The sequence below is a fragment of the Aegilops tauschii genome, chromosome 6 (genome assembly GCF_002575655.3).
Source record: "Aegilops tauschii subsp. strangulata cultivar AL8/78 chromosome 6, Aet v6.0, whole genome shotgun sequence".
Classification (NCBI taxonomy): Eukaryota; Viridiplantae; Streptophyta; class Magnoliopsida; order Poales; family Poaceae; genus Aegilops; species Aegilops tauschii.
The window spans coordinates 226,607,499-226,679,587 of NC_053040.3; the positions used below are offsets into that span (position 1 = coordinate 226,607,499).

The 72,089-nt window shown below is 46.2% G+C and overlaps 1 protein-coding gene across 1 annotated transcript; it reads right to left on the reverse strand.

Annotated features, from left to right (window-relative positions):
- Window positions 1–20,780: 20,780 nt before the first annotated feature.
- On the reverse strand, window positions 20,781–31,171 carry LOC109744785 (probable protein phosphatase 2C 14). The gene is made up of 5 exons (XM_020303929.4): window positions 30,536–31,171; window positions 23,045–23,422; window positions 22,808–22,925; window positions 21,665–21,888; window positions 20,781–21,562 (listed from the first exon to the last, which is right to left on the reverse strand). The coding sequence occupies exons 1-5, from the start codon at window positions 30,968–30,970 to the stop codon at window positions 21,161–21,163; spliced, it is 1,557 nt and encodes a 518-aa protein (XP_020159518.1). The 5' UTR covers window positions 30,971–31,171; the 3' UTR covers window positions 20,781–21,160.
- Window positions 31,172–72,089: the final 40,918 nt, after the last annotated feature.

Sequence of the window (72,089 nt, forward strand, 5' to 3'; positions counted from 1 at the left end):
AAGCATGATGAATATATGGACGATGACAGTGGATAATAATTGTCTTACATATTTAGGAACATAATTAAAAAAGCCGCATGCGGCAACGCCCAAAATACACAAGGGCAAAAGAAGAAGGAAGACAACGATATGGCTCGCTGATCTCTACTATCTTGATGCGTTGCTGCAGGCCATGTGAACTAGTCTCCGCGGCGAGCGGCGATGAGCTCTTTCTTGTCCTCAAGATGTTGCTTGAGAGCATCCATAGATTCCTCCACCAGCCTTCTACGCTCGATGCGCAGCATGGCATTCTCGTCCATAAGTTTCTCGGCGATGACGCCGGTCCTCTTCAACAAGGCAGTGGTCTCCTCCTGCTGCTCCGCACTTCCGACGATCTTCGCCCTCAGCAGGTCGCGCTCGGCCCGGAGCTTCGCATTACTCTCATTTAGTTACCGGATGATGCCGGTAGCCTGTTCAAAAGAGGCTTTCATGTCATCCTACAACCTCGCCCAGCCAGAGATCTGATCCATCTGGCCATGGACGATCGCATGCATGCGCCTGTAAGAGTCCTCACCTGCCCGCGAGACATTTTCCCAGGCTGCCGCAGCACGGGAGGACATCTTTGCTGCATTCGCGGCGCAGCGGGACATCTCTTCTGCTTCCGCGGCGCGGCCGGACCAGTCTGCCGCATCGACGGCACGGCGGGACCTGCGTGCTGCTTTGGCGGCTCGGCGGGACCTCTGTGCTGCTACGGCCGCGCGGCGGGACATGTCGGCTGCGTTTGCGGCGAGGCGGAACTCCCGTGCTTCCGCCTCCATGCTCGCATCTCCCTGGTGGCAATCTCTCGATCCAGAACTCACGCTGGCCATGGCAGACGCAAAGGGAACGATGATGAATGACTTGTTTGTTTTTGTCGATGAGGAGTTGGGGAGGAATGTGCAGTCATCTAGGAGTAGTAGTATTTATAACCGAGTAGTAATACGCTCCTAAGTGGGAAACCGTTTAGGTTTTGATCGGTGTGAACAGGTTTGTAATTTGTAATGTGACGGGACGCATGCTCCGCGTACGTGTCGTTTGCACCATAGGGTGCACCGCAATAGGCAATGTCAGCACACGTCTTGTTCCAACAACCGTGTGCGCTCGTTATTACCATCACGCACACTTCTTTTAATTAGAATGTGTGTGCCCATCTAGCGCACACACGTTGATCTATCTAACTGTTTCAGTTTGTTGTGGCTAATCGCAAACAGTTCATCCGTGTGAAGTGTATGCCATCAATCGTAGACACTTTGATCTAGCTGACCCGTTTCTGTTTTGTCGCCTAATCGCAAATAGTTAATCCTTCTGAAGTGTATGCCCTCAATCGCACACACCTTTATCTAGCTGCCCATTTCTATTGTTCCTCCTTATCACAAACAGTTCATCCGAGTGAACCGTATGCTGTATATCGCACACGCCTTCATCTGGCTGCCCATTTCTTTTGTTCCGCCCCATCGCAAATAGTTCATTGAACTGAACCGTATGCCCTGCATCGCACACGCAACTAAAATCTGAATCGTGTTTGATGGCTCCGCCATCGCAAACGTTTTGCACCTTTTTTGATGGTTCTTTTACACCACCGTTTGCAATTATTGCATCGCACACAGTTTCGTTGAAGGGTCTCTGATCGTAGTGTCGCGTTAGCAGCATCCTGCAGTAGTGCTCGTTTATGGAGGTGATCAAGAGCTCATTGTAAAGGGTTACGTCGATGCAAGCTTTGACACAGATCTGGATGCACTGGTACGCATCGGTCCTAAGCAAACGGTTTTTTACCCCTTTCCCCGACGGCATTTGGAACCATCGGCAAGTGAGTGTGGGTGATAGGGGGGTCCTTCCCACACGACCCAGAAACCGTTGGGGATATGCCCTCCTGGCACACATGCTCGGCAAAATGAGGTCGTGTGCAACCGGCGAGCACTCAAATACAGAAATACGTACAGTAGTGCTAAAAAAATACAATTCTACAGGCAAAATCATTTCTGGTCGTAAGTACATCCCACACAATCAGTCACCACTAAACGTTTCCTTTCGTATATACATCCCACACAGTCACTACAAGGAAAACGTTTGCGCAAGGTGGCGTAACACAAACAGTTTTGAAGAGAATGTCGTGTGTGATTGTTCATTGATCCAACATGGTTTATTCCTAGAAACTGTGTGCGTTGCCTTAGGTCATTGCCCACGGTGTTCTCTCATTAACCGTTTGCAATAGGAAAACCCAATTAGCAAGCTAATTGGCCAATTAGTGGGCTAATTGGCCTATTATTAATAATCCATTTACTAATCTAATTGACATTCATATTCAGCACATAATATATTCCATTTCAATATTAAGGAAGCAGGATTTCATAATGGAAATACATCGGAGTACAATGTGATATAGCTTCAGCACTCAGCTACCCCATTACACAACTGCACCAGCAGCAAGTTTCACATGCAACATCTAGAACCTTTCGAAATTAGCATCATAGACGGTACATAGACAAATGCATCTCATCTGGAAAACTGCTGAAGCGGAAGGTGAATATTGAGCCTTCATTCATGTTGAAGATCTTTGCAACTTTAGGCCAGTGCCTATGGATGATTGGCTGTCCATCCTTCGACCTCTTCAGAAACACTTCAATATTGAACTATGGGTGTTGTATGAAAACTTTCCTCGCCTCCTGACCACAGAGGTGGTTTGAGAGGTAATCATCAGTGAAGCCTGAAAACAAGGATGTGCATAAATATCTTCTCTATTGTAAATGGGGCAAAGGAATACAAAAAGGCAAGGTATAATAGTTAGTACCATCTTGTAAACCTCAGTGCTTCCCATTGTTTCCCTGCAACACATATAAGGTAGTTAGTCATCAGGTTAAGTAAGGGTTCGCATGCTTTAGTAAAATAGGTTGATGATAAATAAGCACATTGCAAATTCATCAGATTAATTCAAGCCACATGGAAAACCCATTTATCCAAACCAAGCATGATTAGGAACTAGGAAATGTAGCACTTGTATATGTTTCTCATGTATTAAGTGCAGCCAAATTTGATTTATTCCTCACATGGTATACAATAACAGAATGCAACCACAACAATTGAACATCGCATTGCAGAAATGAACCAAGCAGTTAACTAAACACCACAACAAATGAACCAAATGTTAACTGAGCACCACATTGCACAATATAACATACTCCTAATAGAAGATCAGACATTTAACCAAACCAAGCATGCTTAACAACTTGGAAATATAGCAATTGTATTTGTTTCTCATGTATTTAGTATAGCCAAATTCGATTTATTCCTCACATGGTATACAATAAGAGAATGCAGCCACAGCAATTGAACATCGCATTGCAGAATTGAACCAAGCAGTTAACTAAACACCACAACACATGAACCAAACATTAACTGAGCACCACATTGCACAATATAACATACTCCTAATAGAAGATCAGACAGTTAACCAAACCAAGCATGCTTAACAACTTGGAAATATAGCAGTTATATTTGTTTCTCATGTATTTAGTACAGCCAAATTCGATTTATTCCTCACATGGTATACAATAACAGAATGCAACCACAACAATTAAACATCGCATTGCAGAATTGAACCAAGCAGTTAACTAAACACCACAACAAGTGAACCAAGCCACAACAAATGAACCAAGCAGTTAACTAAACACCGATTGAACAATATAACATACTCCTAATAGAAGATCAGACAGTTAACCAAACCAAGCATGCTTAACAACTTGGAAATATTGCACCCTGAATAATTGAACATCACATTTGCAGAATTGAACCAAGCAGTTAATTGAACACCACATTGCACGACATATAGAACATATACACTATAGCAGAAGATTGCATGGTGAAAGTAGATAGCACAATTCGCTAGAATTTGTTAAGGAAAGGCAGTAGCTAGCAAACTGAACATGGGTCCTTATAGTGAGCTAATAAGACAAGCTACTCCTCATTGTCGGAGATATCGATGACGATTGGCTCCTTGGACATGGAAGAGGGTGAGGCCTCCGCATCGTGGGTGCCCTCGTTCTAGTGGTGAGTTGCCTGAGCCGCTCCGGGCACCAACCTGCTGGCTCTCGAGATGAGGTAAGCACGTGCACGTTGAGAAAACACCTCGTAGTCTTCATCGAAGGCACCGACGGTGGCCTCGAGAAAACGCCACGAACTATCGTTTAAAGCAGCCAACTGCGTCACGGCGTCGGCGCGCGAGGCGTCAAGGGTGGCCTCGACGGCGAGGTGCTCCTCCAAGATCTGGGGGTCGGCACGAATGGCAGCCATCGCGACCTCATCCGCACATGCGGCTGCGATTTGTTTCTCCGCTGCCAAATGCTCCTTGAGGTCTTGGCTATACTGCATGCACCATGGCTTAGGCCGGCGCTTATTTGGTGGAGGGGTCGGTGATTTGGGTGGAAGGTGTCGCGCTCGCGCCGACGGTCGGGGCATGTGGGATGTGGAAGGAGGACGAGGATGGGGGTCGGGTGTGGATTACCTGCGTGGATAGGCGAGGCCGAGCAGCGTGAAGGAGGGTCGCCGGCGAGGAGGCGGCGGCGCTGCAATCAAGGAGTGAAGGTTTCAACTTGGAAAGGAAGGCGGAAAGGGGGGAAATGTGGCTTCTGGTAAGGGGGAGGGGGCGGGGAGGTAGATATTTCTGCGGAAGCCGAATTGGAATCGCTTCAGCCAAAAACCTGGTGCGCAAAGTGTCATCAGACATGGTCCCTTATTCAGACACGGTTCGAAGATATTTTGTGCTGCATCTCACAAGGTTGGTTATAATAAACTGTGTGGGATGTACTTGATTTTTCGTCTTGATTTGAATTACATAATGGGGTCACAGCTGCCATGGACGGTGTTTGAATTACTAGACCTTTTATCTGCAGTGGTCATAAAAGAATTGGAATTATTCAGGGTTCGTTTGGACATTTTTATGCATTAAGTGAGTTTTAAATGCATTTATGTGCATAATTCAAATTTGAAGTACATGCACATGCTCCAGTGCATATAAATTGGTTGAAAAATCAAATCTTTGTCCTTGGGTGCATGCTTAGGTCATGCAAGAAATGAATGTCAAACACCAGGCCACCGTTGATTGGCGACAAAACATTGAGATGCCTGGTTTTTAAATTCTAGTGAATCCAAATCTCGTCTGAAATTCATGAAACTTGGCATGCTATCATGGAGCGGCATCAACATGCCGTGGTACAAATTTTGTCCCATTTGGGGCAGGTTTGGGTATATGCTTCTCACAAACCGGAGCTTCTCACAACAAGCATGATGGTTTTCGGTAGGGAACGTCCCACCTTTGGGGACGAAACGATATCCATTGCCTCTTATTGCTTTCAAGTTTTTTTCTCGTGTCAACATAGAACAACAGGAGTGTTGTGTGAATTTTTGTGATTTTTCGGGGTTCGTTTGGACATTTTTATGTATTAACTGAGTTTTAAATGCATTTATGTGCATCATTCAAATTTGAAATACATGCGCATGCTCTAGTGCATATAAATTGGTTGAAAAATCAAATATTTGTCCTTGGGTGCATGCTTAGGTCCCATGCAAGAAATGGGAATGAATTTCAAACACCAGGGCACCGTTGATTGCCCGCAAAACATTGACATGCCTGGTTTTTAAATTCTATTAAATCCAAAACTCGTCTGAAATTCATGAAACTTGGCATGCTATCATGCAGCGGCATCAACATGCCGTGGTACAAATTTTGTCCCATTTGAGGCAGGTTTGGGTATATGCTTCTCACAAACCGGAGCTTCTCACAACAAGCATGATGGTTTTCGGTAGGGAACGTCCCACCTTTGGGGACGAAACGATATCCATTGCCTCTTATTGCTTTCAAGTTTTTTTCTCGTGTCAACATAGAACAACAGGAGTGTTGTGTGATTTTTTGTGATTTTTCGGGGTTCGTTTGGAAATTTTTATGCATTAACTGAGTTTTCAATGCATTTATGTGCATCATTCAAATTTGAACTACATGCGCATGCTTCGGTGCATATAAATTGGTTGAAAAATCAAATTTGTGTCCTTGGGTGCATGCTTAGGTCCCATGCAAGAAATGGGAATGAATTTCAAACACCAGGGCACCGTTGATTGCCGGCAAAACATTGAGATGCCTGGTTTTTAAATTCTAATAAATCCAAAACTCGTCTGAAATTCATGAAACTTGGCATGCTATCATGAAGCGGCATCAACATGCCGTGGTACAAATTTTATCGCATTTGAGGCAGGTTTGGGTATATGCTTCTCACAAACCGGAGCTTCTCACAACAAGCATGATGGTTTTCGGTAGGGAACGTCCCACCTTTGGGGACGAAACGATATCCATTGCCTCTTATTGCTTTCAAGTTTTTTCTCGTGTCAACATAGAACAACATGAGTGTTGTGTGATTTTTTGTGATTTTTCGGGGTTCGTTTGGACATTTTTATGCATTAACTGAGTTTTCAATGCATTTATGTGCATAATTCAAATTTGAACTACATGCGCATGCTCCAGTGCATATAAATTGGTTGAAAAATCAAATTTGTGTCCTTGGGTGCATGCTTAGGTCCCATGCAAGAAATGGGAATGAATTTCAAACACCAGGGCACCGTTGATTGCCCGCAAAACATTGACATGCCTGGTTTTTAAATTCTAGTAAATCCAAAACTCGTCTGAAATTCATGAAACTTGGCATGCTATCATGGAGCGGCATCAACATGCCGTGGTACAAATTTTGTCCCATTTGGGGCAGGTTTGGGTATATGCTTCTCACAAACCGGAGCTTATCACAACAAGCATGATGGTTTTCGGTAAGGAACGTCCCACCTTTGGGGACGAAACGATATCCATTGCCTCTTATTGCTTTCAAGTTTTTTTCTCGTGTCAACATAGAACAACAGGAGTGTTGTGTGATTTTTTGTGATTTTTTGGGGTTCGTTTGGACATTTTTATGCATTAACTGAGTTTTAAATGCATTTATGTGCATAATTCAAATTTGAACTACATGCGCATGCTTCGGTGCATATAAATTGGTTGAAAAATCAAATTTGTGTCCTTGGGTGCATGCTTAGGTCCCATGCAAGAAATGGGAATGAATTTCAAACACCAGGGCACTGTTGATTGCCGGCAAAACATTGAGATGCCTGGTTAAATTCTAGTAAATCCAAAACTCGTCTGAAATTCATGAAACTTGGCATGCTATCATGGAGCGGCATCAACATGCCGTGGTACAAATTTTGTCCCATTTGGGGCAGGTTTGGGTATATGCTTCTCACAAACCGGAGCTTCTCACAACAAGCATGGTGGTTTTCGGTAGGGAACGTCCCACCTTTGGGGACAAAACGATATCCATTGCCTCTTATTGCTTTCAATTTTTTTTCTCGTGCCAACATAGAACAACAGGAGTGTTGTGTGAATTTTTGTGATTTTTCGGGGTTCGTATGGACATCTTTATGCATTAACTAAGTTTTCAATGCATTTATGTGCATAATTCAAATTTGAGCTACATGTGCATGCTCCAGTGCATATAAATTGGTTGAAAAATCAAAGCTGACTCCTTGGGTGCATGCTTAGGTCCCATGTAAGAAATGGGAGTGAATTATCAAACACCAGGGCACCGTTGATTGCCGGCAAAACATTGAGATGCCTGGTTTTTAAATTCTAGTAAATCCAAAACTCGTCTGAAATTCATGAAACTTGGCATGCTATCATGGAGCGGCATCAACATGTTGTGGTACAAATTTTGTCCCATTTGGGGCAGGTTTGGGTATATGCTTCTCACAAACCGGAGCTTCTCACAACAAGCATGATGGTTTTCGGTAGGGAACGTCCCACCTTTGGGGACAAAACGATATCCGTTGCCTCTTATTGCTTTCAATTTTTTTCTCATGTCAACATAGAACAACATGAGTGTTGTGTCAATTTTTGTGATTTTTTGGGGTTCGTTTGGACATTTGTATGCATTAACTGAGTTTTCAATGCATTTAAGTGCATAATTCAAATATGAACTACATGCGCATGCTCCAGTGACTATAAATTGGTTGAAAAAACAAATTTGTGTCCTTATGTGCATGCTTAGGTCCCATGCAAGAAATGAGAATTAATTTCAAACACCAGGGCACTGTTGATTGCCGGCAAAACATTTAGATGCCTGGTTTTTAAATTCTAGTAAATCCAAAATTCGTCCGGTGCGCAGGTTCACTGGGAAGCGTGTGAGATGTTCAACGCAAGATTTGTGCATCTGTTCAACGCAAACAGTTCAGTGAAGCAGTAAAGCGGCAGAAAATAAACCAAAAAATATACGTGTTGCCACACGCCCCGTGTGTTGTGCGAGCAGGCGTGAGTTGACGGGACGCATGCGAGCAGTCCGCCGCAGAGGCATACCGAGAGGCGTGCGTGTAGGTGTGTGTATCGACGGGGAGGCGTGCGGGTAGCTGTGTGAAATGATGGTAGGAATGGCAGATGTCCGCCGCGCAGGCTCACCGGGAGGCGAGACAACTTTTGACCGCAGCCTGCCTCGCTCCCACTGGTCCGTATTAATTGCGCGCCCGAGCCGCCGGACATAATAGGCGGCCGCACCCCCGGTCCACAGTGGTCACCGACGTCTGGACTCCGGAGTGTATGACGATGCCGCCGAAGCGCACCATCGGAGGGAGTGGCGACGCCGGGGCTGGTGAAGCACCCGCACAACGCGTCAAGCTCGCCACAGAGGTTTCCGTCGCCGCCGACGAGGTCTCGCGCGGGCAGCAACACAACCTTGAATTCGTCGGCGCCATCGTGCCCCCCCCCCCCAGCTAGAGCCGGAGGTCAACAGCAACTTCGGCAACAACTGCGACTCCGACGGAAAACCGGTTAGTCACCGACATATATGTTTGTGCCTTTTTTTCTTCCTGATCTTGGGAATTGATTTCGAATGTCCTACATGTTATGCCATTTTTTTCTTTTAGATTGGTATGAACACAGATGAGGCTCCGACCAGCGCCGCCGTCGGATGTAGATCTTCGACCCGGCTGCGCGACCAGAAGCGCCCCCCTGGACCTTAGGAACCAGTAGAATCTCCGGCGGACCGCATCAGCGATCTCCCAGACGGAATCCTTGGGGAGATCATCTCCCTTCTCCCCACCAAGGATGGCTGCCGCACACAAGTCCTCGCATCTCGGTGGCGCACTCTGTGGCGCACCGCGCCTCTTAATCTCGGCTGTCGTGAGCTATCTGTCGATGATGATTCTGAACTCCCCGGAGCCATCATCTCCTCCCACGGGGGCTCCGTTCAATGCATCTGCATCCCGGCATGCTACCTGCTAGACATACCATGCATGGTGGCCGCCTGCCTGACATCCCGTCAATTCGATAAACTCCAGCAGCTTGAGTTCTACCATTACAGCGATAGGTTTCCACCAAGAGCTGCATCTGTGCCCTCACCACCAATGCCCATCTCATGGTTTTCCTCCTCTCTCCACACCGTCACCTTGACCCGGTGCCATCTAGCAGATTATCTGGTACAAATGCTTCGACTGCCAGTGCTGAAAAACTTGCCCTTGTGTTGGTTGATCTGTCGGTGGCCTCACTTCACAGCATCATCCACTCTAGTTGCCCTGCACTGCAGCGTTTGGTGCTTGTTTTTGGAATAGGAATCCATATCCCTTGTCTCAAAATAAAGTCGTCTCACCTTGTAAGCATTGGAATTCATTTTGAAGGACAGGAGCTCATCATCGAAGACGCCCCTTCACTTCAAAGGTTGCTCCTTAATTGTTGTTATAAACCTTCACAAATAACGGTGGTCTCTCCGCCTAAACTGGAGACCTTGGGTGCAATTAGTGATCTGTTTGAATGGTCCGAGATGGTGTTTGCCTCCACACCTATTGAGGTATTGTATATTATTCACGTACACTTTTGTAATTTGCATTTTTCATTTGTGTGCATAAGTTAAGTATCATCTTGGAGTACACTGTCAGTGCTAATATTATGTTCTATGCTCAACGAAGCGCTTGTCCATCCTATCAGTAGTGGTGGATTCTGTCAAGACCTTATATATCACTATGTGGTGTTTTGATCTCAACATCATTATTGCCTTGCTGCAATGCTTTCCATGCCTGGAGAATTTGTATATGAAGGTGATGATTTCACACACATTGAAATCCCATATATAATGTACTATAATTAATCATTCAACTATCACTCTTTCAACATAATCTTTTTTAGACATTAACTGTTTTCAATCTTCATCTCTATTTAGGCACTAACACATGGAAAAAAGGTATAACCAATCGATGGTTCAAGAAGCACCGGGATTTTCTCAGATCTCACGACATTCGTTTGAAGACAGTAACACTGGAAGGATATGCATCCAACAATGCAAACACTAGCTTTGTCACATTCTTCATGTCGAATGCGAGGGCACTGTTGTCCGTGAGGATTAAGTTTTTCAACAAGAAATTTCTTACGGCTGCAGGTGTTGAACAACATAAAAAGAAGTTTCACGTGGACCTAAGGGCTTCTGATCATGCTCGGCTTCTATTTACAACAACTTGTCATCATGGACCAGTAGAATTTCTGGCCGTTGATCTTGATTTTATGGATCAGACCGATCCATTTGATTGTGACTGCCGAAAACTTTGGTCGAGTTAGATGTCATTGTCCTGTTCAATCTGGATTTTGTCTAAACCTGATGAGCAATTAATCCTCATGCTTTTGTATTTTTTGTTAGCTGGAGTTAGATATTGTTGCCCTTTTCAACTCGGCTTTGACGCATATTTTCTTTCATACTGGGCCAATGGCTTGCCATTTCTTTAATTAAGACATAAATATTATAAGCATTCACAACCTAGGCAAAGAACATCACTCTCGCGGGATCCTTGAGATCTTTGTTCATTACAGAACCACAAGTTTTTAGTGCCCACCAGCACCCACAAACTAATTTTCAGCTTGCACACCAAGGGTTGTAATTCTTAATAAGAAAAGCTGCATGGTAGTCACATATTTGGATTTATCATTTGGGACCCATGAGGAAAAAGCCTATCCAGGGCGGTGCCGACTCGACAGTAAACATTGAGAAACCTGGTTTTAAAATTACTGTAAATCCAAAACTCGCCTCAAAATCATGAAACTTGGCATGGTGTTATGTCATAGCACCAACATGTTGTGGTAAAAAACTAGTCCAATTTGGGTCAAGTTTTGGTACAATCTTGTTACAAACCGGAGCCACTCTAATTATTGTGGTAATTTCTAGCTTATTTCTCTTTTTATTGGTTAACCCGTCAAATAATTTTTATATATAATAGATATGTGTGCCCGTCTAGCGCACACACGTTGATCTATCTAACTATTTCAGCTCTTGTGGCTAATTGCAAATAGTTCATCCATGTAAAGTGTATGCCATCAATCACAGACACTTTGATCTGGCTGACCGGTTTCTGTTCTGTTGCCTAATCGCAAACAGTTAATCCTTTGAAGCATATGCCCTCAATCACACACACCTTGATCTGGCTGACCATTTCTTTTGTGTTGCCTAATCACAAACAGTTCACCCGAGTGAACCGTATGCTCTATATTGCACACGCCTTCATCAGGCTGCCCGTTTCTTTTGTTCCGCCTCATCGCAAACAGTTCATTGGACTGAACCGTATGCCCTGGATCGCACACGCAACTAAAATCTGAACCGTGTTTGATGGCTCCGCCATCGCAGACGTTTTGCACCTTTTTTACGGTTCTTTTACACCACCGTTTGCAATTATTGCATCGCACACAGTTTCGTCGAAGGGTCTCTGATCGTAGTGTCGCGTTAGCAGCATCCTGCAGTAGTGATGACTCTAGGTCTCAAACTGGATATGTATATATTCTAAATGGGGGAGCGGTAAGCTGGTGCAGTTCCAAGCAAAGCGTGGTAGCTGATTCTACATGCGAAGTGGAGTACATAGCTGCCTCAGAGGTAGCAAAGGAAGGTGTCTGGATGAAGCAGTTCATGACAGATCTTGGAGTTGTACCCAGTGTACTGAACCCAATGACTCTGTTCTATGACAACAGTGGTGCCATTGCTCTAGCCAAGGAACCAAGGTTTCACAAGAGGACCGGACACATAAAGCGACGCTTCAACTCCATCTGTGATGCACACAAGGAGGAGGACATAAACATTTGCAAAGTACATATGAATCTGAATGTTGCAGATCCGTTGACTAAACCTCTTCCACGGGCAAAACATGATCAACACCCGCACTCTATGGGTGTTAGATTCATTACCATGTAATAGTAGATTATTGAATCTAGTGCAAGTGGGAGACTGTTGGAAATATGCCCTAGAGGCAATAATAAAGTGGTTATTATTATTATTCCTTGTTCATGATAATTGTTTATTATCCATGCTATAATTTTATTGACAAAACTCAGACACATGTATGGATACATAGACAACAACATGTCCCTAGTGAGCCTCTACCGAACTAGCTCGTTGATCAAAGATGGTTGTGGTTTCCTAGCCATAGACATGAGTTGTCATTTGATAACGGGATCACATCATTGGGAGAATGATGTGATGGGAAAGATCCAAACTATAAACGTAGCATATGATCGTATCAAGTTTATTGCTATCGTTTTCTGCATGTCAAGTATATGTTCCTATGATCATGAGATCATGCAACTCATTGACACCGGAGGAGTGCCTTGTGTGTACCAAACGTTGCAACGTAACTGGGTGACTATAAAGGTGCTCTACAGGTATCTCCGAGGGTGTCTGTTGAGTTGGCTTGGATCAAGACTGGGATTTGTCACTCCGTATGGTATCTTAGGGCCCACTCCGTAATACAACATCTAAATGAGCTTGCAAGCAATGTGACTAATGGGTTAGCCATGGGATATTGTATTATGGAACGAGTAGAGAGACTTGCCGGTAACGAGATTGAACTAGGTATGGTGATACCGACGATCGAATCTCGGGCAAGTAACATATCGATAGACAAAGGGAATTGCATATGGGATTGTTTGAATCCTTGACATCGAGGTTTGACTGATAAAGATCTTCGTAGAATATGTAGGGACCAATATGGACATCTAGGTCCCGCTATTGGTTATTGACCGTAGAGGTGTCTCGGTCATGTCTGCATTGTTCTCGAACCCGCAGGGTCTACACACTTAATGTTTGGTGACGATATAATTATAGTTGAGTTCTTATGGTGGTAACCGAAGGTTGTTCAGAGTCTCGGATGAGATCCCGGACGTGACGACGAACTCCGGAGTGGTCCGGAGGTGAAGATTGATATATATGGTGAAAGGCATAGGAGTTCGGAAGTGTTCCAGGGGTATCGGGTTATGACCAGGAGGACCGAAAGGGGTTTCGGGGGCCCCCGACAAGTGTTGGGGGGCCTCATGGGCCAAGGGGAGGCGGCACACCAGCCCACTAAGGGGCTGTGCACCCCCCTCACCCCATCCCATGACCAACAGGGAGGTGGTGCGCCCCCCTATGGCTGCCTCCCCCTTGCTCAGGGGCAAGCCACCTGGGGGGCCACCCAAACCCTGGTCGCCCCCATATGGGCTGCCGGCCCCCTGGGGGAAACCCTAGGGGCACCCCCCTCCTCCCTTCCCCCTATATATAAAGGGGTAGAGGGAGGGCAGCCGCACCCATCTATGCCACGGCGCTTCCCTCCCTCTCCCTCGTAGTCCTCTTCCTCTCTATAGTGCTTAGCGAAGCTCTGCTAAGATTCCACCACCACCGCCGCCACCACGCCGTTGTGCTACCGGAGGACTCGAGCTACTACTTCACCATCGCTCGCTGGATCGAGGAGGTGAAGGCATCATCAACCCGTACGTGTGTTGAACGCGGAGGTGCCGTCCGTTCGGCACTTGGATCGGGAGTTCATGGGACGGATTGTGATTGGATCGCGAAGACGTTCGACTACATCAATCGTGTTTCTTAACGCTTCCGCTTAGCGATCTACAAGGGTATGTAGATGCAATCTCTCCTCTCGTAGATGTTCATCTCCTAGATTGATCTTGGTGAGCTTAGAATTTTTTTTGTTTCCCATGCAACGTTCCCAAACAGAGGTAAAACCCTACATCCTGCTTTTTTGTATTGATTATGATGGAGTACACAGTACGGGATTATCTACCTCGAGATCGTATGTGACTATATGTTTTTATTCTACCCTACAAGCTAAAACCCCTCGGCTTATATAAGGACCTGGGGTAGCTAGGGTTTACATGAGGTTGGTTACATCTAGGGATAAAAATGTCGTTGATTCAAATGTATCCTGGAGTATGCGCCAAGTCTTCAGAAGATTCCATCTTGAGCACGTCGAAGGGCATGGCAGTCTTGGCCCACTTGTTGATGATCTAAGGGTCCTCAGCACGACCCACTATAAAGGGGACGACATGGCCAGCACCCCCTAATCTAGGACACCGTCACCTAGGGTGCTCCGCGCCATTTGGGTGGAAATTGCCAATGTAAGTGGGGAGTCCCAAGTACTTCCTCCTTAGTATTTTTGCTTGGATACCCAGTTAATTCATGATGGCTGCAGGGGTTTTTACTGAACATTATAGAAGATTTATGGTTGTTAATGACTTGCCCTGAGTAGGTTTCAGACAAATGGATGATATCATTAATGGCCATTGCCCTTGCTATCAGCTTGAACCAAGTGTACTGAATCATCCGTGAACAATAGGTGGCTAACAGTTGGAGTGGTCGGCGCCTACTTTATTCCTTTTATCCTGCCTTGCTAATTAACTTGCTTCAACAAAGCTAGAAATCCCTCAGCACATAAAAGAAAAGAGATATGGGGAAAGGGGATCACCCTGTCGAAGTCCACGACCAGGGATCACTATGTCCGTCATATATCCATTCACGGTAAACATGTACGTCACTAACTCCACACATTTCATGGCCATCTCCACGGGCACAGCTAAAGGCCATCTTATCATCATTGCATGGAGAAAGGGCCACTCAAATTGTCATATGCCTTCCTCATATTGAGTTGAAGGGAGGCATACCGATCATTCCCGCACTTCTTTCACTTCATAAAATGAGTAAAGCTCATAGGTAAAGATGGTATTGTCTGAGATTAAACTATTGGACACAAACACACTTTGATTCGGTGAAATGACCTCATCAAGAATTGTCTTCAAATGGTTGGCTAGAACCTTGATACAAGTTTGTACACCTCATTGCAGAGACTAATAGGGCATATGTCTTTAACACTCTTTGGGTCTTGAACCTTTGGGATGAGTGCCACTAAAGTTTCATTCCATCCCTCCAGTATATTGCCGCCTTGCAACACAACAAAAACTCTCGTACGATTTTCTCGCCAACTACAATCAATACTTCTTGTAGAAGATCGCCAACATCCCATCCGGACCTGGTGCTTTGAGATCACCAATGCTTTCTAGCACTGCCCACACTTCGTCCTTGAAATCCGCAAGCAAGTGGGCGTTCATTTGAGCTGAAACATGTTTGGCACCGTGATAAGGCTCGACTAGATGGCGAGTCGTTCGACGTCCCGATCTTTCACGATACTAGCAGCAGCAACAAGAAATTCTGGTCGAACAAAGATGCAAGACCGTAAGATCATAAACTTGTGTCGAGTAGATTGGATCGACTCCAGACGCAGCAACAACAAAATCCCCTCGGAACAGCAACAAAGATATTTGGTGTCCCTCGACATGGGACGTTTTCTGTAGTTTTACTGAACTCATGACTAAAACAAAAATCTGCAAAAAAAACCTGCCGTACAAGGCCGAAGCCGTGCCCTTTATATGAGCGACCCACAAGTCCAAATCACCTACGGTAGAAAACCAAATCTAACAAGGACTCTCTCTCTCCCCTATCTCAACTAAACAAGATAATAACTAATTAAATATTCGGCTACGTTGATCACCTGACAACCGAACTAGACCAGAACTAGTACTCGCACATAACCTTCTTTGGACTTGCAATACACGTAGCGATTTTCTTCTTTGGTGGAGTCCTGAAATTTGGCTCCACCTTTTCCTGTAGCGAAGGGATCTGAATCAATATTGAACCAATCAAAATATGTTGTTTCGGAATAAAATGCTCCTAGTTACTTTCAGGTGTGGGGTGAATACTGTTTTGACGCCAAACAATAGATTTTGTTTTAGTGGTCACATCATCCCCTCCCTCTTGAAACGAAACCGCCCTCGGTTTCGTGGTAGTTTTAGAGACTTTCTTTAGAGTGGAAATAATTGAATCCTCTTTGATAGCATTGGCAAACATTGGCTGTAGCACGTGCCTCCTTCCAGCATCCCGAAAAGAATATGTGTTGGACCTTCCGTCATGGGTGGCATGATGATCATACTGCCATGGTCTACCCAATAACAAGTGGCATGCATTCATTGGCAAGACGTCACAGATAACTGTGAAAAATTTACACGCACCTTGTGAGTAACTTTCAATCTACCTGACTGATATAACCATTCGACACAGTGTGGTTGTGGATGCTTCCAGGTAGGCAAAGCTAAAGCAGCCACCAAGTCCTTGCTGACCGCGTTGGTGTAGCTTCCTCCATCTATGATCAACTTACAATTAGTGTTGTTGATTTTGCACTGAGTTTGAAAAATATTCCAACGTTGCCCCTTATCCTCAATGCGATCTTCTTGCACTCGTTGCACCATTAGTGAAGGATATGATTCAGCAGCTTCAAAACTCGCAACCACATTTTCAACATCCTTCGATTTTTCACTAGAAGTGTCAGAAACTACCTCTTCATCACTAGCATAGCCATCTCCCGTCAGCAACACTCTTTTCTCATTAGGACATTCACGCTTCATATGCCCCCTTCCTCCACACTTGAAACACTCTATGTCACTAGTGCGTCTGGTCGACTGTGCACTAGAATCAACCATCGACAGTCCTGATTTTGAGGCATCCTTTTGCACGGAACCATGAGAGCGATTTGATGATGTCGCCCTGGAGCTAGGACCGACATCCTCATTCTTATGATGCGAGTGTCTCCATGTGTTCAAAGTGTTACTGGGAACTGTGCTGACTTGGTGCCGCTTAATCTGTCGTTCCGCACGCACAGCTTGGTGCACAAGATCTTGTATGTTGTAGTAGACCACCATCTCAACACGATCCTGCACCTCGATATTTAGCCTGTTAAAGAAACGTGCCATGGTCGCCTCCGGATCCTCCGTTGTCCCTGTACGTATCATAAGCAATTTCATCTCCTTGTAATATTCATCAACACTCATATTACCTGGAGAGAGCCGCTGCAACTTGTTGTACATATCTCTTTTATATTGCTCAGGAACAAAACGGCGCCTCATGAATTCTTTCATACCTCGCCAAGTCGTTGGGCGATGTCTTGAACGACAAATTTGATTCCACCAAATTAGCGTGTAACCGGTGAACTCAATTCCAGCAAGTTGAACTTTTTTCTCCTCGCTATAATGATGGGCATCAAAAATTTGATCAACACGCATCTCCCACTCCAAATAGCCTTCTGGTTCGCATTTGCCGGAGAACAAAGGGATTGAAATTTTTATGCAGCCAATTCCATCATCCAAAGGCACACGCAAAGCTTGACCAACTCGGTCATGCACTCCACCACGAACGGATGTTTCAGGACGAGGCTCATAGTGTCGTGGTCGTGGCGCGTACCCCGCGTGGTCAACGCCATCATCGAAACCATCATCTCCAGCATGAGGGTGTGCCGCCAAACGGCGATCATGCACGCCAGCATGTCCATCGCGAGCTGGTGGTGCATAATGCAGTGGAGCAGCCGGAGCAGTCTGTGGTGGTGCAGAAGTCCCTGCCGGCATATTGATGATGTCTGTCAAACCATCAAACCGAGTGATCAGGACATCTATCCTTTTGCCGAGCGCATCATGACATTGCTTGATGTAGTTGCATGTGTGGTCAAAACCATCCCGAATATTTTAAGGAATATCATCCGCATACACTGGACGTACTATTTCCTCAGAATCAGCAGCAACCTCATCACCCTTATCGACCGAGATTGACATCTTGATCAACACAGTACCGTGAACAACCTTAGCTCTGAATACCACTTGATAAGGCTCGACTAGATGGCGAGTCGTTCGACGTCCCGATCTTTCACGGTACTAGCAGCAGCAACAAGAAATTCCGGTCGAGCAAAGATGCAAGACCGTAAGATCAGAAACTTGTGTCGAGTAGATTGGATCGACTCCACACGCAGCAGCAACAAAATCCCCTCGGATCAACAACAAAGATATTTGGTGTCCCCCGACATGGGACATTTTCTGTAGTTTTATTGAACTCACGACTAAAAGAAAAATCTGCAAAAAAAAACTGCCGTATAAGGCCGAAGCTGTGCCCTTTATATGAGCGACCCACAAGTCCAAATCACCTACGGTAGAAAACCAAAACTAACAAGGACTCTCTCTCTCCTATCTCAACTAAACAAGATACTCCCTCCTTTCCGGTTTATAGGGCTCAATTCAAGAATCTCACCAACCAAGGTAGATGGTGAGTGGTGAAATACTTTTTGGAGTTTGCAAAAGCACCCAATTAATGCTCTTGTTTTCCTCAAAAAATTATGTTTACCAATGCATTAATTGCAATGCATGCATGCATAAAGTACATGCATTGATCAATTTTCTCTTAATACTTGCATGCAATGATTTAATGCACATTGAAATCTGAACTTGTGATGGGGAACAACCAAATTAAGCCTTATAAAATGGAAAAACTAAAATTTTGAGATAAGCCCTATAAACCGAAAAGGAGGGAGTAATAACTAATTAAATATTCGGCTACGTTGATCACCTGACAACCGGACTAGACCAGAACTAGTACTCGCACGTAACCTTCTTTGGACTTGCAATACACGTAGCGATTTTCTTCTTTGGTGGAGTCCTGAAATTTGGCTCCACCTTTTCCTGTAGCGAAGGGATCTGAATCAATATTGAACCAATCAAAATATGTTGTTTCGGAATAAAATGCTCCTGGTTACTTTCAGGTGTGGGGTGAATATTGTTTTGATGCCAAACAATAGATTTGGTTTTAGTGGTCACATCACACCGCAGCCAAGATGTGGGTAAGATCAGTACCTCCCAAGGGGGTAAAGTATTTAAAGGAATAATTAGTTATAAGGGCCTTAAGCCCTTCTCCCCCTCCACCTCCACAACATCATCACCTTTCAATTTTTTCAGAGTATTTCATTATTTCTGTTCCATGGCAAAGGAGTGAAAGAACTTCGTATTACGATCTCAATTGTCCAACCAGTTCACATGAGCTCTCTAGCGCCAAAACACATCATGTTGGTCCTCAAGCCGTTCGAACTTGAAGCATGAAACTTGCTCATCATTGTTTGACTTATTTTGTAAGCCATTGCAGCTTGTTTGACTCATTTTGTAAGCCATTGTAGCTGTGAGATGAGAAGATATTCGAACAGAAGAAAAGAGTAGAAGAACGGGTAGAGAAAGATGCAACAAGGGCACAATGGCTTTTTATTGCACGGTGTGTGGCACTGGACTATAAGATGCAAATATCTCGGGCCAACCAAGCAGACCCCAGATATGTTGTGTTCGTATAAAATGCTCATGTATTCCCTACTGACTGTATCCACCAAAATTTAATATACAGTTGTTCATGAATTCACAGATTTTAACCACCAAGATTTACTTAACATATAATTCTCTCTTTGCCCTAACAAAATCTACAAATGCGATGTGTTCTTACAGTCAATGATCAATGATCTCCTTCATTCAAGGGGGTTTTTATAGGAGCCGCTGGCTTTGTAGGATTGAATCCCATACAAAGAACTTTCGATGAGAAATCCTTCGTACTACTTTTGATTTTCCTGTGATGCAATCAAACAAACTCAAATCGAGCATCCACTTAAAACCTCTTGAAGAAAATCTTGTCTTTCATATGATGCAATCAAGCTGACGCAGTTTATCTGTCTTTGGGAGCTGCTGATTGAGACTGAGCTTGTGCCGGCCAATGAAGATAAGGCCATTTGGGCTTGGAATGTTGTTGGGGAGTACACAGCAGCTTCTGCATACAAGATGCTCTGGGAAGGGGGGATCCTATTCCAGCCGACTGCAGCGATTTGGAAGAGTTGGACCCCGTTTCCTGCAAAATATTCATGTGGTTGGCGATTCAATACAGACTTTGGACCTTGGACAGAAGGCTCAGGCATGGGTTACAAGAGGAGGCTTCACCCTGCTTTTTCTGTGATCAGGAGGAAGACATAATGTGTCTTTGCAAGGCATGTTTGGTATTTGTGCTTCTCCAAGGTGGACATTGATCTGGGCATGCTCCCTTCCCATCAGGACAGGCTACAGGATTGGTGGACTAGTCGGCGCAAGCAAATCCAAAAGGAGGAAAGAAAGGGCTTCGACTCATTCGTCATGCTTATTTGTTGGACTCTATGGAAGCAAAGAAATAATAGGGTCTTTCATTCAGGTAACATCCGTAGTGTGTTTGGCACCGCAGAGCTAATCTTTGCCGAAATCCGGCAATGGGCTCTTGCAAGAGGGAGAGGAGTTCACTGATATTGTGATTAAGCCGGAGTGGAGGGGTGTGGGATCGCCGGCCTGTGGTGGTCTCGCCGTTGTAATCTCTTGTACATATTTTCTCTCTTCTATAAAGTTAAGGTACACCTTTGGCAAACTCTCGAAAAAAAATATGATGCAATCAAACAAACTCAAATCCTTCATAATTCAAATGTGTTTCGTCAATCTACTGCAACTTTACAATCCCACACATCAAAAAATGCCCTAAAGGTCTATGCACAACATCCACCCTCATGATCGTACCAATACACATAAGCCCATGCGATTGTGTACAGAGGACCAAAAGTTGAAATGCATAACAGCCACTGTAATGGACGGCAATCGAATGAATATTACAGAACTGTGAAAACACGGAAGGCTTCTTCCTATAGGGATACTATTATTGTTACGAGACTAAACAAACATTAAGAACAAAATTATTACAAAGAAATATGGCAGGTCACACCAAAACCGAAGTGGTACTTCACAAATGACGAAAACTCAAGACCCTACTCGGACTTGCATGTAGAAAATAGCAAGCAGTGAATTTCAACGCGCTCATAAAAATAGGCATCAGGCTCAGAATTCTGAATGGGAGAATGGGAGCGCACTGTCAACACAGCACAAATCGCCCAACAAATGTTCAATCTCATGCAACACACAAGCTCAAATGATGCTTTGCTTTGTGCCTGAACCATCCTTTGTCAAATCTGAGACAGTAACTGGCTTCGCAACAGCATCAACAAGAGATAGCTCATTTGTATCTTTCACAAGTGCATTAACCACATCGGCAGATACTCCAGTGCTCAGTTGGACAACTGTCGAGTGCTTATCACCACTAACTTCTAGAGCATTTGCTAAATTGTTGGCTGCAGAACTAGATGGTTGATCTGCTTCATGTGTATTCAGGAAGAGACAAACAACAGCACAGTCATCAATTTTAGAAGTAGGGTACCTAGTACGCCAGGCACGATTAGCTGATTCAACCAGGAAGCGTGCTGCAGAAGCCCGAGAAGTAGCTCTGCTTATGATGCTAACAACTTCAGTGTTTGACAGCACATCCCACACCTAGAATTAGCAAACAAGTTAGATAATTGCATCATGTACCAGAAAACCTTCGACTTAGGAGTCTCTGGAAATGATATGGTATAACTCAAAACATCTGCTCACCCCATCAGTCGCCAACACGATAAATTCATCCTTCTCTGTGACACGGTGACAGGAGACTTCAGGCATAGAAATTAGACCATACTCCTTAAGACAGAAGTCTCCAAATGCCCTTGCCATGGCCAATCCAGGTGAGTTATACTTTGGCAGCCAAACACGAGCAACCTCTGGCTCCTCAGGAAGTGCAAATATTCTGCCCCTGCGTTGCCTGATCCGTTGTGCTTCACCTGAATAACAACCATGCCATTACATTCATATTAATAGCGTGTCAGAAGCATATAGCAATCTTCATTTAGAAGTGCCATCAATCTCAGTACAATACCTCACACGAAGTGTAGAAAAGGAAGAAAAAGAAGGCATAAAAACATAATTAACTTTTGCAAATATCATGCATGGCATTTCACCTGCAGTGCAGCATTCTTGCTGGTTGCTGCTAGAGCAACATGAAAATGGTTGCCATCATATACTCATATATGTACAATTTACAGAAATACTTCAAAATAATATGAAAATGGCTCTGTAAATTGTATATCTTGCAAAAAGATGCTTCAAAATATAGCTTAAGAGATGATGTCGATAAACATCTCTAAATAATCCTCCAAAGCATAGATGCATTTTGCTTTATAAGAAGCAAAAGCTACTCAGAAAAACTAAGGGTTTGGTAATATCCGTCTCGTTGACAGGCAGGTCTCACTTGAGTTTTTTAGTGCGCATTAGAAATTCAAGCGCCAACCAGAAATTATTGACCACTGCGTTACACTTTCACACGATAGTAACACATCACAACAAGCCTTGTTGCCTTGCCACACACTAAAACCAAAAAAAACTGATTTACGTGGGCACCCTGATAATTGATATATTGATATATATAAATAAGTTATATGGGCCCAACATTCAAATTTAGTCTGTTACACGGTAAAGACAAGAAAGGGTAAAATATTAACACAAAAATGGTAAGTGGTACATGGCATAAGATCAGAAATGTCACATAGGCAAGACATAAACAAGGGCACACAAATTATACTAGAGTTCCCAAGTCCACTGTCACAAAATCCCACACTGCATACATGATGATACATCTATTACAAGAAATTGGATATGAAAATGATAAATATATGGAAACCCTAAAGAGAATACGAAGCATACTTGGAATGTTAGGTTTGAGATCAACTGTCAACTGGACAGCAATGAGCTGACCATCTTCATTTCTAGTGCCTAAGATAGCTCTTGAGTCTCCCAAGTTGCCTATTATAAGATTATGACCCTACACAGCAAGATATATGAGTAAATCAATACTCTCAACACACTGCTTTTCACGAATATTTTAAACTGAAATTTAACATCAGAACAGAGTTTTGCATTAAAAATCCAGCGTATGGCTACCTGTTTGAGCACTGCCACTGCTGTAGTTCCACTGAAAAAGCAATCGATATTCTTGTGTAACTTCAGATCCCTGTCCATTATGTGAAAAGCCCGCAAGAATGAAGTTCTGAATGTTGTGAATATCTCTGGGTATTCCCTATCCTGCTCAGCTCCAACAGAAGTGGTGGTTTCTTTTCTCTCTGGGTTTACGGGCAAACCTACTTCATTTGTGTTGCCTTCCATGTTGCTAGCGGGTGCCTCTCTACCCTTATCTGTCCCCATATCCGCACCAAGCTTTACGGGTAGGAGATCTCTCACTCTCTTAGCAACCAAATGACCGTAAGGTCCATGACCATCAAACACACCGCAAAAAATGGTGTCATCTCTTGAACAGAAGTTCTGGCAAAAAGTAAAATATCTTATCTAAATCAATCATCTCATTCAGAACAATAACAACAGCAAACTGTATATGTTAAAAGCAGACTGAAGATGAATATGGAAAATATAAGCAATTTGTGGAAAGTCAGTCATGTTGCATGCCTGAATTAGGGCACTGATAAAGTATGTAGTCGAGAGTATGTGAGGAATTGGATGTGGGACCCATAATAATACAGGTGAAGCTCTCCTCTTCTTATTGGTTGCATGTCTTCAGTCGATACCTAGTTGGTACAATTTTCATATCCTAGTGCGTTAGAGCATCTCCAGCCACGCCCCCAACAGGCCCCCCAGGGCGACTTTTTTGGCGCCAGCGCCGAAAAAAAAACCCAGTCACGCCCCCAAGACACCGAAATCCGCCGGCTCGGCCCGTTTTTGGGCCCGGCGATCCCAGGCCGAACCCAGCGCACTGGGGGCGCTTGGGGGCTCCGGCGGAAGGGGAAAACACGCCTAGGCCACACTGTCAGGCGAAAAGTCCAAGGCAATCGTCCAGATTCGCCCCCCACCCCCACGCGCTCGGCCACCACCCCGCCGATCCCGGCGCCGCCCACCGCCCAGCACCTCTAGATATGAAGCAGCACAAAGTTTGTGGAGGAGCAACTCCACCTTGCTGCTACAATGTGTACAGCACAAGTGTTGAAGGAACAGCTTCAACGTGCTGCGCTAGATATCGCTCTAGAGGCGAATGTAGGTTGATAGGCAGCAAGAGTTCAATCCAGAACTCCTGGGGCACAAGATCTACTCCAAGATCTTAGATAAGAACAACAAGTTCTATTATAGGTAGGGGTACATAGTCTGCCTCCAAAGTAGAGGCGAGGACCTCTATTTATAAGGCTTTTGGGAAGCCTTCACATACTTCTACTTATAGCTGGAATACTCTAGAAAACATTATGTAAGTTTCACCATTCTACTCATAGCTACTCACAACTAGAAGACTCTAGAAAACAGTAGGTAGGATAGAAAAGAAAAGGAAAGAAATACTACACTAGAGTGGAAGCAACTAGAAGTAGCCAAACAGATCTGGCATGTGTTTTCTTTCTTCTCATCTAGTGTTCCTCATCATTCTCCCCTGGTTGTTTGGAACTCGCCCTCGAGTTATCTTCATAGAGCGCTTCTTCTGGATGGTAGAGAGTCAAGTCCGCAACATTAAAAGTGTTAGAGATACCCATGTCACTTGGAAGATCTATCACATAAGCATTATCATTTATCTTCCTCATGATAGAGAAGGGCCCATACCTTCGCTGCCTAAGTTTCCCTTTAACACCTAAAGGCAGCCTCTCTTTTCGGAGGTAGACCATCACTTTATCACCGACTTGGAATGATTTTGGCCTCTTTTTGCAATCAGCAAGTTGTTTATATTTCTGATTTTGTGCTTCCAAAGCGCCGCGAATCTCTTCAAATAACTCGGTGTAATTATCAGCAAAGGACAATGCTGATTTTGAGTTTCCCCTTGATGGCAGCTTCACCAGGTCCACCACATGTGTTGGAACTTTAATGTAGACAATGAAAAAAGGGCTCCTTCCTGTGGATCTATGCTTGGAGTTATTGTAGGAGAACTCTGCAAGAGATAAAGCCAAATCCCATTGCCCCTTTCTTTCTCCACAAATGCAACGGATCAGATTACCCAAAAACTTGTTCACCACTTCCGTTTGTCCATCTGTTTGTGGATGAGCAGTGCTAGAAAATTTCAATTCAGTGTTGAATTGCTTCCACAAAGTGAGCCAAAATGCAGCAAGAAACTTGCTATCACGGTCTGAGACAATGGACCTTGGAACTCCATGAAGTCTGACCACTTCTCGAAAGAATAGGTTTGCCACATGATGAGCATCCGTTGTCTTGCGGCATGGGATGAAATGAGCCATCTTAGAGAATCTATCCACGACCACAAATACAGCATCACTTCCTCGTCTTGTTCTTGGCAAGCCCAAGACGAAGTTCATAGAAATGTCCTCCCATGGAGCAACAGGAACAGGCAAAGGCATGTATAACCCTGTGTTCTGGACTTGGCCTTTGCAGGTCTGACATACGGGGCACCGTTGAACGAACTTTCCAGCATCTCTCTTTAGTTGTGGCCAAAAGTAGCGAGCTTCCAGGTTAGCGATAGTCTTGTCCCGTCCAACATGGCCACTAAGATCACTTGAATGGAGCTCTCTAACCAGCTTGTCACGTAGAGAACTTCTTGGAATGCACAAACGATCATTTTTGAAGAGATACCCATCTTGCATCAAATAGTCATCACCTAATGGTTGGCCCCTTGCGTGCTTTACCCAAACATGGCCAAAGTCTTCGTCACCCTCATACAACTCCTTTATTTGACCCATGCCCGGAAGTTCAGCTTCAAAAAAAGTCAAGAGGCATGCATGACGACTCAAAGCATCGGCCACTCTGTTAGTTATTCCAGATTTATGCACGATGAGATAGTTAAACCTCTCAAGATATGCTGCCCATCTTGCTAGCATGCGGTCAACATGCTTTTGATTTCTAAAATGCTTCAAGGATTGATGGTCGCTATAAACAATGAACTCTTTAGGCAAGCAAATAGACTTCCCAAGTTTTCAACGCTCTGAAAACGGCGTATAATTCTTGCTGATAGGTACTCCATTTCTGTCTAGCTTCACTTAACTTCTCACTAAAGAAAGCAATGGGCTTCCTTTCTTGAGATAGGACAGCTCCAATGCCTACTCACTTGCATCACACTCCAACTCAAAAGTCTTGTTGAAATCAGGTAGTACCAAGACAGGAGCTTGTGATAGCTTTTGTTTAATCTCATTGAAGCTAGCTTCAGCTGCTTCTGCCCATTGGAACTTTCCTTTCTTCAAACACTCGGTAATTGGTGCCATGATAGTGCTGAAATTCTTAACAAATCGCCTATAGAAAGTTGCAAGGCCATGAAAGCTTCTTACCTCAGAAATGGTCTTAGGAGTTGGCCATTCTCGGATTGCTTCAACCTTAGAATCATCAACACGAATGCCGTCACATGTTATGACGAATCCTAGGAAAAGAAGTTGTGTTTGCAGGAAAACACATTTCTTCAAGTTGACGTAGAGCTCATTTTCCCTTAGTACTTCTAGCACCTTCCGAATGTGATCAAAGTGTTCATCCTCATCCTTGTTATAGATCAAGATGTCATCGAAATAGACCACAACAAAGTGGGATAAGAAGGGTCTAAGGACTTGATTCATTAAGTGCATAAAGGTACTTGGTGCATTTGAGAGTCCAAATGGCATGACTAGCCATTCAAACAACCCTTCCTTTGTCTTGAAGGCGGTCTTCCATTCATCCCCGGGTCTTATACGGATTTGATGATATCCACTTCTTAAATCTAGCTTTGTGAACACTCTTGCTCCACTAAGCTGATCCAACATATCATCCAGACGAGGAATAGGGAATCTATACCTTACGGTGATCTTGTTAACGGCTCTACTGTCCGTACACATGCGCCAAGATCCATCTTTCTTTGGCGCGAGTAGGGCTGGTACAGCACATGGGCTAATACTTTCTCGAATGTGCCCCTTTTGCAACAATTCCTCCACTTTCTCCTTCAATATACCATGCTCCTTTGGGCTCATTCGATATTGTGGAAGATTAGGAAGACTTGCTCCCGGAATTAAGTCAATTCTATGTTGAATTCCTCTCATCGGTGACAAGCCATGTGGCTCCCCAAGTATGTTCTGAAATTCTGCCAATAAACCACGTACCTTTGCTGGAATTTCAACAGTCAGGTGCTCTTCTCCCTTTACAACAAGTGCATCACACAAATGTGCCTCCTTCAAGTCTTCCATAAACTCATGAGAGGTATGGGAGATAGTTAACATAGTTTTCCCCTCCTCCTTAGAGGTATTACCTTCGGGTTTGTTTGGTAAGATAATGATCCTTCTCTTGTTCCAAATGAAAGAGTAAGAATTTTCCTTGCCCTTGTGTGTAGTATCCACATCAAATTGCCAAGGCCTCCCAAGAAGAACATGGCTGGCATCCATGTCAACCACATCACACAACACATTTAAGCGATAATGCTTACCCAAAGAAAGTGGCAGGTTGCATTGTTTGGTGATCCTCATATTCACTCCTTTCTTGATCCATCCAATAGTGTAGGGATTTGGATGATCATGGGTTTCAAGCTTTAAATGGTCCACCAACTTCTGGGAGATAAGATTCTCGCAGCTGCAACTATCAATCACTAGTTTGCATACCTTGTCATTCACCGTGCATTTGCTCTCAAATATTTTCTTCCGTTGTGTGTCATCGAGTTGTGGTGTGGAACATAGGACACGCTGGATCACACATACCACCTCTTCACCTTCTTCTTGACAAACCTCTTGTCCGTCTACATCTTCAGATTCGTATTCTTCCTCATCGCTTTCACCATCATGGATAGTCGTGTTAACAAATTTCCTTAGTGGGCAGCCGCTGGATATGTGTCCCTCTTTACCACATTTATAGCACTTTGGGCCTTCATTTGCCTTACCCTTGCCTCTAGTTTGCTTCGGGATGGGCTGTTTTGTCTTTGGTGGAGTGGTCTTTTCTTCCACTCTATTAGGTTGGCTCCTAGATGAGCCTTCGGTATGAGGATATGGAGGATATGGAGCCTTAGTTGTCTTTCTCATCCTCACAAACCTCTCGGCCTTTAAGGCTAGAGCTTGTGCTTGATCAACGGACCAGATTTGTTGCATCATCAATCGATCTTGAATAGCATCATTGAGACCATTGATGTACCTTGCAACTTGTTGCTCTTCAGTTTCAGCAAGGTTGCACCTCACTTGTAGCCTTAGAAACTCCTCCATGTAATCTGAAACAGTCCTATTTCCTTGAGCACAATTTTGAAATTGGATAAATAGGATCTGGTCATAATCAGCGGGCAAAAATCTCCCTTTCAAGAGGCCTTTCATTTGTCGCCAAGTTCTAACACGAGGTTCTCCTCTGAGTCTGCGCTCCTCTTGAACGCGATGCCACCATGCACCGGCTCCTCCTTTCAGTTTGTATGCGACCAAAGGAACTCTACGATCTTCCGGAACCTCCATGACCTCAAAGAAAGTCTCCACTTCATATAACCAATCCAGGCACCCTTCAATGTCAACATTTCCATTAAAACTTGGGATCTCAGCTTTCACCTTGTATGTATCTCTTGCATACGTAGGGTTGGGTGCTCTCCGATATGCGTAGAGATTTGGCTCTTCAAGGGCATCATCATATTCTTCACCTTCAGAAGCCTCAACATAAATTGGCCTTCTTGAAGCACGTTGAACAACATGTTGTCGTGGCGGTCTTGCTCCAAGATTACCTCTCCTTCCTTGATGAACATCTTCCTCTTCTTTAGATGAATCTCCTTCATTGGTAGCAGGGGGGACACCCTTTCTTATCATCTCAACCAGCTGGTCAAATCTCCTATTAAGATCTTCACGCAGCTCTTTGATTTGTTGTTCAGCAGCATCCATCCTCTTCTCCAATTGCTCCATTGCTTGCTGCAACTTACTCTCGAAGAGGACAGTAAGAACTAGTATGGGTCAACGAGGCTCTGATACCACCTGAAGCAGCACAAAGTTTGTGGAGGAGCAACTCCACCTTGCTGCTACAATGTATACAGCACAAGTGTTGAAGGAACAGCTTCAACGTGCTGCGCTAGATATCGCTCTAGAGGCGAATGTAGGTTGATAGGCAGCAAGAGTTCAATCCAGAACTCCTGGGGCACAAGATCTACTCCAAGATCTTAGATAAGAACAACAAGTTCTATTATAGGTAGGGGTACATAGTCTGCCTCCAAAGTAGAGGCGAGGACCTCTATTTATAGGGCTTTTGGGAAGCCTTCACATACTTCTACTTATAGCTAGAATACTCTAGAAAACATTATGTAAGTTTCACCATTCTACTCATAGCTACTCACAACTAGAAGACTCTAGAAAACAGTAGGTAGGATAGAAAAGAAAAGGAAAGAAATACTACACTAGAGTGGAAGCAACTAGAAGTAGCCAAACAGATCTGGCATGTGTTTTCTTTCTTCTCATCTAGTGTTCCTCATCAAGATAGGCCATTCTCCGCCGGAAAAGAGAGAAGGTTTCGCCGCGGCAACCTCTCCACCACCTTCCGGGCGAGTTTTCCGGCGCTCCGAACCACGGCGAACCATGTGATAAAAAAATTACTATTGTTGAATTCGCGCCAAGCCACGGCGAATATGGGCCGATTTGCGCTGATATCGGGCCGATTTGCGCCGATATCGAGCCGATTTTTCGCCGAAAGCGGGCACATTTGCGCCAAAAATGGGCCGATATCGGCGCCTGGGGGCGACCTGGGGGCGGCGGCTGGGAACCCAATCGCCCCCAGAGCCGATTTTAGCGCCGGCTCGCCCCAAGGCGCCGATTTTTAAGCCTTCTGGGGGGGGGGGGGGGGCGGCAACGGCTGGAGATGCTCTTATACTTAGTACTAAAGTTGTCAAATCATGCAAGTCTAGTTCAGCATGCTGCCTAGGGAATTCCTCGAAGGTAAATGAGTTCCACAAACAGGTGAGATGTGAACAGTACATGTGGTACACTGGACATGCAGCCAAATTTGTAATCAAACATATGGAAAAGGAAGTAAAGGAGCGTCAAGCAGATAAGATCATCCAGCAAGAAGGGGAAAAAGAAAGGGAAGAATGGATAAGGATGAGAATCATGTGGAGCCCATCCAACATTCAAGTATCCAGCACAAAACCAATCATTGCACTTGAATTAAGCCAGGGGAACTGAAACTCTCTACCAGCAACATCCAATGACAATTCATTTCAAAGGAATATATAATGAGTCCAACTTCAATTCTTGGGAACTATAGGATTCGTACGTACACGGTGTTTCTTTCCGCATATTACATAAGTCGTACGAACATACACTGAAAAAGTGCCCGAAAACAGTCGTTGAGGTTAACATCGAGATCAACTCAATACTGACGAAGTAAATCCAGATCAAAGCAAGCGAGAGCGAAATTAAACCCAACCTAGAACCACGTTTAATTTCGATTACCGAGATCTATTCTAATCAAGTAAAAGTAAAATTATTACAGCATAAGAATTGGAAGGGGGAAAGCGGGTAGACAATTACTGTGTTTTACCTCCCAAACGATCATCGCGTCCTGGTTGACGCCCTTCTTGCCCTGCATCGTGTAAAGCGACGCAACAGCGCAGGCGCCATTGCCAGCAATCCGGCCGGGGATCCGCCTCAGCTCCGCCGCGAAGCGCCGGCCGTCCGCTGTCGACGGGATGGCCCCGCGTGGCGGCACTGGGCGCGGCTGCCTCTGAGGGGACGCGGCCCACGGGAAGCCAAGCACGCGGAGCACGCCGAGCAGGCAGCCGAGAAGGTCATCGAGACACCGGCCACCAGCGGCCGCTCCACCTCCTCCCACACCGCCCCCCGCGGGCGGAGCGGACGTGACCATGACGACGCGCGTGGCGAGCGCGACGGCGACAAGGGGCAGCTGCTGCTCCCCTCCGCCGCTAGGCCGCCGAGGGCTGGTACCCGACCGGCGTCCCGCGGCGGCTTCCACCATGCACCTGCGGTGGGCGCCCAGCGCCGCCCCCGGCCTTTCCCTCCTCCTCTACCCAACGATTCGCTCGCTGCCCCCGGCGACCGCCGACAAGGAAGTAGGCTGCCTGCTGTTGTTGGCGCAGGAGAAGAGATGGGAGTGGGACTACGGGGAGGCAGGCGCACACGGGACGGGATGGGAGCTGCTAATTAGAGCATTACTAGTAGAACCTTCAAACCCTCTAATCCAAGCAGTTTTAAGGGTCAAGAAGTGCCACTTTTTGACACTTTTAAGGGTTGAAAAACAGGGGCAAATACTAGAACCCTCAAACCCAACCCTTATAACGGAATATTCCGTCGAGCACTTCGGGCATTCCGTCGAGCACCTCGTGCACGACGGGCGGAGGGTCGGCGATTGGGGGCGCGGGCGCGGTCTTCGTCCGAGAGGTGGTCCTCTTCACGACCGGGGTCCTTTCCGCGGCGAGCTTGGCCACCGCAGCACCCTTTGGCCCAACCGACGACTTCCGATGGCGCTTGGTGGTGGGCGGCTGCGGCGGGGCGAGGGAGGAGGCGGGGGCCAGGGCGACTGCGGGCTGCGGAGGGACGACGTGCTGGCCAACACGCCGCCGCTTGGCGCCGAGGACGTGGGTGGCGGCCACCACCGACGCGACCTGCGCCTGGCTCGGGACGGGTGGCTGCTGGGCCGACGTGGGCGTCGCGGAGGCGGCGATTGGGGGCGGGGCGACAGGCGGGGCAAGGGAGGAGGCGGGCGTGAGGACGGGGGCGGGCGGCGGCTCCATGGCGCGCGGCGGCCGGCGGCGATTGGGGGCGGGGCGACGGGCGGGGCAAGGGAGGAGGCGGGCGACGAACCTGATTTTTCCCTCCCGCGCGCGCGCAACGGACAAATAGAGGTTGGGGTTGTTTCCCCTCTCCAACCCTCACTTTTAGAGGCTGGGAGAGCGACCCGGGCTCTAACCCTTAAAATTGTTTACAGGTTTAGGGGTTAAAGGGTTCTAGTCTTTGCGTTTTTTTTTGTTTCAACCCGTAAAAAGCGGTTATTTTTTAGGGTTTGAGGGTTTGAGGGTACTACTAGACATGCTCTTAACCCGACGAAGGATGTGGACTGACTAAAGGGGCAACACAAACAAAAGCAGCCAGGCAAAAAAAACGAGACAAGTCGAGCAACCCAGACAAATTGTCACTCTCTTCTCGTCTTTTCTTGCTTTCATAAATTATTTGATCAACCTCTATGTATAAAATGTGTGTTAGTCTTAAATATGCTTGTCATGTGATTCATGATGTCTCTTGCATGTTGCAATTATTATTCTTACGTGAGTATCATTAAAATTATCATACCTAGCTAAAAAGACATTAAAAATCGCTTGTTGGAAGACAACTCAATATTTTCTGGTAATACTATGTATACTATTCTTGAGTAATATGAACAGACTAACCTAATGAGAGGTTAAGAAACAAAATACCTTAACAGTGAAGTGCTTGATTATTGTAATTAGAGCATGCATGGCTAATACTATATACGGTTGACATGTCGTCGAGCCCTATCATTATTAATCGCAATCATGTAATAAATCTTACTGTAAGGTTGGCTATTAGAGTAGTCATGGTTTTATTTTATTTTTTGTCACGTTCATCTGTAGGTACTATTGTTGTCATCTAGAGGTTGTCTTATGTATAAGAGCCTACTCATTTAATCTTCTCCTTGCCTCTCTCATCTTCACTGTCAAAAAACGTATTTTATAGCCCTTGTTATACTTACTCTAAGGAGAGGGGTCGGTTACCTCCTGATATAGGCCTTTTCTCTTTTACAACTTAAAGGAAAATTCAAGAGGAACACACAAATCGACATTCAAAGACAAGTGCAATCACACAATCAATAGATAAGCAAACACAAGAAATCCACAATTATACAAGATCAACCAAACGAAAACTAGCAACTAGGGTAATGATGTAGGGTGGAACCCTAGATGAAGATCTTTTCACACTTTGAGGGGGAAAGAAGATGAACACAAGAACACAAAGAGGAAATTCACTCAAATAAAAGATCCAATCACACATCCACTATAATAGCAAACACATGAGATCCACAAGAATACAAGATCAGTCCAAGGAAACAAGCGCAAAGGTATAATTCTTCCCACTCCTAAGGAGGTGAGGTCTTGATGATAGTCTTCTCCAAAAGGAGGTCTCGAAATCCACTTGGGGATCCTTTCCTAAGAGGCCTTGATCTCCAAGAGGAGTGGTAGAAGGAGCAAAGCTCTATCAATGTCTCACATATACTTTGCTAGCCCTAACAAATGTCTTAGACCCGAAATATATAGCTAGTGGGAGGAAGGGGACGACTTGTGAGTCAAGAAAGGGCATCCACGGCCGAATCCTGGGAGGCCTATGCGCACGGGGTAAGTTGGGCACGTGCACGCGGGAGTCCCGTGTGCACGGTACACGCCCGTGCGCATGGGGTGCTACAGCAGCGGGAGCCCGTGCGCACGGGGTCTGGAGGCCATGCGCACGGGGTCATGAGTCTCGTTTCCAGTAGCTCTCTGGGTGGCCCGTGGGCACGGGGTCTGGAGGGCCCGTGCGCACGGGGTTGCCTGGAAGGTGTTGTTTTCATCTTCTTCGGCTCCTTCTCCTTCTTCGAGGCCTTGGGGTGCTTCTCCTCCTCCTTTGGGGTGTCCTTTAGCCGCTTGGTCGCGTTGGTCTTCATACCTAATGACACATAACATGTTTTTGTGAGGTAGCATCCAAGTTCCATTTATATCCATATTGATCTCGAGTAGGAGTGAGTTCACCTTGGTCTCGATGGCGCGTGCTCGAGCTCTTGTCAGGGATCCATGGGGATGATGGAAGGATGCTCCACATCATCTCCCCCCCCCCCCTTGGGAGAGATCCATCCTCGGATCATGATCTTCATCACCATTGTATGGGGCCAAGTCCTTGACATTGAAGATGTCGCTTTATGTTGTACTTGTTGCGTGGGATGTCGATCTTGTAGGCGTTGTCATTGTATCATGCTATCACCTTGAAGGGTCCATCGGCTCGTGGTAGTAGCTTGGACTTGCGCTCGTTGGGGAAGCGGTCCTTGTGGAGATGTAGCCATACGAGATCGACCGGTTGGAACACCATTGGAGACTTGTTGATGTTGAGCTTGGTGGCGAGGTGGTGTACTTGACGCTCGATCGTGGCCCTTGTATCTTCATGCACCTTCTTGAGATAACTTGCTTTTGCACTTGCATCCATGGTCGCTCGTTCTTGTAGCGGTAGAGGGAGGATGCCCAAGGGTGACAAAGGGTTGAAGCCATAGACGACCTTGAAGGGGGACCTGCCGGTAGTAGAGTGTCTTGCATGATTGTAGGCGTACTCGGTGATGGGTAAGCACCCCTCCCACTCCTTGATGTTCTTCTTGATCAACACACGTATGAGAGTAGATAGTGTCCAGTTGGTGACTTCCGTTTGGCCATTGGTTTGGGGATGATAGGCCATCAGGAATAGTAGCTCGATGTCGAGCTTTGCGCATAAAGTCTTCCAAAAGTAGCTTAGGAACTTGACGTGGTCCTTGGAACTCCATGTAACCTCAAGATTTCCCTACAAAAAAGACTTGCAACATGTGAAGCATCGTCTATCTTATTGCATGGGATGAAATGTGCCATTTTAGAGAATCGATCCACAACAACAAATGTCCCATAAGTAATTGAAGGAGAGTGTGGCAAAGGTCTTGTCGCGCCCGAAATGTCCCATAAGTCCTCCGCCGCGAGCCTCTTGCAAAAGTAACAAAAAAAGAGACGACTCGGGTATACAAAGTTTTTTAGCGCGCATAAGGTAGCCATTCTCGAGGTAATAGTTCTCCCAACAAGTATTAGCAAGACATTTTATATAAGGAATCACAAACAAAGAATCATGTGCATATAGATCTTTAACATTCACTTCAAGTTGAGTAACTAACATGTACTTGCGAGAAAGAGCATCCGCCACAACATTTTCTTTACCCTTAATGTACTTGATCACATAAGGAAAAGATTCAATAAATTCACTCCATTTAGCATGTCGTTTGTTCAAATTGGTTTGACCTTTAAGGTATTTAAGTGTGTCTCATGATCGGTATGTATGACAAATCATGTGGGCGAAGGTAATGCTCCCAAACATGTAATACTCGCACTAAAGCATATAATTCTTTGTCATAGATGGATAGTTAAGTTGAGCGCCGAAATTTTTTTCACTAAAGTATGCAATGGGTCGCTTTTCTTGCATCAAAACTCCACCAATACCATTACCACTAGCATCACAATGGACTTCGAAAGTTTTATCAAAATTGGGTAAGGCAAGCAAAGGAGCATGAGTAAGAAAAAATTTAAGCTCATGAAATGCGGTATCTTGGGATGGTCCCCAAACAAAAGGTGCATTCTTCTTACTCAAGGCATGCAAAGGTGATGCAATAGTGCTAAAGTCCTTAACGAAATGACGATAGAATCTAGCTAAACCAAGGAACTACGCACTTGTTGCAAGTGGGTTGGTTGTGGCCAAGTTTTAATAGCATCAATTTTAGCTTCATCTACATGAACACCCTTAGAAGACACAAGAGAACCCAAGAAAACAAGCTTGTCAACACCAAATGTGCATTTATCCATATTAGCATAAAGACGCTCATTTCTAAGAGTTTGGAAAACGTCCCTAAGATGAGTGACATGATCTTTAAGAGATTTGCTAAACACAAGTATATCATCAAAGTAGACCACAACAAATATGCCAATGTATGGTCGAAGGACATAATGCATGACACGCATGAAAGTACCGAGTGCTTCTGATAAACCCATATGCATAACTAACCACTCGTACAAGCCAAATTTAGTTTTAAAGGCGGTCTTCCACTCATCACCTTGTTGAATGTGAATTTGGTAATAGCCACTTTTAAGATCAATTTTTGAAAATATGGTGGCACCGCTAATCTCATCTAGCATATCATCAAGGCGTGGAATGGGATGCCTATAGCGAATGGTGATAGCATTTATGGGACGACAATCGGAACACATGTGAAAACTAACATCTTTCTTAGGCACAAGAATGATCGGAACGACACAAGGACTTACGCTTTTCACGTACATGTCTATTGTTGATGAGTTGTTATACTTGCCTTTGTATCTCCTTCATTTCTTCGGGGTTAAGATGGTATGGAGCCTTGTTTGGTAGAGGTGCGCTGAGGATGAGGTCGATTCGGTGCTTGATGCCACGTAGTGGAGGAAGGCCGGGAGGTAGCTCATCGGGGAAAACGCCCGCGAACTCCTGCAACAAATTAGACAACACTAGAGGAAGATGGTTAGAAGTGTTAGTCATTGCTGCTTCATCTTTGCACACTGGGACATAGTGTATGACACTAGATGGGTTCTTACACACTTCTCTGATGTCTCTTTTTGTAGCTAAAAGCACTAAGTTTTTCTTATCGCTCATCGGGAGGCACTCATTTTTGGCTTGTGGTGCTCACTCTCGTTTTGGTGGTTCACTCTTTCACTATTCTCTCCATGATGGTTGGATGCTTGCTTGTCGGCGATCATTTGGCTTGGCGACATAGGTCATAGCACGTACTCTTTCCCCTTCATCTTGAAGCTATAGTGGTTGGTACAGCCGTTGGGGATGACGCCGCATTCGAATTTCCAAGGTCTTCCTGAGAGGAGATGACACACAAACATAGGAACCACATCACACTCCAAGGTGTCTTCGTATGCGCCGATCTTGAATGAAACTTGCACGGTGTGCTCCACTTGAATGGTGCCGGAGTCGCTAAGACATTGGACCTTGTAGGGGCGAGGATGCTTCATCTTGACCAATTGTAGCTTGGAACATAGCTCTTCACTTGCCAAATTGTGGCAACTTCCTTCGTTGATGATGACCTTGACGGAACGCCCATTGATGCCCACTTTGGTGTGGAAGATGTGGCAACGTTGGTCTTCATCTTGTTGGTGTTGAAGCGCCAAGACCTTGGAGACAACGAGAGCGGGGCTCGAATCATTGTCACAAAAGACTTTGTCATCTTCATCTTCATTCATGCGTCGGTGCATAGCCACGTGCTCAAGGTCTTCCATTTCTTCCTCACTCATCGAGTCATAGGTGTCGTCGTCGTGGGCAATCATGGTGCGCCGAGTGGGGCACTCAAATGTCTTGTGGCCTCGGCCTTGACATGTGACGCATTTGATGGAACTCATCTTGACGGTCTCATCCATTGGAGTAGATGATGATGAAGCTCTTGGCTTGAAGTTACCTGTAGTAGAAGGACGACTTGAAGGTGTTGGAGTTTTCTTGTAACTTGACTTGTCGCCGTTGCTTGGAGATGCTCTAGTCGAGGTAGGAGGTGTGGAACTAGCCGGAGCTTGAGTGTAAGAGCCGTAGGTCTTGGAGGAGTACTTGGCATATTGGAAATCATCTTGCACTTGTCGCTCGGCCTTGGTCACTTGATGAACTAACTTGAGAAGGTTACGATAGGTTTGGAAGTCAGCAATCTTCTTTATTGGGTGATTGAGGCCGTTCAAGAAGTGTGCCATTGTTTGCTCGTCGTCTTCCTTGACATTGGCCCTTATCTTGGAAATCTTAATTTCTTGGTAGTACTCTTCCACCGTCTTCGTGCCTTCCTTGAGGAGTTGCAACTTCTTGAAAAGATCTCGGGTGTAGTGTGTGGGCACGAAGCGGGCTCTCGTGACATCCTTCATTTGTGTCCAAGTTGTGATGGGTGGTTCGCCTCGTTCTTGGCGTCACTCGATCACGTGTTCCCACAAAATGAAGACGTAGTCTTGAAACTCGAGGGAGGCCCTAGCAATTTTATTCTTGTCTTCATAATTGTGAAGACGGAATATCTTGTCGACCTTCATGTTGGAAATATGCCCTAGAGGCAATAAAAAGTGATTCTTATTATATTTCCTTAATCATGATAAAGGTTTATTATTCATGCTATAATTGTATTGATCGGAAACTTAAATACATGTGTGAATACATAAACAAATACCAAGTCCCTAGTAAGCCTCTACTAGACTGGCTTGTTGATCAAAAGATGGTTAAGGTTTCCTGACCATAGACATGAGTTGTCGTTTGATAACGGGATCACGTCATTAGGAGAATGATGTGATGGACAAGACCCATCCATTAGCATAGCATATGATCGTTCAGTTTATTGCTACTGCTTTCTTAATGTCAAATACATGTTCCTTCGATCATGAGATCATGCAACTCCCGGACTCCGGAGGAATGCATTGTGCGTATCAAACGTCACTTCGTAACTGGGTGATTATAAAGGTGCTCTACAGGTATCATCGTAACTGCGTATCAAACACCAGCCCACAAAGGGGCTGGCGTGCCCCACCTCCTGGCCGTCGGTCCTAGGAAGGAAGGAGGAGGGGCCGACCCCCTCCTGCCTTTCTCCAGGCAAGGAAGAAGGAAGGGGAGGCGCCCTAGGGGCCGCCGACCCCCCTTTCCTCCCCCACGCGCCAAGTATGGAAGGGGCCGCGCCTTGGCAAGAAACCAAAGTTGTCGTTTCTTAAAATTTGGGGTTGCGATGCTTATGTGAAGAAACTTCAACCTGATAAGCTCGAACCCAAATCGGAGAAATGTGTCTTCATAGGATACCCAAAGGAGACTGTTGGGTACACCTTCTATCACAGATCCGAAGGCAAGACATTTGTTGCTAAGAATGGATCCTTTCTAGAGAAGGAGTTTCTCTCGAAAGAAGTGAGTGGGAGGAAAGTAGAACTTGATGAGGTAAATGTACCTGCTCCCTTATTGGAAAGTAGATCATCACAGAAACCAGTTTCTGCGACACCTACACCAATTAGTGGGGAAGTTAATGATCATGAAACTTCAGATCAAGTTATTACTGAACCTCGTAGGTCAACCAAATTAAGATCCGCACCAGAGTGGTACGGTAATCCTGTTCTGGAGGTTATGTTACTAGACCATGACGAACCTACGAACTATGAAGAAGCGATGGTGAGCCCAGATTCCGCAAAATGGCTTGAGGCCATGAAATCCGAGATGGGATCCATGTATGAGAACAAAGTATGGACTTTTGTTGACTTGCCCGATGATCGGCAAGCCATTGAAAATAAATGGATCTTCAAGAAGAAGACTAACGTTGACGGTAATGTTACTGTCTATAAAGCTCGACTTGTTGCGAAAGGTTTTCGACAAGTTCAAGGGATTGACTACGATGAGGCCTTCTCACCAGTAGCGATGCTTAAGTCTGTCCGAATCATGTTAGCAATTACTGCATTTTATGATTATGAAATTTGGCAAATGGATGTAAAAACTGCATTCCTGAATGGATTTCTGGAAGAAGAGTTGTATATGATGCAACCGGAAGGTTTTATCGATCCAAAGGGAGCTAACAAAGTGTGCAAGCTCCAGCGATCCATTTATGGACTGGTGCAAGCCTCTCGGAGTTGGAATAAACGCTTTGATAGTGTGATCAAAGCATTTGGTTTTATACAGACTTTTGGAGAAGCCTGTATTTACAAGAAAGTGAGTGGGAGCTCAGTAGCATTTCTGATATTATATGTGGATGACATATTACTGATTGGAAATGATATAGAATTTCTGGATAGCATAAAGGGATACTTGAATAAGAGTTTTTCAATGAAAGACCTCGGTGAAGCTGCATATATATTAGGCATCAAGATCTATAGAGATAGATCAAGACGCTTAATTGGACTTTCACAAAGCACATACCTTGACAAAGTTTTGAAGAAGTTCAAAATGGATCAAGCAAAGAAAGGGTTATTGCCTGTATTACAAGGTGTGAGATTGAGTAAGACTCAATGCCCGACCACTGCAGAAGATAGAGAGAAGATGAAAGATGTTCCCTATGCTTCAGCCATAGGCTCTATCATGTATGCAATGTTGTGTACCAGACCTGATGTGTGCCTTGCTATAAGTTTAGCAGGGAGGTACCAAAGTAATCCAGGAGTGGATCACTGGACAGCGGTCAAGAACATCCTGAAATACCTGAAAAGGACTAAGGATATGTTTCTCGTTTATGGAGGTGACAAAGAGCTCATCGTAAATGGTTACATTGATGCAAGCTTTGACACTGATCCGGACGATTCTAAATCGCAAACCGGATACATATTTACATTGAACGGTGGAGCTGTCAGTTGGTGCAGTTCTAAGCAAAGTGTCGTGGCGGGATCTACGTGTGAAGCGGAGTACATAGCTGCTTCGGAAGCAGCAAATGAAGGAGTCTGGATGAAGGAGTTCATATCCGATCTAGGTGTCATACCTAGTGCATCGGGACCAATGAAAATCTTTTGTGACAATACTGGTGCAATTGCCTTGGCAAAGGAATCCAGATTTCACAAGAGAACCAAGCACATCAAAAGACGCTTCAATTCCATCCGGGATTTAGTCCAGGTGGGAGACATAGAAATTTGCAAGATACATACGGATCTGAATGTTGCAGACCCGTTGACTAAGCCTCTTCCACGAGCAAAACATGATCAGCACCAAGACTCCATGGGTGTTAGAATCATTACTTTGTAATCTAGATTATTGACTCTAGTGCAAGTGGGAGACTGAAGGAAATATGCCCTAGAGGCAATAATAAAGTTATTATTTATTTCCTTATATCATGATAAATGTTTATTGTTCATGCTAGAATTGTATTAACCGGAAACATGATACATGTGTGAATACATAAACAAACAGAGTGTCACTAGTATGCCTCTACTTGACTAGCTCGTTGATCAAAGATGGTTATGTTTCCTAGCCATAGACATGAGTTGTCATTTGATTAACGGGATCACATCATTAGGAGAATGATGTGATTGACTTGACCCATTCCGTTAGCTTAGCACTCGATCGTTTAGTATGTTGCTATTGCTTTCTTCATGACTTATACATGTTCCTATGACTATGAGATTATGCAATTCCCGTTTACCGGAGGAACACTTTGTGTGCTACCAAACGTCACAACGTAACTGGGTGATTATAAAGGTGCTCTACAGGTGTCTCCAAAGGTACTTGTTGGGTTGGCGTATTTCGAGATTAGGATTTGTCACTCCGATTGTCGGAGAGGTATCTCTGGGCCCACTCAGTAATACACATCACTAGCTGGCATAATGTCCAGTCTTCTGGCACTTAAAGCAAGTGACTTGGCTCAGGTCTCTCTTAGCTGGGGTTGAAGGGTTGGTACGGTTCTGGCCGTTGCTTCCTCCATTCCCATTACCATTCTTGGGGCCATTATGGTTGTGCGAACCTCCTCCATGGGTATGCTGAAATGGTCCTCCCAATTTCGAGGTAAAACGTGGCTTCTGCTGAGCTCCAGAATTGTACTTCCCTTGTCCATACTTCCTTTTACGGTTTTCAATCTGCTGCTGCTTCCCTTCAATCATGAGAGCTCTATCTACCAACTCCTGGTAGTTGTTGAAGGTTGCTACCATCAACTGCATGCTCAGCTCATCATTCAGTCCTTCGAGAAACTTCTCCTGCTTGGCTGCATCTGTAGCAACGTCATCTGGAGCATAAAGTGCTAACTTACTAAAGTCCTCCACATACTGTCCTACGGTGTGTCCTCCTTGGCGTAGGTTGCGAAGCTCACGCTTCTTCATAGCCATAGCTCCTGCTGAAACATGGGCAGTACGGAAAGCTTGCTGAAACTGGTCCCATGTGACAGTGTCAATAGGGTGTGTGGCTGTGTAATTCTCCCACCATGATGCTGCGGGTCCATCAAGCTGATGTGCGGCAAAACGCACTCTCTCCGCATCTGTGCATCCAGCAGTGGTCAACTCCCTTCCAACTTTGTGGAGCCAATCATCTGCAACAATCGGCTCGGTGCTGCTGGAAAACACCGGCGGATTTAGCCTCAAGAAACGGGCTAAGTGATCAACAGGTGGTGGTGGTGGGTTGTTGTTGTTGTTGTTGCCTTGGTTCTGTACTAAGAGTTGCATCAGGGCATTCTGGTGCTGAATCAACTGAGTGATCTCCGGTGGGAAAACAAATCCGGTGTCGCGTCTCGGAGGCATCTGATAGGTTTAGAAAAGATGAGAATTTAGAATAGAATGAGGTCTAGAGGGAAAACACTACCCATATGCTCATGAGACAAACACAATCAATATCACTCAATCAAATCAAACAAGGCATACAATCGATCTAACTATCGTTACAAAGTGCTCAGACTATACTATATACATGGGGGAATACTACTACTGATTATGGTGGTCTACTAGAAATTTTGATCGGTCGAAGACTCCATGATATCTGCTCCAGCTTCATCAACAAAGTCATATTCACTGGGGTCTGAGTCGGTGTCGTCGATGATGATGTAGTTATCCGGGCAAGTAGAATCGTCATCTTCTCCTCCTGGTGCTGGGACTCCCATGAATACTCCGATCTTCTTTATCAGGTCGTCATTCTTCTCCAACAATGTGGTGATCTCCTCCTCATATCCATCGCGCGTAGACTTGAGTTCTTCCTCCAACTCCGTGATCTTGGTCAATGCCTTCTTCAGATCTAACATGTCTGTGCACATCTGGTTCTCCTGGCGACGAATGTGTTGGTTTTGCTCCTGGATGAAAGCTGCAATTGATCCATCCTTCTTGGTGCTGATCATCTCCCATTGCTCATCTCGGCGTCCACAAATCTGGTAAATAGTATCCTTAAGCTCCCTATGGTAGACTTCTCCAATGCGTCCCATAGAGATGTGGGCTGCCATGCTCTTCCCTAAACTCCAGGTTGGTGCATCAAAGGAAAACTCTATAGGCTCAGTGACTGGCGTAAACATCCTTCCTGGAACTTGAATCTTCCAGCGCTCCTCTTCTGGTAGTGTGGCTTTGTAAGTCCCAGTGAAGCTTGGTATTCCGATGTTCAGGTACTTAGTGACTTCCTTCAAGTGTCGTCCAAAAGGTGTATCTTCATCCGGTTGCATGAACTTGTTCCTTGCATCCGCCATTCCTAAAAGAGTAGAAAGTGGAGAGGAGTCAGAAATGAGAAGAGAGTAGTGTTCTAGGGTTTAAGTTTAGTGGTCGTGTCCTACAGTCAGCGTGTGCTCTGATACCACCTTTGTAGCGACCATACCTCAAATAGTCTGATCTACCGTGCACCAGTGTCATCCCTGGATCAGTAATGCTGACACGCACAGTACAAATGGAGAATTTATAACAGAGTAGCAATCACACACTTATTACAACGAGTATCTCAAAAGAGAAATAAGTATGACAAATTTGGCTTAAGGCCATCTAATATGATAACAGCGGAAGACTTGGAAGATAAGTGAGTCCATCAACTCCAACGACATCACTGAGTATAAGACCACGACCTAAGGCACCTTACTCGTTGTCTGAAAAGTCTGCAACATGAAACGTTGCAGCCCGAAAACGGGTCAGCACATGGAATATGCTGGCAATGTAACACATAGAGAGTAATGAACATAATAATGCTATACTACATGCATATATGGCTGGTAGAAGGCTCTATGGTTACAGTTTTGCGAAAAGCCAATTTTTCCCTACTACAAAGGAATTTTTTTATTTAACTATCATGGTGGTTGTTAAACATTGAGAATGGTTGACAGCATTCTCAATCCCAATTAAGTATCATCAATAACCCAACAAAATTAATTAAAGTAACATGATGAGATTCACATGATAATCCAAGTACTAGATACTCAAGATGTCCATAACCGGGGACACGGCTAACCATGATTAGTTTATACACTCTGCAGAGGTTTGTGCACTTTTCCCCACAAGACTCGATCTCCTCCGTTGGGATTCTCGCACTTCATGGTGTTTGAGAAACGGATGACCGAGACACAGTCTTTCAGAAGTGTTTGCACCTTACGATGTGATAGACCGTACCAACCTACATCCCCTACATCTGCTAGTCTACCATGTAAGAGTTCACACAACTTAGTCAACTATGCTAGAGCCCATAATAGCTTGCGGCTGCACACGGAAGTTTCTAGCATGAATAATCTCATGATCCCTTTGAACCTGGGTGGCGGTCCAAAAGAAAACAGGCAATCCTGGAATACCCAGGTACCTCAATCCACCCAGATGTGAGTTTTAGTTGCCACCTTAAGGTTAACCATTAATTAACAATCTCACATCTGTCATGGTAACACTCAAACCCAATCCACGTCTACTAGCATAGCATAGCAATATGAGCAAACATAGAAGTAACTCCCAAAGGTTTGATAATAAATAGGGCAATAGGTACTACCTCAACTACTTCCCAATTCCCACAGCTTAATTAGATCCTAACCATGTAATGTTTGAGGGTTGATCTAATGCAATAAAACTGGGTAGTAAAAGAAGTATGATCAAAGTGTTACTTGCCTTGCTGATGATCCGTGAAACCTAGAGATTCGAAGTAGCAAGCGGCGCACTCCGGGTACTCTATCGCAAACAAACAAGCATACAATAAGCACTCATGTAATGCACAGGTAAAACTCAAATAAAGATCTAACCAGAAAGTTCAACTTAAGAACTCCGGTTTGCAAAAAGAATCGAATCAAACGAAGCAACGAAAGTCAAACGGCGAAAGAAACAAGCTTCGTTTACTAATCTGGATCTAAGTCAAATTTTACAGTAGCAAAAACTTGTTTGAATAGGTTAAACGGAAAGAGAATTTTGAGACGAAACTCTAGGCACTTGAATCGCCTGATTCCGATAAACGAGCTAAAAGATAAACCAGAACGAAAATCGGATCAGAAATCGCGATCTGGGAAATCGCGGAAAATCCGACGAAAAAGAAAATTGACGAACAGTTAAACGAACGGACATTCGTTAGCTGCGACAAACCGACGAACACGTTCGTTAAAACGAATGGATCGGTGAACGTTCACTAACTAACTAAACCAAAAAAATAAACCGATCTATTAAAAAAATCTAGGGTTTTGAAAAAAATAAACCGAACGGTTTTTTAAAAAAAACTGGCACGACGGCGGCGGTTGCGGTCACCTCGGCGAGGTACTCCGGCGGGGCTCCGGCGGGGTCTCCGGGGTGCGACGAGGGGCGGCGGGGTGCGGGCGTCGTCGGGGAGGCGAGGGGGCGACGAGGCGGCGGCGTACGGGCTCCGAGGCGGCGGCTCCTTCGGGCGGCGGGTCGGGTGTGGGGCGGGGACGGGGTGAGGGAGAGGGACGGCGGGGCTGGGGGAGTATATATGGAGGGGGAGGGGTGCTGCCTTGGGGGAGGGGGCAAGGCGGCGGGCAGCGGGGTCGTGCGGGACTCGGGCGGCGGCGCTGCCGTGCTCGGGAGGGAGACGGAGGCGCGGCTGGGCTTCGGCCCAGTCGGCGCTGGCGCGATTTAAAAAAATAATAATTTCGCAGAACCTAAAAAAATCGTAGAAAAATAAATAAAAAACCAAAAATGCCAAAACAAATTTTCACCGTCTAAATAAATAATTAGAACGAGATGAACATTTTCTTGGCCCAAAAATACAGTTTTGAAAACGTGCAATTTTTCTAATGCAATTAAAATTGCAAATAAAATCCGAATAAAATCCAATATTTGATTTTAATATTTTTCCTCCAATATTTCAATTATTTTGGAGAAGTCATATTTTCTCCTCTCATTTATTTTAATACAAAATATTTTTCAGAGAGAAAAATAATTAAAACCAAAAATCCTCGTTTTATTATTTGATAAAAATCAAATATGAAAACCGCGAAAAATCCCCAACTCTCTCCTAGGGTCCTTGAGTTGCTTAGGATTTCGAGGATTTGCCAAAATGCAATAAAATATGCTATGCAATGATGATCTAATTTATAACATTCCAAATTGAAAATTTGGGATGTTACAATGATGAAGCTCTTGGCTTGAAGTTGCCTGTAGTAGAAGGACGACTTGAAGGTGTTGGAGTTTTCTTGTAACTTGACTTGTCGCCGTTGCTTGGAGATGCTCTAATCGAGGTAGGAGGTGTGGAAGTAGCCGGAGCTTGAGTGTAAGAGCCGTAGGTCTTGGAGGAGTACTTGGCATATTGGAAATCATCTTGCACTTGTCACTCGGCCTTGGTCGCTTGATGAACTAACTCGAGAAGGTTGGGATAGGTTTGGAAGTCAGCAATCTTCTTTATTGGGTGATTGAGGCCGTTCAAGAAGCGTGCCATTGTTTGCTCGTCGTCTTCCTTGACATTGGCCCTTATCTTGGAAATCTTAATTTCTTGGTAGTACTCTTCCACCGTCTTCATGCCTTGCTTGAGGAGTTGCAACTTCTTGAAGAGATCTCGGGTGTAGTGTGTGGGCACGAAGCGAGCTCTCGTGACATCCTTCATTTGTGTCCAAGTTGTGATGGGTGGTTCGCCTCGTTCTTGGCATCACTCGATCACATGTTCCCTCAAAATGAAGACGTAGTCTTGAAACTCGAGGGAGGCCCTAGCAATTTTATTCTTGTCTTCATAATTGTGAAGACGGAATATCTTGTCGACCTTCATGTTGGAAATGTGCCCTAGAGGCAATAAAAAGTGATTCTTATTATATTTCCTTAATCATGATAAAGGTTTATTATTCATGCTATAATTGTATTGATCGGAAACTTAAATACATGTGTGAATACATAAACAAATACCAAGTCCCTAGTAAGCCTCTACTAGACTGGCTTGTTGATCAAAAGATGGTTAAGGTTTCCTGACCATAGACATGAGTTGTCGTTTGATAACGGGATCACGTCATTAGGAGAATGATGTGATGGACAAGACCCATCCATTAGCATAGCATATGATCGTTCAGTTTATTGCTACTGCTTTCTTAATGTCAAATACATGTTCCTTCGATCATGAGATCATGCAACTCCCGGACTCCGGAGGAATGCCTTGTGCGTATCAAACGTCACTTCGTAACTGGGTGATTAGAAAGGTGCTCTACAGGTATCTTCGTAACTGCATATCAAACACCAGCCCACAAAGGGGCTGGCGTGCCCCACCTCCTGGTCGTCGGTCCTAGGAAGGAAGGAGGAGGGGCCGACCCCCTCCTGCCTTTCTCCAGGCAAGGAAGAAGGAAGGGGAGGCGCCCTAGGGGCCGCCGACCCCCCTTTCCTCCCCCACGCGCCAAGTATGGAAGGGGCCGCGCCTTGGCAGGCGCCCTAGGGAAACCGCCGGCCCCCTTGGGGCACGCCCTAGGCTGCCTCCCCTCCCCTTCCACCTATATATATGAGAGGAGGGGAGGGGGCGCCATAGACCACGATTCACCAAGCCGTGTGCTAGTGCCCCCTCTCCCTCTAGTTCATCCTCCCCTCTAAACCCGTTGTGCTTCGTGAAGCCCTGCGAAAACAGTTTCACCACCACCGTCACCATGCCGTCGTGCTGCCGGAACTCATCTACTACTTCGCCCCTCTTGTTGGATGAAGAAGGCAAGGACGTTGCTACCTCTTGAGCATGTGTTGGTTTTCCCTTGAAGAGGAAAGGGTGATGCAGCAAAGTAGCGTAAGTACACACAAACATAGGAACCAGATCACACTCCAAGGTGTCTTCGTATGCGCCGATCTTGAATGAAACTTGCACGGTGTGCTCCACTTGAATGGTGCCGGAGTCGCTAAGACATTGGACGTTGTAGGGGCGAGGATGCTTCATCTTGACCAATTGTAGCTTGGAACATATCTCTTCACTTGCCAAATTGTGGCAACTTCCTCCGTTGATGATGACCTTGACGGAACGCCCATTGATGCCCACTTTGGTGTGCAAGATGTGGCAGCGTTGGTCTTCATATTGTTGGTGTTGAAGCGCCAAGACCTTGGAGACAACGAGAGCGGGGCTTGAATCATTGTCACAAAAGACTTTGTCATCTTCATCTTCATTCACGCGTCGGTGCATAGCCACGTGCTCAAGGGCTTCCATTTCTTCCTTACTCATCGAGTCATAGGTGTCGTCGTCGTGGGCAATCATGGTGCGCCGAGTGGGGCACTCAAATGTCTTGTGGCCTCGGCCTTGACATGTGACGCATTTGATGGAACTTGTCTTGACGGTCTCATCCATTGGAGTAGATGATGATGAAGCTCTTGGCTTGAAGTTGCCTGCAGTAGAAGGACGACTTGAAGGTGTTGGAGTTTTCTTGTAACTTGACTTGTCGCCATTGCTTGGAGATGCTCTAGACGAGGTAGGAGGTGTGGAAGTAGCCGGAGCTTGAGTGTAAGAGCCGTAGGTCTTGGAGGAGTACTTGGCATATTGGAAATCATCTTGCACTTGTCGCTCGGCCTTGGTCGCTTGATGAACTAACTCGAGAAGGTTGGGATAGGTTTGGAAGTCAGCAATCTTCTTTATTGGGTGATTGAGGCCGTTCAAGAAGCGTGCCATTGTTTGCTCGTCGTCTTCCTTGACATTGGCCCTTATCTTGGAAATCTTAATTTCTTGGTAGTACTCTTCCACCGTCTTCGTGCCTTGCTTGAGGAGTTGCAACTTCTTGAAGAGATCTCGGGTGTAGTGTGTGGGTACGAAGCGGGCTCTCGTGACATCCTTCATTTGTGTCCAAGTTGTGATGGGTGGTTCGCCTCGTTCTTGGCGTCACTCGATCACATGTTCCCACAAAATGAAGACGTAGTCTTGAAACTCGAGGGTGGCCCTAGCAATTTTATTCTTGTCTTCATAATTGTGAAGACGGAATATCTTGTCGACCTTCATGTTGGAAATATGCCCTAGAGGCAATAAAAAGTGATTCTTATTATATTTCCTTAATCATGATAAAGGTTTATTATTCATGCTATAATTGTATTGATCGGAATCTTAAATACATGTATACATAAACAAATACCAAGTCCCTAGTAAGCCTCTACTAGACTGGCTTGTTGATCAAAAGATGGTTAAGGTTTCCTGACCATAGACATGAGTTGTCGTTTGATAACGGGATCACGCCATTAGGAGAATGATGTGATGGACAAGACCCACCCATTAGCATAGCATATGATCGTTCAGTTTATTGCTACTGCTTTCTTAATGTCAAATACATGTTCCTTCGATCATGAGATCATGCAACTCCCGGACTCCGGAGGAATGCCTTGTGCGTATCAAACGTCACTTCATAACTGGGTGATTATAAAGGTGCTCTACAGGTATCTTTGTAACTGCGTATCAAACACCAGCCCACAAAGGGGCTGGCGTGCCCACCTCCTGGCCGTCGGTCCTAGGAAGGAAGGAGGAGGGGCCGACCCCCTCCTGCCTTTCTCCAGGCAAGGAAGAAGGAAGGGGAGGCGCCCTAGGGGCCGCCGCCCCCCCTTTCCTCCCCCACGTGCCAAGTATGGAAGGGGCCGCGCCTTGGCAGGCGCCCTAGGGAAACCCTCGGCCCCCTTGGGGCATGCCCTAGGCTGCCTCCCCTCCCCTTCCACCTATATATATGAGAGGAGGGGAGGGGGCGCCATAGACCACGATTCACCAAGCCGTGTGCTAGTGCCCCCTCTCCCTCTAGTTCATCCTCCCCTCTAAACCCGTTGTGCTTGGTGAAGCCCTGCCAAAACAGTTTCACCACCACCGTCACCACGCCGTCGTGCTGCCGGAACTCATCTACTACTTCGCCCCTCTTGCTGGATGAAGAAGGCAAGGACCTTGCTACCTCTTGAGCATGCGTTGGTTTTCCCTTGAAGAGGAAAGGGTGATGCAGCAAAGTAGCGTAAGTATTTCCCTCAGTTTTTGAGAACCAAGGTAGCAATCCAGTAGGAGACTACATGCAAGTCCCTCATACCTGCACAAACAAATAAGAACCTTGCAACCAACACGATAAAGGGGTTGTCAATCCCTTCATGGGCACTTGCAAAAGTGAGATCTGATAGAGATAATGAGATAAATATTTTTGGTATTTTTATGATATAGATTAGAAAGTAAAGATTGCAAAATAAATGGTGACAGAAATAACTAATTAACAGGAGATTAATATGATGGAAGATAGACCCGGGGGCCATAGGTTTCACTAGTGGCTTCTCTCAAGATAGCAAATTCTTCGGTGGGTGAATAAAATTACTGTCGAGCAATTGATAGAAAAGGGCATAGTTATGAGAATATCTAGGCATGATCATGTATATAGGCATCACGTCCGCGACAAGTAGACCGAAACGATTCTGCATCTACTACAATTACTCCACACATCGAAAGCTATCCATCATGCATCTAGAGTATTAAGTTCATAAGAACAGAGTAACACATTAGGCAAGATGACATGATGTAGAGGGATAAACTCAAGCAATATGATATAAACCCCATCTTTTTATCCTCGATGTCAACAATACAATACGTGCCTTGTTGCCCCTGCTGTCACTGGGAAAGGACACCGCAAGATTGAACCCAAAGCTAAGCACTTCTCCTGTTGCAAGAAAGATCAATCTAGTAGGCCAAACCAAACTGATAATTCGAAGAGACTTGCAAAGATATCAAATCATACATATAAGAATTCAGAGAAGAACCAAATATTGTTCATAGATAATCTTGATCATAAACCCACAATTCATCGGATCTCGACAAAAACACCGCAAAAAGAATTACATCGAATAGATCTCCAAGAGAATCAAGGAGAACTTTGTATTGAGATCCAAAGAGAGAGAAGAAGCCATCTAGATAATAACTATGGACCCGAAGGTCTGTGGTAAACTACTCACACATCATCGGAGAGGCTATGGTGTTGATGTAGAAGCCCTCCGTGATCGATTCCCCCTCCGGCGGAGCACCGGAAAAGGCCCCAAGATGGGATCTCACGGATACAGAAGGTTGCGGTGGTGGAAATAGGGTTCCGTGGTGCTCCTGGATGTTTTCGGGGTATATGAGTATATATAGGCGAAAGAAGTAGGTCGGTGGAGCCACGAGGGGCCCACGAGGGTGCGCGCCTTCCTACCTCGTGGCCGCCTTGTTGCTTCCTTGACGTCCACTCCTAGTCTCCTGGATTGCGTTTGTTCCAAAAATAACTCTCACGAAGGTTTCATTCCGTTTGGACTCCGTTTGATATTCCTTTTCCGCGAAACACTGAAATAGGCAAAAAAATAGCAATTTGCACTGGGCCTTCGGTTAATAGGTTAGTCCCAAAAATAATATAAAAGTGCATAATAAAGCCCATTAAACATCCAAAACAGATAATATAATAGCATGGAACAATCAAAAATTATAGATACGTTGGAGACGTATCAGACGTCATCGAGCTGAACGTGTGTTGACACAGAGGTTCCATATGTTCGGTGCTTGATCGGAACAGATCGTGAAGATGTACAACTACATCAACCGCGTTGATAAACACTTCTGCTTAGCGATCTACAAGGGTATGTAGATGCTCTCCCCTCTCGTAGCTATGCATCGCCATGGATAGATCTTGCGTGTGCGTAGCAATTTTTTGTTTTCCATGCAACGTTTCCCAACAGTGGCATCATGAGCCAGGTCTATGCGAAGATGATATGCATGAGTAGAACACAAATGAGTTGTGGGCGGTGATGTTCATATTTTCTACCACCTATGTCTTATTTTGATTCGGTAGTATTGTGGGATGAAGCGGCTCGGACCAACCTTACATGTCCACATACATGAGACCGGTTCCACCGACTAACATGCAACTTGTTTTGCATAATGGTGGCTGGCGGGTGTCTGTTTCTTCCACTTCACTTGAATCTAATTTGACTACGACGGTCCTTGAAGAAGGTTAAATAGCAACTCGATAATCATCGTTGTATTTTTGCATAGGTAAGAACGGTTCTTGCTAGTTGCCCGTAGCAGCCACGTAAAACTTGCAACAACAAAGTAGAGGATGTCTAACTTATTTTTGCTAGGCATGTTGTGATGTGATATGGCCAAGACGTGATATGATATATGTTGATGTATGAAATGATCATGTTTTGTAATAAGTTCATGACTTGCATGTCGATGAGTATAGGGATGGCAATGGGGACATTCCCCTATGGGGATACCTACAACATCCCCATCCCCATCTATTCCCTATCATCCCATCCCCATCCCCGTTTACATGACTGGGGATGAAATTTCCCATACCCATGCCCCACTGGGGAACGGGGCCCCATTAGGGTCCCCATCCCCATAAACAAATACTCATATAGATAATATGACACCCTATAATCAACATACAAACATGGTGTTGTCCTTGTCCTGCTAATGCCTATCCAGGTCGTATTGACTTCTTGGTCATGGTGGCAGCTGAGGTGAGGATGTGAGATAGGTTTAAGGTTTTTTAGAGCTTTTTTTTGTTTTCACAAGTTTGTTTGTGAATATTTTAAGGTTGACCGCCGTATCACAGTTACTAATCGGGTCCCCGATGGGTATTGGGTCTGGGGAATAGGATATCGTCCCCATCCCCGTTGTACCCTATGGGGAATAAAATAGTCTGGTAACTATCCCCATGGGGATGTTTTTCGCCCATCCCCACCCCCTAATAGATGAAATCCCCACGGGTTTGGCGGGTATGGGGCTCCGTTGCCATCCCTAGATGAGTACAACAACCGGCAGGAGCCTTAGGGTTGTCTTTAATTATTGTATGACCTGCGTGTCAATCACTAAGCGCCATGTAATTGCTTTACTTTATTGCTTGCATTAGCAATAGTTGTAGAATCAATAATTGGCGAGATGACCCCGACACAACAACGGAGATCAAGGTGTCTCACCGGTGATGATGGAGATCATGTCGTTGCTTTGGAGATGGAGATCAAAAGCACAAGATGATGATGGCATATCATGTCACATATTTTGATTGCATGTGATGTTTATCCTTTATGCATCTTATTTTGCTTAGAAGGATGGTAGCATTATAAGATGATCCCTTCACTTAATTTTAATATAAAAGTGTTCTCCCCGAGTACGCACCGTTGCTAAAGTTCGTCGTTTCCAAGCACCTCGTGATGATCGGGTGTGATAGACTCTATGTTCACATACAACGGGTGTAAGCCAGTTTTGCACATGCAGAATACTTGGGTTAAAATTGACGAGCCTAGCATGTACAGACATGGTCTCGGAACACTAGAGACCGAAATGTCAAACGTGAGTCATATAGTAGATATGATCAACATGGAGATGTTCAACATTGAAGACTACCCCATCTCATGTGATGATCGGACATGGGTTAGTTGATTTGGATCATGTATCACTTAGGCAACTTGAGGGATGTTGATTTAAGTGGGAGTTCATTAGTTATTTGATTATTTGAACTAAAATTTATCATGAACTTAGTCCTAATAGTCTTTGCAAATCTATGTTGTAGATCAATGGCCCGTGCTACCGTTCCCTTGAATTTTAATGCGTTCCTAGAGAAAGCTAAGTTGAAAGATGATGGTAGCAACTACATGGACTGGGTCTGTAAGTTGAGGATTATCCTGATTGCTGCACAGATGAATTATGTCCTTGATGCACATCTAGGTGACAGACCTGCTGCAGGAGCTGATGCAGATGTTATGAACGTCTGGCAGGCTCGATCTGGTGACTACTTGATAGTTCAGTGTGCCATGCTTTACGGCTTGGAAGCGGGACTTCAAAAGCGTTTTGAACGCCACGGAGCATATGAGATGTTCCAAGAGCTGAAGTTGATATTCAAGTCAATTCCCGGGTTGAGAGATATGAAGTCTCCAACAAGTTGTTTAGCTATAAGATGGAGGAGAAAAGTTCTGTCAGTGAACACATATTCAGAATGTCTGGGTACCACAACCACTTGACGCAGTTGGGAGTTGATCTTCCAATTGAGAGTGCTATTGATAGAGTTGTTCAGTCACTACCACCAAGCTACAAAGGCTTCTTGACAAACTATAATATGCAAGGGATGACGAAAATGATCCCCGAGCTCTTCGCGATGCTGAAATTAGTGGAGGTGGAAATCAAGAAAGAGCATCAAGTGTTGATGGTTAACAAGACACAAGTTTCAAGAAAAAAGGGCAAGGGAAAGAAAGGGAACTTCAAGAAGACTGGCAAGCAAGTTGTCGCTCCCATGAAGAAACCCAAAGCTAGACCCAAGCCGGAAACTGAGTGCTTCTACTTCAAGGGAAATGGTCACTGGAAGCGGAACTGCCCCAAGTACTTGGTGTTGTGGGAAACCACGGCCACCTAAGGGACCAAGGGCCCCTTGCTGGTTCGGCAGGGGGATGTCGCATTGCACAAAGAGTAGACGAGTGTGGGGCAGCAAGGCAGAGATCACACAGGCAATTTTACCCAGGTTCGGGCCGCCGTGAGGCGTAAAACCCTACTCCTGCTTTGGTGGATTGATGGTGGAGCGTAGTACACTTGCCCGACAGGGGCAGTAGTGGCTACGCGCGTATGGGTGTGTGTGTAATCCCATCTTTTAACCCCCTCTACGGTTGCTATGGGCCTCCTTTTATAGATTAAGGGGTCACCACAATGGCAAAGTAGTCATTATGCCCTGATAAGATAGCAAACAGTGCTACCATACCTAACTCTGCAGGCTGACAGGGTGCATTAAATGCACCGCTTAACGTCACGTCATTGGTTGCCCGGCAAGCCTTGCCGGGCTGTTTTGCCAGCTTCACACCTGCTCGCTTGACACGTCGCAGGACGGGTGTCGTTCATGGGCGTTTTCCGTAGATAAAGGCTGCCATGTGGCGCATGGCTGCCACTTAGTCACTTTGCGGCTTGACACTGCACTGAGTGATGACGCGGGTCGTGGTGGAGTAGTTGGGTGAGGTGGTTTTGCCTTCGTGAGTTCTGGCAGGCCCTGCCGGGACTTCTTGGGCGCCTTCTTCCGGGGGCGACCCCGTCCTTGTCGAGCTCGTCTACTCGGCAAGGGGGGCTTTTCTCCTGGTGGCATATTGTTTCTCTGGCTTGATCTTGGTCCTCTTGATCTGCATGTTGGTTCTTCGAAGCTCTTGGTTCCTTGTACTCTGGCTTAGGTTGATGCATCAATCATGTCCCCGTGCCTGTGCACAGTCTGGGCAACAGACCTAGGGTTTGTTGCACCAATAGAAGCCCCCGGGCCTGCCCCGATCGCGCTGCTGAGTGTCGTCGGGGTAGGGCGTAATAAGTGCGCATGCAGGGGTGTTGAAGTGGCTGGCCCTTTGAGGTCTTCTTTGCTTCTTCATTAATCTTGAGCTTGGGTCAGTTTCCGGTTTCCCCGCGCGTCGCGTAAAGCCAATAGTGGTGGGGCCACTCTTGTAATGGCCCGTGAATGACTTTAACGCACGGGGTAGAAACTACCAATACGCCCTTCCCACCACGCCCTTATCCTTAGCCACGTATGCCGCATGCATCGCGCGGGGTAGTTAACGGAGGCACGTGGCGCGGGAGAGCATCAAGGCGAGGGCTCGACCTTCTTGAATTGGTGGAGGAGGACGGTGGCCGCCCGTTGAGGGAGCGGCTCCCTTCCCCGGCCCTCCTATAAAAGGAGAGGCAGAGAGAGGGCGGGGCCATTCATCCTTGCGCTCCCCCTCCTCTGTTTTCTGCTTCTTCCTGGTTATGTCAAAGGTAAGAGCCTGGGGCCAGGCCCCGGGCTTCATTCTGAGGCTTTACACAGATCCAAAGGGGGTACTCGGGCGGCGCGGTGACAACGCCGGAGGTGGCGACTCCGGCGTGCTCGCCGCCGGGCCGCCCGTAGCCTTGATTCCAGTGGGAGGGGACGCGAGCGACGCCATGTCGAGGCCTGTAGTGGGTATGGCGCGTGGTAGTCGGTCGCTCCCCATTCTTCTTCCCTTCATGGCGCTGGGGAGGAGTCACGGAAAAGAGTCGTCGTTAGCAAAGGCGAATCTGACTCCCCCTGGGCGTCGTCCTCTTGCCGTGCAAGAGGGCTCTTTGCTCCCATACACGTCTTCGGAACGTGCAATGGCTTCTGACGTCAGGGCTGCTGGGGACGACCGTGCTCTCTGTGGGATGACCCATGGAGCATGGTGTCCGATGTGGCTGCCGTGTTGAGGTCTGTGGGTGGTAGTGATGCAGATGGCAGCGGCAACCCGCAACGCGTCAAGAATGGGGACGATCGTTTCGACGAGTCGTGTTTGCCGGTGACTCCGTGTCCCCCATCTGGTCCTCGGGCAGTGCCACAATCCACGCCCGCCCTTCGGTTTCTTCCTCCTTGCTGGGGAGCGGCGTCATCCTGATCCTGGGGAGGCGCCGAATCCCACCCGTGTACGCTCCTGGCCTCCTCGACCTCTTCCTGAAGGAGATGGACAAGGGCAAAAGCATCACGGAGCACTTATCTTTTTTCAATCTTAAATTCACCGGCACTTGCCAAATGTTAATTCAAATAATGTAATCTCTCTAGTCCATGTTTGTGTTCTGTAATGCTTGTACTTGTATCATCAACATATTAATGAAAAAGGATGAACCTTGTCGGGAACTCGTGCATGTATATGTCCATGTAGAGGTGAGGTGCCTCCTTAGTGTAAATAAACGAGTTTTCCCTGGCAGGCTACCCTGCCGGTACCCTATTGTTTGCCGAAGAACCGAGTCTACCGGGCAAATATAGAGGGACCAGCCCCCCGCCAACTTCTTTTTACCAAAGGCCACTATGACCATCCTGGTTTGAAGCAGCGTTCGAGCCAGGGATGGAAGCACCTAAGTTTCAAAAGAGTGGCGAGGTTTTCTTATGCACAAGCCCTAGCTTACAGGACACTAATGGACATGAGTTAGAACTTATCTGTTGGGCGTGCCGGACATCGCAGCACTGGTTCATCTTCCCAACTCCTTGTAGAGGCCAAGTTCATGACAGGAACCTGCAGCTTCATGCAGATGGGAACGATGCAAGATGTGATCCTATCTATATGCATATGCAGATGCTCATGAAATGCTTATACAGTGCTCTTGGAATGCTTATGCATGCATGCAACTTGGTCGGGCCCCCAGCGCTTCGTTTATTTCTCTGTTGCTCAGGGTCATCGCCTGGCTTTGTACAAGGGGTTACATACAACTAAGGCAACGCTTGTACAAAAGGGTGGCTGTCGGGCAGGGCCCGATAGCCGCGCCTTACGGGTAGAACTTACGGAGATGATCAATATTCCATGAGTTTTGCAATTGAATGCCATCTCTGGTCTCCAGACGGACTGTGCCGGGTCTGGTGACTCATTCTACCCGGTAAGGGCCTTCCCACTTCGACGTGAACTTGTTTGTACCCTTGGTGGAATGAATGCGCCTAAGGACAAGGTCGCCTTCCTCAAAACATCGAGCATGAACGCCGCGACTATGATAGCGACGCAGGGCTTGCTGATGGCGTGCAGCATGCATAGTAGCCTGGAGATGGTTGTCCTCGAGTAGCACAGCGTCGTCACGCTGGTGCTGATCTTGTGCTACTTCATCGTAGGCAAGCACTCGAGGTGACCCATAAATGAGTTCTCTGGGGATAACTGCTTCTGCCCCATAAACCAGGGAGATGGGAGTCTGCCCGGTAGCTCGATTTTGTGTCGTTCTGAGGGACTAGAGAACTACCGGCAGCTCATCGATCCACCGCCTGCCATGCTTCTGTAGCGTATCAAAGGTTCTTGTCTTGAGTCCCCGTAGGACTTCAATGTTCGCCCTCTCAGCTTGTCCATTGCTTCTGGGATGTGCAACAGAGGCAAATGAGATCTTGCATCCGAGGGCATGAACATATTACGTGAAGGCATGGCTCATGAACTGGGTGCAGTTGTTGGTAATGATCCTTGCTGGGACTCCAAAACAGCACACCAATTCTTTCAAGAACTTGATAGCTGACTGAACAGTCACCTTTCTCACGGCAGTCACTTCCGGCCACTTTGTAAACTTGTCGATAGCAACGAACAAGAATTCAAAGCCCCCAATTGCTCGGGGGAAGGGGCTGAGGATATCGAGCCCCCAGACCAAAAATGGCCATGACAAAGGGATTGTCTGAAGAGCTTGGGTAGGCAGGTGGATGTACTTGGAATGGAACTTGGAGGCTTCACATTTGGTGACTAGCTCAACCGCATCTTGGAGGGTTGTGGGCCAATATAATCCTTGCCGGAATGCTTTCCCAACTAATGCCCTTGATCCAATGTGGGAGCCGCACATGCCTTTGTGTATCTCAGCCAGCAGTTCCTTTCCTTCTTCCCGACAGATGCACTTCAATTTCACACCGTTAGGCCTCCTTCTGTATAGAGTGTCATCGACAAACTGATACATACTGGCCCTCCGGGCTACTCTTTCAACTTCATCTTGGTCGCCGGGAAGCTCTTCGGTTTGGAGGAAGTGGACTATGTGCCTTGCCCAAGTTGGAGCCCGAGGCTCGGCAACAAGGACTAGCGGCACCTCCTCTACTGTTGGGGCACATTCCTTGTCCGCGGGGTCCATGGGCTCGGCTGGAGGGTGCGACCCGGCAGGTGGTGAGGAGTTGTTTCCGGCAGGGTCTTTGCCAGGAGCGGACGACTCTATAGCGAGAGGCTTACCGGAGTCCAACTTTATCCTTTTCTGGGCCATTGTTGCTGGGGATACGGAGGGCTGAGTAAGATGGAGAACAAAAGTCCCTGGTTCCACAGGAAGCTTCTGCGCATCACACTTTGACAGATGATCAGCTATGCTGTTTTCTGCACGGGGTACGTGCTCTGTTTGCAATCCGTCAAAGCGTTCCTCCAATCTTCTCACTTCCTCAACATATGCCTCCATCAATGGGCTTTGGTAATCCTTATTGACTTGTCACACCACAAGCTGTGAATCACGTCGAATGATCAGCTTCTTAATTCCCAATTCTGCGGCAATCCTGAGCCCGGCAAGGAGCCCTTCATATTCTGTTGTATTGTTGGTTGCCTCTTCCCGGGCAAAATGCATCTGGATGATGTACTTCAAGTGCTCCCCGGAGGGGGCGACAAGAAGCACGCCAGCTCCTGCACCTTGTAGGGAAAAGGCACCATCGAAATACATAATCCATTCTTGGGGTGATTCCTTGCCGGGGATAATTGTCTCCGTTACTTCCTCATCAGGGGTTGGCGTCCATTCTACAATAAACTCTGTCAATGCCCTGCTGTGGATAGTTGTCATGCTCTCAAACTTCAAACCAAAACTGGATAACTCCAAAGCCCACTCCACTATTCTGCCGGTAGCCTCAGGGTTTCGGAGTATCCTTTGCAACGGAAACGAGTGAAAACCGTAATCTCGTGGGCCTGGAAGTAGTGGCATAGTTTCCTTGAGGCCATGATGAGATCAAAGATCAACTTTTGCATGCCAGAGTACCTCGATCTAGCCCCCTGTAATAAGGAGCTGACGAAGTACACTGGGCGCTGCACCACTTTCTTCCTTGCCGTGTCCTGGGGGTTGCTCTCGCTGCCGTGCCCATTACTATCTTGATCCTTCTCTAGCTCTATCGGCCCTTGCTCACTCTCTGCTTCGTCCACTTCCCGCTATGCCACCAAAGTTGCACTAATCACTTGGTTGGTTAGCGCTAAGTATAACAGCAACGGCTCTTGTGGCTTGGGAGCAACCAAGGTGGGCACAGAGGACAAGTAGGCCTTCAACTCTTGCAAAGCCGCATTTGCTTCTAGAGTCCACTTCATGGGCCCTGCCTTCTTCAAAATTTTGAAGAACGGTAGGGCGCGCTCGATAGACTTGGAGATGGATCTTCTTAGCGCGGCAATGCACCATGTCAGACACCTCACATCCTGGACTGTCCTTGGTGCCTGGATCTGCTCGATAGCTTTAATCTTGTCGGGGTTGGCTTTGATCCCCCGATGGGACACAAAGAACCCAAGCAGCTTGCCGGAGAGAACACCAAACACACACTTCTCTGGGTTGAGCTTCAAGTTGATCTTGCGCAGATTAGCAAATGTCTCCTCCAAATCCTGAATGAGGGTGGCTCTATCCTTGGTCTTGACCACAATATCATCCATATAAGCTTCAATGTTTCTGTGTAGCTGTGGCTCGAAACCACTCTGGACTGCCCTTGCAAAAGTGGACCCGACACTCTTTAATCCAAATGGCATGCAGATGAAACAGTATGTATCACATGGAGTAATGAATGATGTCTTCTCTTCCTCTTCCTTGGACATGAAGATTTGGTGATACCCAGAATATGCATCTAGAAAGGAGAGCAAATCGCAGCCTGAAGTGGAACCCGCAATATGATCAATGTGTGGCAAGTGAAATGAGTCTTTCGGGCAAGCTTTTTTGAGATTTGTGAAATCTATGCAAAGCCTCCACTTCCAATTAGCCTTCCGAACCACCGCTGGATTTACCAACCATGTGGGATGTAGCATTCCTCTGACCAAGCCAGCTCCTTCAAGTTTCTTGATCTCTTCCGCAATGAACTGCTACCTCTCCAAGGCCTGCTTCCGGACTTTTTGCTTAACAGGTCGGGCATGTGGGCAGACAACAAGGTGGTGCTCGATTACCTCCCTTGGAACACTGGGGATATCAGATGGTTGCCAGGCAAACACATCAATATTTGCCCGCAGGAAGGCAACGAGTGCGCTTTCCTATTTGTCATCGAGGGTGGCGCTGATGGTGAAAGTACCATCAATGCCAGCCAGCCCTGCCGGGACCTTCTTCACTTGGGGTGCAGTGACCTTGGATCTCTTACTGTTGGAGCTCTCTGGCAAGTCATCGACAGGCGCATCACACTACGGAGAGGTATGCTTCGCGGATGTAACACCCCGGATGTAACTTTCCATATTTGTAACTCTAACTCTTGCCATTTTCGGCTATGTGTTATGATATTCCCTTCATGGTCGGGTTTTTGTTTTTCGTTTTGCATTTTGTTCATGTCATGCATCTCATATCATGTCATCATGTGCATTGCATTTGCATACGTGTTCGTCTCTTGCATCCGAGCTTTTTCCCCGTTGTCCATTTTGCAATCCGGCGCTCCCACCTCCTCCGGCGCACCCCTCTTGTTTTCTTTCGTGAGTGGGTGTTGAACGTTCTCGGAATGGACCGAGGCTTGTCAAGTGGCCTTGGTATACCACCGGGAGACCACCGACCAAGTTTCGTTCCATTTGGAGGTCGTTTGGTACTCCAACGGTTAATCGGGCAACCGCAAAGTCCGTTTGTGTGTTGCAGAAAAACCCCTCTCTAAACAGCCCAAAACCCATCTAAGTCACTTCCATGCTCTAGGTCGTTCGATCATGATCGTGTGGGCGAAAACCGCACTCCATTTGGACTCTCCTAGCTCCCTCTAGCTATATATATGCATCCCTCCCGAAATACGTTCGCAGTCCAAACCCTAACCCGCTCCTCCGCGCCGCCGGACGGACGTTTCTCCACCGACGCCCGCAGCCAACGGGGCGCCGCCACGTGTCGCCCGACCCGCCGCCCGTACGCCGCGCCGCCCGCGGCCCGAGGAGCCCGCAGCCGGCCCCCGTGGACCCGCGCTCTCCGCCGCCCGTACGCCGCGCCGCCAGCGGCCCGGGGAGCCCGCAGCCGGCCCCCGTGGGCCCGCGCTCTCCGCCGCCGATCGCCGCCGCCCGCCGCCTCGCTCGGCGCGCCTAGCCGGCCAGCGCCGCCGCGGGCCCGAGCTCGCCCAGCCCGCCGCCGCGGACGCTGCCCCCGCCGCCCGGCGCCCCTCCCCGTCCGGCGCCTCTTCCTCTCCTCTCCTCCAGCCTCCTCCACTCCGGTGAGCAGCTCCAGCACCGGCGACCTTGAGCAGAAACTCCGGCCGATCCCGATCCAGTCAACCCTAAGGTTGACCCCGTGATCCCCCCGAAATATTTCTAAGTCATATTATTTTACAGTACATGCCTCTGTTCATTGCATCATAACTCTCTGCATATAGCTCCGTTTCGTGCGTGTAATATATCGAAATGTTCGACTCGTGATGCTCTACATTTTGTTCCATTGCACCATGTTTATTTGAGTCCATCTTGATGCCCAAATCTCTGGTGCAAGAGTGCTACCTGCTCTTATCTGCTGTTACTTATCAGAACTTGAGGATTTGTTATTTTTGTTGCATTTAATCTGTGCATCTTATGGGCATGAGCTCTACATGTGTTTTGTTGTATGCCCTGCCATCTTTCCAGGGGTGTATGCCATGTATTTTTGTGATCTTTGTGGTGGCTAGCACAAGCATGCAAACTAGGCTTCGTGATGTTTCTGATTTCAGGGACTTAGTGATTTCTCCAAGTCTGTGACTGCTGTTATTTTGTTGCTATGTATCCATGTGGCTACAGAGAGATCCATGCTCCTTTTGGAGATGTTCAGTAAGGATATTTTGTAGATATTGTGGTAATTGATCCATTCCTGCCCTTGTTTGCAATTATGGAGTGCCATAGCATGACTCAATCTTTCTCTACTTTTGCTATAAAATATTTCTGGCAGATTGTTTACGTGTTATTCAATTTTGCCAAGGTTGTTGTAGTTGTTTCATACATGCTATGTACTTGATCTTGCCATGGATAGCTTTATAAACATGCCATCTTGCTGTAGGTATGCTTGTTTTGTCATGCATTACTTTGTGGTGAGTGCATCAAGCTCACCAAGATGCTTTCATATTATTGTTTCTGCCATACTCTGTTTTCTGCCAAGTCTGAAACCTGATAACGAAACTTTCTATGTTTACATGGCTTCCACATATCTTCTGGTCCTTTTTGGCTTATGGTCAGTAAGGGACTTTTATCATATGCATTTCGTAGAATACTGCCATGCCTTGTTTTGCTATGTTAAGTTCATTTAGCATGTTGTTTGCGTGCTGTGAACATTGCTACCTGATGCTGTTTCAGTCATGTCCAGTAATTTCTCCAAGTCTGTGAACCTGTTATCTTTTGCACTTTTGCCATGCCTGTTTGAACCTGCTGTGATGTGAACTAGCCGTAGCTCAGTGTTCATCTTTTGTTAAGCATCTCCTGTAGATTCCTGTCAAATGCTTGGTTGCTACATTGGAGTGCTGTAGCATTGTTACTTGTTGCATTCTAAGTGCTATCATGCTGTTAATCGCAGATTCGTGTCATTCTTGTTTTGCTTGCCATTTCCAAACCGTGCATCCGTTTCCGGTGATCTTTATATCGATTTGGACCGAAATCATCTCATCTTTCCAGTGGCATGCTTGGTTTGCCAAGTTACTTCCTTGTTCATCATTTTCCTTCCGGAGCACGCATATGCATCGCATATCATATCTTGCATATCATTCTTGTTTTGCATCGTGTTGCTTGTGCATTTCCCGTGATTGATTGTGGTTCCATTGCTTGTGTTCTTGTCTTGGGTAGAGCCGGGAGACGAGTTCATAAACGAGGAACCTGTTGAGTACGTTTACGAGGATCAAGCTTTCGACAACTCTGAGAACCTTGCAGGCAAGATGACCATACCCTCGAAATCACTTCTATCTTTGCTTTGCTAGTTGTTCGCTCTATTGCCATGCTGCGCTACCTATCACTTGCCATATCATGCCTCCCATATTGCCATGTCAGCCTCTAACCATCCTTTCCTAGCAAACCGTTGTTTGGCTAAGTTACCGCTTTTGCTCAGCCCTTCTTATAGCATTGCTAGTTGTAGGTGAAGTTGAAGTTTGTTCCATGTGGGAACATGGATATGTTGGGATATCACAATATCTCTTATTTAATTAATGCATCTATATATTTGGTAAAGGGTGGAAGGCTCGGCCTTATGCCTGGTGTTTTGTTCCACTCTTGCCGCCCTAGTTTCTGTTTTACCGGTATTATGTTCCTTGAGTTTGCGTTCCTTACGCGGTTGGGTGATTTATGGGACCCCCTTGACAGTTCGCCTTGAATAAAACTCCTCCAGCAAGGCCCCTTTGGTTTTACCATTTACCACCTAAGCCTTTTCCCCCGGGTTTTCGCGAGCCCGAGGGTCATCTTATTTTAACCCCCGGGCCAGTGTTCCTCTGAGTGCTGGTCCAAACTAGAGCACCGTGCGGGACCGTCCCTTGGCAACTTGGGTTATGTTGGTACCTGTACGCTTCGCTTATCCGGTGTGCCCTGAGAACGAGATATGTGCAGCTCCTATCGGGATTTGTCGGCACATTCGGGCGGTTTTGCTTTTCTTGTTTTACCATTGTCGAAATGTCTTGTAAACCGGGATTCCGAGACTGATCGTGTCTTTCCGGGAGAAGGTTTATCCTTCATTGACCGTGAGAGCTTATGATGGGCTAAGTTGGGACACCCCTGCAGGGTATTATCTTTCGAAAGTTGTGCCCGCGGTTATGAGGCAGATGGGAATTTGTTAATGTCCGATTGTAGAGAACTTGTCACTTGATCCAAGTAAAATACATCAACCGTGTGTGTAGCCGTGATGGTCTCTTCTCGGCGGAGTCCGGGAAGTGAACACGGTTTGAGTTATGAATGACGTAAGTAGGAGTTCAGGATCACTTCTTGGTCATTACTAGATGACGACCGTTCCGTTGCTTCTCTTCTCGCTCTCTTTTGCGTATGTTAGCCACCATATATGCTTAGTGCCTGCTGCAGCTCCACCTCATTACACCATCCTTTCCTATAAGCTTAAATAGTCTTGATCTCGCGGGTGTGAGATTGCTGAGTCCTCGTGACTCACAGATTCTACCAAAACAGTTGCAGGTACCGACGATGCCAGTGCAGATGATGAAATCGACCTCAAGTGGGAGTTCGATGAGGAACGTGGTCGTTACTATGTGTCTTTTCCTGATGATCAGTAGTGGAGCCCAGTTGGGACGATCGGGGATCTAGCATTTGGGGTTGTCTTATTTTCATTTGGATTTTGACCGTAGTCGGTCTATGTGTGGATTTTGGATGATGTATGAATTATATTTATGTATTGTGTGAAGTGGCGATTGTAAGCCAACTCTAGTTATCCCATTCTTGTTCATTACATGGGATTGTGTGAAGATGACCCTTCTTGCGACAAAACCACTATGCGGTTATGCCTCTAAGTCGTGCCTCGACACGTGGGAGATATAGCCGGCGTTACAAGTTTTCCGGGAGAAGGTTACTTGTAACGCCCACGATGCGGCTATATCTCCCACGTGTCGAGGCACGACTTAGAGGCATAACCGCATAGTGGTTTTGTCGCAAGAAGGGTCATCTTGACACGTGGGAGATATAGCCGCATCGTGGGCGTTACATGTTGGTTATCAGAGCGATCCCCGACTTAGGAGCCCCCTGCTTGATCGAATCGCTGGCGTTGTTGAGTCTAGAACAAAAATGTTTCGAGTCTTAGGATTATATATATCGGAGAGTAGGATTCTTTTTACTCCTCAGTCCCTTCGTCACTCTGGTGAGGTCTCATGACGTAGAAGTTTTGACTCTTCTCTCCTCAAATTTCACTAAATTTTTTTTAGGATCACGCGGGTATCTTAGAATCGTTCCGATGGTTTTGTGACGAGAACATTGTTCTTGGTGCCTCCTGACATTTAGGGGTTGTGGCAGTGTCCCGGGGAGTTGAGCTCCGAGGTGTTGTCGTCACAATTTTATCGTTGCAGTTCTGGAATACCTGAGTTTCGCCGACATCGAAATCTCTTTTATGCAGTTGTTGGTGAGATCACCTCGACGCCACCCAGTTCTGGGGCGGGAGTTCGGGAGTATTGCCATAACTCGTATAACGGATGCTTTTCGAAGGTTGAGGTACACGATTTCCGAAGGTTTCTTGGTTATGTGTTGACAGATGGATACAGCTAGATCTAGGGATTGCTAGTTTGGGTGATATATTTTGTGTCCCCTGTATCTCCAACACCAGATTGCATAACCAGAAAGTTTCGGGAGTTTATAAGTGGGAATTCAAGTAGCTCCTAGGATATCTTTCCGACAGACGCATGATATGAGAATGGGGTTCGACGTCTAGTGGTCCGCCTTTCCACGGTTGGTTTTACAGTGGTCTTGTAGTGTCTTAAAGAGTCCTTGGCTATGCCGACTCGGGGACGCTTCGTATGTCATGTGCACTGCCTTGTACATGATGGTGCTGTACGATCGAGCCCGTGTGGGCCCCACCACGAAAACTTCGGACGAAATCTCTATCATATGTTTGTTCCGGCTTATTCTGCAAGCCAATACTTTGTTTTGTTTTGAATTGTGGTATTCGAGTTGCTTCGAAGTTAAATGTTGATCCATATCTTTTTCAAGCGGCTTCTCAATTTATGGAAGTGTGATGATTTACTATGGAATTCATTCGTTCATCTTCGTTCGAATGTTTATTGTGAAGACTATATGTTGCAATTTCTATCCGTTGATTCTACTTGTCTATTTGTCTATCAAGATGCTAACGGATGTCACCCTCTTCAGGATGGCTCTGCCAACGCGTTAGAATCCGGAACGCAATGATGGGAGTCAGGCGAACCCTCCGCCACCACCTCCGCCTCCGGAGGCATGGCAAGCTATCATGGCAGCCACCAACGCCAATGCTCAGATGATTCTGCAACTCTTGCAAGAACGCACCCAAGGGCAAGGCAATCAAGGAAATCAAGGTCAAGGCAACAATCAGCCTCACTTCGCTACTCTCAACCAGTTTCTCGCAAATCAGCCCAAGTCTTTCAGCTACTGTGCCGAGGCCACGGATGCCGATGATTGGCTCGTGGACATCAACAAGCATTTTGAATGTAGCAATGTCAGGCCTGAGGACTATGTCAAGGTCGCTTCTTTTCATCTCAAGGACCAAGCTGCTGATTGGTATCAACAATACAAAGATTCCAGAGGAGGTCGTGTGATCACTTGGACTGACTTCTGTCGGGACTTCAAAGCGCACCACATTCCACAAAGTGTTGTTGAGAGCAAGCGTGAGGAGTTCCACAATCTCAAGCAAGGCAACATGTCTGTGTATCAATTCAACATCTAGTTTCAGAAACTTGCTCGCTTCGCTAAACAAGACGTTCCTGATGAAAAGAGCATGATCTATCACTTCAGAGGTGGCCTTAGAGAGGATCTGCAGTTAGCTCTCGTTCTTGTTGAGCCTACTCAGTTTGATCAATTCTATAACATGGCACTGAAACAAGAGGCTGCTTAGCTCAAGTGTGAGGCTTCTAAGAAGAGAGTCAGAGACGCAGTTCAGTCTTCTTCTTCCTCACTAGTGGCTGCTAAGCAACAGAAGTTCTGGTTGCCTCCTCCTCCTCCGTTTCGTCAGCCTTACCAGCAGAAGAACAAAGGTGGCCATGGATCTTCCCACTCTTCCAACTCTGGCTATCAGAACAAGTCTCAGAATCAAGCTCCAAAGTCGAATGCTCCTTATCATCGTCCACTCTCAGAGGTGACTTGCAACAAGTGTCAGCAGAAAGGTCACTATGCTAACAAGTGCTTCAACCAAAGGCGTCTTCCGCCTCCTCCTCCTGTGAGATCTTCTAGCAATGCAGTGGTCAAGCATAATCCCAAGGCTGCAAAGGTGAACATGATGAATGCAGCTCAAGCAGAGGAATCTACTGATGTGATAATGGGTAATCTCTCAGTTAATGATATTCCTGCAAAAGTCTTATTTGATACTGGTGCATCGCTTTGTTTCATGTCGATATCGTTCTTCGCAAAGAATGATTTTACTTGGTCTTATCTGGATAAACCATTGGGTGTTGTTTCTCCGGGGAAGTCAATGAGAGCCAACTCGATAGTTCCGGATGTTTCCATCAAGATGGGAAACTATAAATTTCTGTCTTCTCAAGTTGTTCTTGGTGACTCGGATATTGATCTAGTTCTCGGGATGGACTGGCTTTCTAAGCACAAGGCTCAACTTGATTGTGCTGCCAAGGAAATTCAATTGACACACTCTTCTGAGGATGTTATCATTTATGCCGCTCGTGATGAAACCATTCGGTTATTTTCTCTCAATGAGAAGGGCGAGTTGAATGCCATCTCTCAAATTCCAGTCGTTTGTGAGTACCAAGATGTCTTTCCAGAAGAGCTTCCGGGTATGCCTCCTCACCGGACAGTTGAGTTCGTTATGGATCTAGAGCCTGGCACTGAACCCGTTTGTAAGCGTCCATACAAGCTTGGACCCAAGGAGCTGAAGGAATTGAAGAAACAGCTCGATGAACAAGAGCGTCTGGGTTTGATCAGACCGAGTTCATCTCCATGGGGTTGTGGTGTTCTTTTTGTCCAGAAGAAGGATGGCACGGAACGACTTTGTGTCGATTACCGTCCATTGAACAAGAAGACAATCAAGAACAAGTATCCACTTCCCAACATCAATGAGCTATTCGAGCAACTTAAAGGTGCTAAAGTGTTCTCCAAGCTTGATCTTCGTATGGGTTATCATCAGATTCACATTCGTGAAGAAGATATTCCCAAGACAGCATTCAGAACAAGCTTTGGTTCTTATGAATATACTGTCATGCCTTTCGGTCTTGTCAATGCTCCTCCAACCTTCTCTCGGATGATGAATTTCATCTTCAACCCCTATACCAATGAATTCGTGCTGGTATATCTTGATGATATCTTGGTCTTCTCCAAGAATAAGAAGGATCATGCCAAACATTTGCGATTGGTGCTCGACAAGCTCAGAGAGTATCAATTTTATGCGAAGTTTTCCAAATGTGAGTTTTGGCTTGATGAAGTTCTTTACCTTGGTCACATCATCTCTGCCAAGGGCATCGCTGTTAATCCCGAGAAGGTGTCCGCAATTGTGAATTGGGAACCTCCTCAGAATGTCAAGCAGCTCCGCAGTTTTCTTGGTCTTGCAAGCTATTGCCGAAGATTCGTTGAGAATTTCTCTAAGATTGCAAAGCCTCTTTCCAACCTCCTTCAGAAGCATGTGAAGTATGTCTGGTCTCCTGAGTGTGACGTTGCTTTCAACACTCTCAAAGAGAAACTCGTCAGAACTCCTGTCTTAACTCCTCCTGACGAATCCAAGCCTTTCGAAGTTTTCTGTGATGCTTCTCTCCAAGGTCTCGGTGCTGTGTTAATGCAAGAGAAGAAAGTTGTGGTCTATACCTATCGTCAGTTGAAGCCCAATGAGAAGAACTACCCCACTCACGATCTTGAGTTGGCGGCAGTTGTCCATGCATTAATAACACGGAGACATCTCTTGTTGGGAAGACAAGTGGACATTTTCACTGATCACAAGAGTCTCAAGTACATCTTCACTCAGGCCAACCTCAACCTCAGGCAGACTCGATGGGTCGAAATGATTCAAGAGTACAATCCGAGTATTGAATATACTCCAGGCAAGGCTAATGTCATTGCAGATGCTTTGAGCAGGAAGGCTTATTGCAATAGCTTAATTCTCAAGCCATTCCAACCGGATCTTTGTGAAGCTTTCCGCAAGCTGAATCTCCAAGTTGTTCCTCAAGGCTTTCTTGCCAACCTCATAGTCTCTCCTACTTTGGAAGATCAAATTCGTGAGGCACAACTTCTTGATGCCATGGTAAAGAAGGTGAAACGTGGTATCGACAAGGGTCTTTCCAAATACAAGTGCTATCGCATTGATGACAGAGACACTTTATTCTTCGAGGACCGGATTGTGGTTCCTAAAGGTGATCTAAGGAAAGTCATTATGAACAAGGCGCACAATTCACTTCTTTCCATTCATCCTGGAAGTACGAAGATGTATCATGACCTCAAGCAGTCGTATTGGTGGACTCGAATGAAGCGAGAAATCGCTCAATTCGTGAATGAATGTGATGTCTGTCGAAGAGTGAAAGCAGAACACCAACGACCAGCTGGTCCCCTCCAACCTCTTGCTATCCCAGAGTGGAAGTTTGATCATATCGAAATGGACTTCGTGACTAGATTTCCAAAGTCCAAGCGTGGAAATGATGCTATCTTCGTTGTCATTGACAAGCTTTCTAAAGTGGCTCATTTCCTTCCAATCAAAGAATCCATCACAGCAGCTCAGTTGGCAGAGCTATACACCTCCAGAATTGTCTCCTTGCACGGCATTCCACAATTGATTTCTTCAGATCGTGGAAGCATCTTCACCTCTAAGTTCTGGGACTCCTTACAGAAGGCCATGGGCACAAACATTCGCTTCAGCACAGCTTTCCATCCTCAAACTAGTTGCCAAGTCGAGCGAGTCAATCAAATTCTTGAAGATATGCTCAGGGCTTGTGTCATTTCCTTTGGCATGAAATGGGAAGATTGTCTTCCATATGCCGAATTCTCCTACAACAACAGCTTCCAAGCGAGTTCGGGCAAGGTCCCATTCGAGATTCTCTATGGCAGAAAGTGTAGTACTCCTCTCAATTGGTCAGAGACTGGTGAACGCCAACTTCTTGGCAATGACTTAATCACAGAGGCTGAAGAAATGTGTAAAGTCATCCGTGAAAATCTCAAAGCCGCGCAATCGCGCCAGAAGAGTTACTATGATAGTAAGCACCGTGATGTGGCTTTCGAGATCGGAGACCATGTCTACCTTCGCGTCTCTCCAATGAAAGGCACTCGTCGCTTCGGTATCAAAGGGAAGCTTGCCCCTAGATACGTGGGTCCTTTCAAGATCATTGGCAAAAGAGGCGACCTCGCCTATCAACTTGAGCTTCCTTCTAACTTCGCGAACATGCACGATGTGTTCCACGTGTCACAGCTCCGCAAGTGCTTCAAGACGCCTGAGCGCACCATCAACTTCGAAGAGATTGACCTCCAAGAAGATCTGTCTTATCATGAGCACCCCGTTGCTATTCTTGAAGAAACTGAGCGCAAGACTCGCAACAAGTCAATCAAATTCCTGAAAGTGAAGTGGTCGCACCATTCCGACCGAGAAGCCACCTGGGAACGCGAGGACCACCTCCGTTCCGAATATCCGGAGTTCTTTCAGTCCTAGAACTCGGGACGAGATCCTCTCGTAGTGGTGGAGTGTTGTAACACCCCGGATGTAACTTTCCATATTTGTAACTCCAACTCTTGCCATTTTTGGCTATGTGTTATGATGTTCCCTTCATGGTCGGGTTTTTGTTTTTCGTTTTGCATTTTGTTCATGTCATGCATCTCATATCATGTCATCATGTGCATTGCATTTGCATACGTGTTCGTCTCTTGCATCCGAGCTTTTTCCCCGTTGTCCGTTTTGCAATCCGGCGCTCCCACCTCCTCCGGCGCACCCCTCTTGTTTTCTTTTGTGAGTGGGGGTTGAACGTTCTCGGAATGGACCGAGGCTTGTCAAGTGGCCTTGGTATACCACCGGGAGACCACCGACCAAGTTTCGTTCCATTTGGAGGTCGTTTGGTACTCCAACGGTTAACCAGGCAACCGCAAAGTCCGTTTGTGTGTTGCAGCAAAACCCCTCTCTAAACAGCCCAAAACCCATCTAAGTCACTTCCATGCTCTAGGTCGTTCGATCACGATCGTGTGGGCGAAAACCGCACTCCATTTGGACTCTCCTAGCTCCCTCTAGCTATATATATGCATCCCTCCCGAAATACGTTCGCAGTCCAAACCCTAACCCGTTCCTCCGCGCCGCCGGACACGTCCGACGCCGGACGGACGTTTCTCCACCGACGCCCGCAGCCAACGGGGCGCCGCCACGTGTCACCCGACCCGCCGCCCGCGGCCCGGGGAGCCCGCAGCCGGCCCCCGCGGGCCCGCGCTCTCCGCCGCCCGGGCGCCTCGCCCCGCGCCGATCGCCGCCGCCTCCGCGGATCGCCGCCGCCCGCCGCCTCGCTCGGCGCGCCTAGCCGGCCGGCGCCGCCACGGGCCCGAGCTCGCCCAGCCCGCCGCCGCGGACGCCGCCCCCGCCGCCCGCGCCCCTCCCCGTCCGGCGCCTCTTCCTCTCCTCTCCTCCGGCCTCCTCCGCTCCGGTGAGCAGCTCCAGCGCCGGCGACCTCGAGCAGAAACTCCGGCCGATTCCGGTCCAGTCAACCCCTAAGGTTGACCCCGAGACCCCCCCGAAATATTTCTAAGTCATATTATTTTACAGTACATGCCTCTGTTCATTGCATCATAACTCTCTGCATATAGCTCCGTTTCATGCGTGTAATATATCGAAATGTTCGCCTCGTGATGATCTACATTTTGTTCCATTGCACCATGTTCATTTGAGTCCATCTTGATGCCCAAATCTCTGGTTCAAGAGTGCTACTTGCTGTTATCTGCTGTTACTTGTCAGAACTTGAGGAATTGTTATTTTTGTTGCATTTAATCTGTGCATCTTATGGGCATGAGCTCTACATGTGTTTTGTTGTATGCCATGCCATCTTTCCAGGGGTGTATGCTATGTATTTTTGTGATCTTTGTGGTGGCTAGCACAAGCATGCAAACTAGGCTTCGTGATGTTTCTGATTTCAGGGACTTAGTGATTTCTCCAAGTCTGTGACTGCTGTTATTTTGTTGCTATGTATCCATGTGGCTACAGAGAGATCCATGCTCCTTTTGGAGATGTTCAGTAAAGATGTTTTGTAGATATTGTTGTAATTGATCTATTTCTGCCCTTGTTTGCAATTATGGAGTGCCATAGCATGACTCAATCTTGCTCTACTTTTGCTATAAAATATTTCTGGCAGATTGTTTACGTGTTATTCAATT

Bases quoted from the DNA above. Each gene is read 5' to 3' on its own strand.
- LOC109744785 (XM_020303929.4), bottom strand. From the start codon at position 30,970: ATGGTGGAAGCCGCCGCGGGACGCCGGTCGGGTACCAGCCCTCGGCGG. The intron at 22,926-23,044 runs GTAGCCATACGC...CTTGCTGTGTAG, and splicing joins CAGTGGCAGTGCTCAAACAG to GGTCATAATCTTATAATAGG. The intron at 21,563-21,664 runs GTGAGCAGATGT...TGCTAATTCTAG, and splicing joins TCGTGTTGGCGACTGATGGG to GTGTGGGATGTGCTGTCAAA.